This window comes from Megalops cyprinoides, chromosome 18, assembly GCF_013368585.1.
Source record: "Megalops cyprinoides isolate fMegCyp1 chromosome 18, fMegCyp1.pri, whole genome shotgun sequence".
Lineage (NCBI taxonomy): Eukaryota > Metazoa > Chordata > Actinopteri > Elopiformes > Megalopidae > Megalops > Megalops cyprinoides.
The window spans coordinates 23,899,214-23,953,487 of NC_050600.1; the positions used below are offsets into that span (position 1 = coordinate 23,899,214).

Consider the following 54,274-nt stretch of genomic DNA (forward strand, 5'->3'; position numbering starts at 1 on the left):
TCGAGATGTCTTTACAGTACCTTTAACCCTGTATGTGAGTTCGTCATACATAAATGACGCAAACGAAGGTAGAATTTCGAGGAGTCAAAACAACTCATCGATTAAATTTTAGTTTTATATTACCACATGACTTCTTTATCCAATCCAGTTGTAGTTTTGGGGCATGTGATGAAACTGTTTGGTATCTAGGTGAAGTTACAGAAACTTGGACCTGCTTTTAAGCACGTTGCTCAAGGGCAGTTTGAAAAGCTCATTTTGAAGATCATAATTCATATTAAATCTGTTAGAATAAATATTATTTGCTTCCTTAAGCTGTCCTTCGTGTATTTAATTTGTTCTGAAAACAAAAATGACTGAAAAACAGTGTATGTATACACTACAAAGTGTATGAGGTTATAAATATTCAGCCTCAAGCTTGCATTGCTATAGCTAACGGAGGTTCAATTTGATTGTGCATTTGTTTGCATTTTAGGTGGATGTCAGTAGGTTTTGTAGTAGCAGTGATGTTTCCTCACCTGAGGGTAGTGAACAGAGTGGTAAGAGGAGAGGACTGAAAATATAGTTATAATGCAGCAACAACATAACAGCAAAGACAGTGAAAGTGAGGGGACACATAAACATATATACTATGCCTGATTTCACCAGCAATGTTGGAAGATCCCAAGTTGGCACAGAATGCATTAATTGACAGGAGAAATATAACTTAGCAGTTAGTAATGCAAGATATAGGCTATATGTATTGTTTACACATGAAATTTTATGTTTTATATTTTACACTTTTATGCTATACATATTATGCTTTATGGTATTTCCATTTCATTGTATGCTTTTTGGTGTTATAGTTTTGTATTTCATTTTGTATCAGATACCCAGTTATTGTGATATACATAGTCATTGTCAATACATAGAGTGAAAGGAATTTTTTGAAGAGTAACACTTACCCCTAGCCTGTATCATACTTTCCACAAGGATTATGTGTCTAAGGACCCAGACAGCTTTCTGTGAGCTTCTACCAGGCATTCTGGGAGTTTCTGTGTGGACATGGTGGAGTTTTTTTTTTAAGGTCAAGGTACAGGAAACAAGTTCAGGGAAACCCACAAGAGGTCCACAGGTCCTCAATATCTCAAAGTCCCTAATCCACTGAACCCAGCTTTGCAATCAGAACACGAGTGTGAGGGTGATACTCAATTATAGACCTAATATAAGCCATGGAGATCTGGTTTGAGACATGTATGCCATTTAACCATTCATTTGGGCCATTTGAAAAAAATAAATAAATAAATGACATAGTAAACTTGCCTGGGACATGGCGGGAGGGGGGATGGTTCAAAAACACTGGCATACTTAGGTGATAGTACTGTCATATACTGTAGATATTCACTTAGTCCAAAATGCAGCCTGTATATTTCAATACTAGAGTACTATATTCAGTACAACATCTGTCACTCATAGTTAAAGGGAAGACGGAAACTTCCCTGTTTCAAACATGGTTTGAAGCTATAACAACCTCTCTTCCTACCCAAACTGATCAAATCTCGGAGGTTAAATTCCTGCAGGATTTTTTTGGGCATGCTGAATGGTATAAACATAACAGAGAACGCCTTGTCGATGTAATCCATGCCAGAAGAGGATTTACAAAATAACAGTTACAGGGATGGAAATAAATGTGACCCTCATGTTCTCTGGATTAAACTTATTTGTGAACAGAATCAGACTTTTTTGTGTGTAATGCTATTAGATTTGAAAAGCAATGCTATTATTAAAAGTAAAGTCTAGCCTGTTATCTTTATTTTTTTTTTATTGAAAAGCATTCTTTTGTGGAATATTTTATGTTCCCATTTATGAATGAATAAATATGGAGGGCACTGAGTGTGTGTGTGTGTGTGTATATATATATATATATATATATATATATATATATATATACACACTATATGGACAAAAGTATTTGGCCACACCTGTTTTTCAGGGTTTGGGCTAGGCCCCTTATCTCCAGTGAAGGGCAATCTTAATGCTTCAGCATACCAAGACATTTTGGACAATGCTATGCTTCCAACTTTGTGGCAACAGTTTGGGGAAGGCCCTATTCCAACATGACTGTGCCCCAGTGCACAAAGCAAGGACTATAAAGACATGGTTTGATGAGTTTGGTGTGGAAGAACTTGACTGGCCCGCGCAGAACCCTGACCTCAACCCCATCGAGCACCTTTGGGATGAACTGGAACGGAGATTGCTAGCCAGGCCTTCTCGTCCAACATCAGTGCCTGACCTCATACATGCTCTACAGAATGAATGGGCACAAATTCCCACAGAAACACAAAAGGGGGGACCAACTCCATATTAAAGTATATGTATTTGAATACAGTGTCATTACAATGTAATGGTCAGGCATCCAAATACTTTTGTATATATTTGTGTGTGTGTGTGTATATATATATATATATATATATATATATATATATATTCGCTTTTCTCTAAAGCCCTCTCTAAGACTCGGGTTAACAGTGGATTTTATTCACTTTTCATTAAAACAAATCCGGGCAATGGAAGGTGTCTGTAACTAGAAAAAGTAACAGGAAAAAGTACAGAAAAGTGCCCTTGAAAATGCTAAACCCCCAAGAGTACAGTCTTCTAGACCGTAGAACGACTGCGACCAAGCCAAAGTATACAAACGCGTATATCAACTACTTCATTATTATTCTTACTAATAAGCAAATAGCCTACCAATGCTTCACTTGTAATAATAAAACTAGGCAGTTTGCAGATATTTAGCGCCTATACGAATTGTAAGTAATTGTATGTTACCTCCTGATACATTCGTTTACGGCTATTCCTCATTAGATGGTGTTAGGTAAAGTAGGCTAACTGCCCTGCTGACTCGCACAGAATAGCAGGTGTATCGCTAGATTGCTGCAACTATATCCTAACAGGTCTACGGGACGGAAGGTGGGAAAGATGTTCCAAAGTGGTTCCGTCACGATTAGACAGATATATGACAAAAGATAATCAGTGTGGAAGATAGTTTTCCGAGAGATGTTATGGGTTTATTCTATGGGCACAGTAAAATGCTGTTGTTGGCTATAACTTTATTGCTAAGCAGCTGGCTAGCTAACTTTTTGGCCAGTTAATACATGATGTAAATGATTTGAAATAATGCGAAGATCAATCAAAACGCTGTCGGCTTTCAATACAGCGCACATAGGCTAAGTTACGGCGCAAGAAACGTAGGCCTAATGCATTCTTTGCTGAAATGAATTTCCTGAAAACGGGTGAGCGCGTAAAAGTAATTAGTACAGTAACCATTGACCATGATACTGTACAAAAACTGGAGAAGGGTATGGATTGAGGGTAGGGAATGTGAATGATGTCAGGAAATACTAGGATCGTGTTTTGTGTCATATCCCATCAACAGCTGCATGCAACTACAGAAGACATCGCTCCACGCTGCAAAAAGCAGCTGTCAGAGAAACAGAGAACTTTTTCTTCTCCTTGAATGCTGATCAGTCCACCACTCTGAATATGAACAGGCTGCTTAATGTTCTTGTTCTGTTTTAGTCTGCAAAATGTGAAGTAGGATGTGATGTAGCTGGTACATTATATACTCCTTTTAAATCATTCACAAAGGAGAGGTAAAGCAAATGGAGTGTAATCTCTATTGGAAAAAGAGCCGTGCACTGCTGCATGTGAAAAGACACAGTGTTCATGTGGTGTCCAATGCCTTTACTATGTCCACACTATAGAGCCAGCTGTGGAAGGCCTCAGACCTACAACATTGAGACATCACCTCACAGAGGTGAGTCTTTGCTGAGTTCCAAACATTACCTCACATGTTGACCTTAAAGCAGGTTGTCAGGTTACTTCAAATGCTGGATGTGACAGACAGGATGCCAGACTTCCTGGACATTGCTTGTCCACTGATAGAGTTTCTTGTATGCCCCGGTCAGCACACTGGTGGGTATGTATTAAACTATTTGTGAAATATGTGTCATTTAAATTAATTGTGAAATATGTGACGGCATGTTGTAGTCAGAATCTGGGCTTGTAATGGAGGGTTTTCAGGGCTGATTGGCATGTGTGGCAGGGGTAGCAATGTGGTTTAGTAGTAAGGAGCAGGGCTTGTAACCAAAAGGTTGCTGGTTTGATTCCCCACTCAGGCACTGCTGTTTTATCCTTGGGCAAGATACTTAACCCACAATTACCTCAGGAAATAGGATAAAATTATAACCTGTGTAAGCTGGATAACTGGATAAGATTGCCTACTAAATGACAATAATGTAATGTAAATATAATACAATACATAAAACTAGTTAAATATGTGCGCAAATCACACTGCCAGGTGATTGCAGTACCTTTGTGAGAATGGTCTGAGATTTAGGCTCTACAGGAGATTGGCTTCTACAGTTATCATTACACCACTGATAATGACTTAACAAAATGCACACCAAAGAACACAATACACACTCTGGGGTTAGAAGTGAGATTTACTATAAAGTTCAAATGTCTTTTCTTTTAACATCACATTTGGTTCTCTTTTACGGTAACATGAAAAGAACATTGTACAATTAATTAATGTTGTAATCAATATGAACTGTTAGTTTGAAAGTAAATATCAGATACATTTTACAAAAGAAACACAAAAATATCCCACAAGATCTCGTATGAAGTACCACAAGAATGGCAATAATAAATGCCCCAAAATAAAACCGTTCAATAAGCGATGCTAATGTGTTCAGTTCTGTTCCTTTCAGTGAATGTCTAGGTTCAGCTCAGTTCCAGGCAGCATGTTGTGTTCAACTCAGTACCATGTGGGTGTCTGTTCAGTTCCACTCTGGTGTAGCACAGCCCTGCCGCCCAGGGCAAGGCAGTCCAACCACAGCAAAGAGGCAGTGATGGAAATGATACAGGCATATCAGATACAACTTTTTTTCAGTAGGAAAAAAACAAAAAGTAATTTTTGCTGCAAGCAAGCTAGTTTGTCAAAATTATTCAGATATTTAGATCTATGTAGTTAATTTTCTATTAACAAGATCAGCTTCTGAGTTGCGCTCTTCACGTCAAAGGAAAAAAAGGAATGGATTACACGAGAGATCACAGTTACTATGCCTTTTTAAATCATTTCAATTAAAATGATTTGTGTTCAACTCTCAAAGCTGAAAATCAGCACTCTCCATGCAAAGTTACAAGGTATAGCTTTTAAAGACAATTGTCTATTTTTGAACAGCAACGTAAAAATACATGAAGGCAGTTCAAAATTAAAGCCCAAAACAGCAACAAAATCTTGTGTCCCAACCCACCCCATAGATCTGATTCATTCTATACTGATAACAGTGTGCTCCATCTTGGCTAAGTATGTGACACATTTTAGCTGAGAAGCTTGATACCAATTTTAATTATACATCAGTTCAAAATATACAGCAAGGACCTAAAACCAGGAACTTAAATGAAACTGCATTAAAATTCAAAGGACAACTAATAGGGTGGGTTTATTTTCATTATTGTACACTGCAAGTTTTTTTTTTACATTAATGGTTCATTCCTATTATTATTTGATTTATTTTCATATTCATTTTTTGGGTACATGAAATACTGTTTCGGTAATTCAATGCAGCCTATGAATGATGACCCAGACATACAGTATCTCGAGCGCTTTGTGTATTGCAGTGTAGGAAGGCTATATTTTATGAAAAGGTCTAAGCTCTTTCAACGTTGACCACAAAATATTATTATAAGCAAATCTGCATCTGTGATATTCCGTAAAGTCATTTTAAACTGGAAACCAAGCATGATTATTTTTTTTTGAAATGTATGGATTGTTATCAATCGTGTGGAATTGTGCATGATGCCGTACCAAACATGAACAAACTTGCAAAGGAGTCGAGATTAATTTTTGGACAGAGTAAGTTGATTCATGCCCCACCTGATTAAAAACATTTGCGTTTCGGGTATCCAACACATTTGATTAATAATACACCATGACACTCAGAATTACTGTTCACATGAGTGGTACTATGGAACTATGCAAGTGAAAGGCACTGCGGACATTAAGGAGTCAAGAAATGCCTACTTAGTTTGTTCTTGTCTAGTGGGTGTTAATATAAATGTACTATATCCCAGGCACTTTTCTAACCAACCTTGACGTAGTGTGTTATAAGGGAAAACTGACAGTCACTTGCTGGTAAGTGAGTGCAAAGTATTCTGGAGTTGTTTATGTAGTATTATGCAGTTTTTTGCTACTTCATCAGAATTTTCTGCTGTAGCAAAAACATGTTTATGTCCTATTTTAAATCTTAAAGATTAGTCTTCTTCATTCATGAAATATTAAACACATAACAAAATTAAAATTACAATATACCCAATGCATATATATGACATTGTTAAACATTCATTATTATTATTATTATTATTATTATTATTATTATTATAGTCTAAGCAATGCAAGATGGAAAAGAGAATGTTCAATGCAAATATTTTTTTCACATCTGTACAGTCCCAAAATAGCCATATTACACTTTTTTGCTAGTTAATTCTTTTTAATTCTTCTCTGTTGTTTTGTGCTAGTTTATGCTTGTTAATTGTGTTTTGATAGTGCACCCTCTAAATACAGCCATATAGTTGATGGTGAATAATAATCATAACAACAAAAACTACAGCAACCACACTACCACTGTTACTACTGCTGCTACTACGAATAATAATAGTAATCACAATAATCATTACAATAAAACATTATACATACTATACATTGGCATTGGGCTGTAATATAACATTTCCATATCTCCTATTGACATTGCAGAAACGTCATGCTATTGTATATTGGCCAAGCTATCTTTGAAATCAAAATATTCACTGTTTGTGCTGAGAATGAGTTGGGAAGCTCGAAATTCCTGCTCCTGTTGCTGTTTCCATTTCCAATTCATCCTCCATTTCCATGTGTCCATCCATGTCCTGGTTCGTTTTCATTTTGCGGGTTCTGTATTTGCTGTGTAGCTTCCCAGTACATCTAAGACTTGTTTCCACTAGCCACCCATATCCAAATTTCACTTGTTTTCTTTCAATTTTACGATGAATAAGTTTTTCGAGTTGCGTGTACAATGATTTATAACTGTTTATGAATTCATTATGACTTTCAGCTTCTCTCCTTGCTTTGGCTTCAAACCTGGTGATAACATACTTCATTTTTTTGGCGTGGTGGTCATTGAGATCATTTATTTGCTTTTCATAGGCTAGTTTAATCATACTGTCTTCTTCAACTCTCTGCTTCTTATCTGTGTCTTTGTTTCTGTAAAAGTCCTTCTGTTGTTTTTGAAGCTTGTCCTCCAGCTCTTTAATGGCGTTATCCTGTTCTTCTCTCCGCTTCCTTTGCTCCTCCAGTGCTTTTAACCATGTGTTGTGGAGTTGGAGCTGTTCTTGCTCCAGTTTTCTTATTATTAATTCTGCAGCTATTTCCATTCTTCCTTCCTTCACATCTTCCTCTCTTCTTCTCATATTTTCTTCATCTGCTTCTCTCCTTAATCGTTCCTTTTCTTTTTCAAACTCCTCAGTTTCTTTCTTCATTTTCTCCTCCCATTCCTTCTCCTTCCTATGTTCTTCTTCATTTCTTTTCTCATCTTCATCCGTCCTCCTTTTTAGCTCTTCCTCCTTCTCTCTTTCCCACTGCAGAACCTTTTTGCTGAACTCCTCCTCCAGCTCCTTTTTTCTGCTTTCCTCTGCCTTTTTAATATCTTCCTTCAAATTTCTTTTTGCTTGTTCAAATCTCTCCCTCCTTTCTCTGTCCTCCTTCTCCCTCCTATCCATTTCCTCCATTTCCTTCTGTTGTCTAATTGCCTTTTCTCTTTCAAACTGTTCCTGCTCTCTCTTCATTTTTTCCTCCCACTCTTTTCTCTCCCTCTCCTCCCTCTCTGACCATTTCCTGCTTTCCTCATCTCTCCTTTCCTGTTCCTGTTTCATTGCTTTTTCCCACATTTCTCGCTGTTTCTTCCTCTCTTCTTCAATTTCATTCAGTTTTCTCTCCCAGTCTCTTCTTTGTCTTTCTTCTTGATCTCTTCTTCTTCTGTCCTCCTCTTCTCTTTTTTTACTTTCTTCAGCCAGCCTCCTTCTTGTTTCCTCCATGTCTTTTCTTAACTTTTCTTCTTCTGCTTTCAGATTTTCTTCTCTCCTCTGCTTTTCTTCCTCAAACAGTTGTCGTTCTGTATCCATTATTTTCTTCATCTCTGCCAGTTCCAACTCATAACTTGCCCTAAGGTCATCCTTCTCTTTCTGTAGCTCCTGCTCTCTTTCCTTCAGTATCCTCTCCTGTTCTTGTTGGATAGCAGCCTCTGCCATCTCAAACATATCAGTAGTGTAGTAGCTTCCTCCATTCTCCTGCACCATCTTGTTTATTTTATCCATGAGCTCAACGACCTGTTTGCGATCTTTATCCTTGTTGTTGAACACATGACATCGACCACCACAGTCATCAATCAACTTTTTAACACTCTTTCCTTCCTGACAGTAATCTTCAATGGTACGATCTCCCAGGTCATCTCCCCTGGTAAACAAAACTATTGTGTACCTGTCCGCGTGTTCACCAAAATTCTTTTTAATTAAGTGTATTGTTTTCCCCTCTTCTTCAGTGAAGCGTCCCACCTGCAGCACCAGGAGGAACACATGGGGTCCTGGGGCTGCCATGGACATGCACTTTGCAATTTCACTCAGAACCTCTTTTTCTGAAAATTGTGTGTCAAATAGTCCTGGAGTGTCAACCACAGCTATTTCCTTCCCAGCAACTTCTCCTTTTCCTTTCTTACAACAAGCTGTTACTGATTGAAGACTGGGTTTAGACAAAAACTCTTCTCTCCCCAGGATGGTGTTCCCTGTCGCACTCTTCCCAGCTCCAGTCTTTCCCAGCAGTACAATCCTCACACAGCTTGTTTTATCCTGAGCAACTTCTCCTGCAAAACAATATTCACATAAATAAATGATTTAAATACATAAAATACAACTGAAACTGCTGTAAAAACAATGTAATGCATAATATGTTCTTCATCAGCCATAACTATGAAATGGATCCCAAAATAATATATAACTGTAAAAACTGACATGTTTTTTTTTTATTTTAATACAAGTGTAATTTGCTTTACATTGGCATACATATGCACTCAGTTTATTAATTTAGTTTTTCATCTATTCATTCAGCTGAATATTTCCTGCATTATTCAGGTTTGGCCTGTGGTTTAAAGGTACATCATTAGAGCCCCACCTGGGAAAAAACCTGCAACCATCTAACTACCAAATTCCTTCAAACCAATACACCACACTGCTGCTAGTATTTCTCCCTGCATTGATACACGTTTGCCCATCACTGCTAAATAAGAAATCACAGGCATATGTTCATTATATGCGCACATCAAATGAGAATAAGACTGGTATTCAATCAAACCTGCAAAACCATGTTAAGGAAAAATTAGCTTTGACATGGTTTGGCATATGAAAATATGAGAGTCACGCAAGATGACTGAGAGTTGGCAGATTTGATCTAGAAACTTTGCTCAAGAGCCAGACTGTATCTATGCTGCTGTAGCCAGCAGACTTTGTTCCAGGGACAGTCTGTATCTATGGCCGCTGTAGCACGCCTATTGTAACATCAGAATTGTCAGTGTTGTGTCTATGTATGTCAATAGGAATTTTTGAGGTAAAATCATGAACATCTCAGAAAATATTTTAGATATTGACACAAAAAGCACAAGCAATACTAGTTGAAGGTATTGTCAGTATAGCTTAAAAGCTATAGGAGGAGATACATACAGAAAATCAGATGGAAGAAGAAGAGAAAGAAGAAATTATATGAAGAGGAACTGTAAACTGGCTTTTTCAATCCAATTTAATAAGGTTAGACTAATCAAGGTAATATAATTTAACAGCCTATAAAACATACCTGGATTAATTATTTAGGACTGCCTGTACCTTTGTTTGCTGATGATATTGTGCAGCTCTCACTTCCTAGACATTACATTATGCAAAATCACTACAATTAACTGCATGATCTAGCATCCTTTACTGTAATTCTCAATAGCTCAGAGAAGTCAGTTCAGTTAGATATGGTACCAGGGTATTCTGGGGAGGCTTGCTTTTGCAGTTGAAATGCAGTTTCCCTTATTATGATACAGTGGTTTTGCTTGTATTCTGTCCTAAGCATCTCCTTGTTTACCTTTTGACAGATATTGCATCTTTTTCTCAAGATGCTTAATTCTTCTGTCCTTCTGCTCCAACAGTTCCTTGTGCTTTGCCTCCATGTCTTGTATTCGTGTCTCCAGTTGGGCTTGGACGAACATCTCAGGAAGGTAACAGTGGTTGGCTTTGCCAGTTACCATTCTCTCGATCCCTGCTATCAGCTCTACGACCTGTTGATTGCTGTCCTTCTTGATGCTTAAGGAATAATACTTGTGCCCACATCTCTGGACCAGATCTTCTATGGCTGCACACCTCTTCACAAAGTCATCTAAATCTTCTTTCTTCAGTGTTCCCACATGTGTGAACAGCACCACAGTGTAGGTATAAACTTTGTCACCGAACACCTGTCTGAATTTTTGTAACTCTCCTACGTCTTCATTGGTGATTGGACCCACCGGTATCACAAAAAGGAAAGCATGGACTCCAGGGGAACAGCGCAAGACACGTTGTTTGATCTTACGCATCACCTCCTCTGGAGCAATATCTGTGGAGGAAAGAGCTGGAATTTCATCTATGGTGACCTGGTGTTCAACCGCTGGTCCTGACCGTCGTTTGTCTGAGGTGGACGTCTTTTCCAAGATGATCTTAGCCAAGGAAGTCTTCTGAGCTCCTTTTCTTCCACATAGCAGTAAGTTCAATGTGGGTTGGCTGACAGACTTATCTTCAGATACTGAAATACAGGGGAATAACATTAACACCTGAAAAAGGCACTAAAAGGACTGGCATAATAGGAACTTTGGCCTTTGTACATCATTACTATAGTGCTCACTTTTTCTCTCCTATCTTGTATAAAATAATCATGGGCCATTTGCAAGTCTACTCCACCAAGAAAAACTTCAAACTGTTTGTATCCTATCAATTCCAAAGTTATGCTCATAAAAAATGTAATTATGGAAGACACTGAAATGAAAAACTGGGCAGCAAATGCAAGCAATTAGCATAAGACAGCCAGATCAGAATACACTTTGGAAACATACTAAGGTACATACTGCAGACAAATATTCACCTGTTCCATGATTTTTTTTTATTTTTTGGATTAATGTTGCATTTCATTACGTCAAAGTCAATATCTTGAACAGTTGCATAAGATCACTTTTTCCACTTTTTCTTTCAACAATATTGATTTTATTTATAGTTCAACATTTTGGCACAAATTCTATATTCCAATTATTAAAAAAGAAACTTTTTATGCTTTGACTATCAGTATTACCATTTAGCAGAATCAGTGGCTGAACAAAATGTCTTTTAAACTTATTTTCATATAAATGTTGCAATGTCAAGATAGTGGCAAACAGAATATTTGAACTTGAATTTGAAAAACACCAGGTGTGTGTTCCATGCAAAGATTCAAAAATAGTTATGAAAACAGCATACCTACATCTAGCTACTGCATTCAAAAAACCTTAAATGTTTACCTTTTGACAGATTTTGTATCTTTTCCTCCAGCTCCTTAATTTTCCTGTCCTTCTGCTCCAACAGTGCCTTGTGTTTTGACTCCATGCCATTTCCTGTCTCCATTTGTGCTTCCATGAACATCTCAGGAAGGTAACAGCAGTTGTCTTTGCCAGTTACCATGCTCTCTATCCCGGTCATCAGTTCTGTGACCTCTTGCTCATTGTTGTCCTTCTTAATGCTCAAAGAATAAAATCTGTGCCCACATCTCTGGACAAGATCTTGTATGGCTGCACACCTCTTCACAAAGTCATCTAAATCTTCTTTTTTCAGTGCTCCCTCGTGTGTGAACAGGACCACAGTGTAGTCATAAACTTTCTCACCGAACAGCTCTCTGAACTTTTGTAACTCTCCTATGTCTTCACTGGTGGTTGGACCCACTGGTATCACAAAGAGAAAAACATGGATCCCAGGAGAACAGTGCAAGATGCATTGTTTAGTCTGACGAATCACCTCCTCTGTGGAAATGGCTGTGGAGGAAAGAGCTGGAATTTCATCTATGATGATGTGGTGTGCAACCGCTGTTCCTGACCGTCGTTTGTCTGAAGCCAAACTCTGTTCTAGGATGGTGATACCTGAGATCGTCTTGCCAACTCCTTTTCTCCCACACAGCAGTAAGTTCAATGTGGATTGACTGACAGACTTTCCCTCAGACACTGAAATGCAGAAGAATAACATTCATCAGACACCTTAAAGGGACATAAAAGGACTGTTATACTAGGACCTGTTATAATTGGCCTTTGCACATTCTTTTTATACAATTCATATTCTGTGCCACCCACTAGCATGCTACAGAATAACAGCAAACTACATCCATGTCAACACTACTAAGCCAAGCAACACGTCTAGTTTATTTGTTTCCAATTCCAAACTTCTGAAACTATGCTTTAAGCCAAAACTTTAATGCCAGAAAATACTGAAATGAAAAACCGAACAGCAAATGGAGTGGAGTGAAAGCCTGCATCAAGGAAAAATGAAATTGTGTACCGCTCCTCCGCACTTTAGGCACCATTGAAGGGCTCATCATGAAATTCATGGATTCAATCATATTGACTATCCTAGTCTTCCAAGGCAAAGATAAATGGTTTTATCCATATTGAATCAGCTCAGCACCATATGTTTATAATGTAAGAATTATGCTGATTAGGGCTCAGTATATTCCCAGGCTGTGAGTAGGAGCATTTACAACTTGGAAGTGACAGCTTCTGTCCTTTGAATCTTTTTGCATCACTCCAACTCCACACTATATTTTGATTGTTTTCATGAAATGTATTTGGCCTGATTTTAATGGGACAATTAATAGTGCACTACGGTAAGCTAAGCACCGATTGGAGGATGGCATGGTTTTACAGACATCATATGAGAAGCCTAGGAGCTGTGAGACAAGCAATCCCTGCCGGCATACCCACCCCATACCACTCCCAGTGCAAAGAAGCTAATTTGTTCCACCACTGGCTCCCGGTTATTGTCAGTTGGTGACACGGCTGGAACTGAACCCAGACTGTACAGCTTAGTTTGAACTCAAGATGAGTGCTGAGTGATGAGTGCATTAACATGCAAGACATTCCATAAATCCATCTCCTTCCTCTTCTTGTTTCTTTTGACGCCCTGTCTGGTATTTTTCTTCACCAAACAGATTGTTGTCTCTTTGTGTCTTTTGTGCAACATTTTGCTCACCATATACATCCTGCAGTAAGATGTCTTTCACCAACATATCCATTTTTCCATAAATTTAGTGACTTGAGAGTCACTCTCGTTTGTGTTGTTAAACAGATGATAGCTGCCATTACTACTATCCTCGATCAACTGAGTATAATTTTTTTTAATAATTTTGACCATATTGATCTGCATGTGTAATAAGCTCCGTTGTGTGTTTCAGGGCCTTGTTACCAACGTGTTCTTGGATCCTCCTCATCACTCTTTGAATGTCATTTTGTGAGAACCCCTCTGGCCCAGTGGAAACACATAGGGCCCTGGAGCAGACAGACTGACACACCTCTCTATCTTCTAGAAACTGTTCATAAGAAATATTATTATAAAACAGAAACTATAACAGAACTGTTATCCTTTAATCCTTTAATATTCTAGCTTGAGTGAAACTCATTTTTAATCTTTCAAATCTGTGTGCTGTACATTTAGAGAAAAAAGTAGTTTAATCTTGTTGTATTTGATGTGCTCATGTGCACAATAAATAATTAACATTCGGTAGAAAGGACAGTGCAGGAGAGGTAAGAAGCCTAAAAAAGGTTTATACAAGTACCTACCCTTTAAATTATAAATTACATGTCATTTTTCATGACAAACTTCAATAAAAAAGAACAGTATAACTAAAGCAAGTAAAATGATCAGACAAAACAAAGAAATAAATATAATTAAAAACACAAAACCATGTTATACTGTGTTTAACCATGTTAAATAGCGTTAATAATGTAATAGTGTTAAAAAGCAGGATTGGTCGACTAGTAGAAGGAATGAATACTAGAATGAATACTTCTGATAATTCCCACCAATTTTATGTCTTAACATAATCAATGTTATTATATCCAATATCCTTCCAGTAGAGTTTTATTCATCTACTAAGGCACCTTGGAATCTAGATGATGAGACCTGAGAAATTTCAACACCATTAACAAATAATTTAGTGTCAGTCTTGGGGTGCCCTTTATTCTTATGTCTAAAGATGATAAAGTTAGATTTTTTTAATCTGGCTTCCCTGATTGTGTCAAAATTTGCATGTGAATACGATTTAAAAGCTCAGCATCATCAGCAAAAAATAGGAACTACAATATCAGAGATACAGGCTAGATCATTTATATAAATAAGAAATAAGTGATCCCAGAATGGACCCTTGAGGGACTCCCCATAGTATCTTGGCCCTATTGGAAACGCAGGCATCAATGGACACACATTATTCTCTATTGTAAATACAGTTATCAAGCCATTTCATGACAATGTCCTGAAAACCACTGTGGTGTAATACAGAGATCCACATTTGGATAAATTAACTTCTCCAGAACTTCCAAGAGGCTATGTGAAATAGAAATTACCCAGGTATTTGGATCATCTCTGCTTTATACAATAGTATATCTTCATGTAACTTGATATAGTGGTATGGATTCGTTACTCCTCTTCTGTAATTTTGAGACTAATATCTTTACTATCATTTTATTGACTCTGAATGACTTCATTTTGGACATTAATATCAAAATTTACAATACTGACAATGGAGTGTATGTTTACATTGTGCACTCCATACTTACAGTGTGGGGGCTCCTCCATGCTGCCTCTCCTTATTTTCCCTCTGTCACAAAATGATTAATAGCTTTCAGATAATAATGTTAGTATTCAACTGCTCCCTTCTCATCAGCAATATTAGATTTTAGAATTTCTCATATCTAACAAAATTTCCAACACACTAAACATGAAAAGATGACAAAAGAGAGTTCACATTGGATGGAAAAAGATAATTAGCATAACATGTAACTGCTCTTTCATTCAATGTAGTATATTATAGTTATTTGTTTTGTTGATGAAATATTAGTTCTTTGGCCTGTCACAAGTGGTAATGTTGGAGTGCTGGATGGCAGACAACTGGCAAGAAGCTAATGACATAACTGATCCTTAGATCAACAGTAAAACTGTCAGGAACATTTTAGTCCTTTACAGCTGCATTGTTGTAAACTCAGTGGTTACTTGAGCTGACCAAGTTTGCTGGCTATAAAGCTATCTAGCCATTGTCGGTACTACACTACCACTTAAACTGTTAGACTCACAGTCTAATGCAGCCCTCTTTTGCTTAGCTGACTTGCTAAACATATTTTATATGCATATTCTGAGGCATATAGCGAGGTTCTGTCAGTGTAATTAATTAATGAAGCTAGTTAGCCAACATTAATCTGCTCAGATTTAGGTATGTGAACGCTAGCTCATGAAAAACAAAATCTCTGCACAAGCAGTCTAGTTAAATCAGACCTTGGTGCTTAAAAATGTAGATCTATTTATATTTACATAGCTAAATAGATGCATTAAACCTCTTTATTATCTCTCTACCTTGCTAGCAAGCTAGTCACAAGAATTTTTCCCACGTACTTAAATTGGATCAAACTGCGACATCCTTGTTTAGAAGTGCCATTGAAATTGTTGTGTTAATGAGTCAAAACTGTAACAGTAAATATTTGGCAAAAACCAATGACTTTCAGAAAAAAGTAATAACTGTCTATTCATATGCCCTTCATCATGGAGGAGTTGATGTAAACTGTCTGACTTATATTTTCCCCAAGTCATTGAAATAAATCATAAACAATATAAAAAATTCAAAAACAATAATTTAAAAAGATTTTTTTTTTTCATTTCATATATGCTCAAGATCACATAACAGGTCTTTAAACAGTCTTTAAACAGTGATGTGGCTGGAAAAATATTGGGATTTTGTTACAAATAAGATGCCCTGTATGTCTTAAATCAACTACAGACTGCTAAATGCTTCTAGAATAATAAATATTCTGGTTACATTTTAATCTGTTTAAATTTATGAGTTTTGGACCTCCAAGGCACAGTACCAGAGTGTGTCAAGTTATACTACTTTATTGTTCTGTCTTACCGCTGTAAGAATAAAAAGAGCACCTAGACGAGTCCTGACCGGAAAGCAGTCAATCTCTCATTGTAACTGTGCATTTCCAGCAATAACCTACATTTCTGCTCTATTGGTCAGAAAAAAGAAAAAAAAAACTTGAGACAATATCAACAGCATCTCCCGATAATCGTTGTTATTTTTACGGAGTTGGTGCACGGATTTTGGTGCATTATGATATGATTTCTAGCTACGATAAAACATTGTACAAAAACAAGGGAAGTTTGAACGCAACTGGAGCTGTTTTGAGATATTTAGGATTAAAGACCAAACGTCTTCCAAATGTTAATATCAAGCTAACTTAACTGCAGTGACGCTCTCACTTTGCATCTCTACAAAACAAAACAGTAAAGGAAATAATATGCAGCGCAATAAACACGTTCGCTGTCGTCAGTATAAAATATAGCGTTTTCTCAGGCACTGTACAAACTTACCTACTTTCTGTTGGACGTTGTTCTGTTCCTCGGATCCTTCCAGCGTTCTCAAGAGGTTTTCGCCGGCTCATATGAACAGTCGGGATGTCTTCACGGTGTCTTTAACCCTGTATGTGAGTTCGTCGTGCACAAATGACGCAAACGAAGGCAGAATTTTCAAGAAGTCAAAACAACTCACCGATTAAATTTTAGTTTTATATTACCACATGACTTGTTTATCCAATCCAGTTGTAGTTTTGGGGCATGTGATGAAACTGTTTGGTATCTAGGTGAAGTTACAGAAACTTGGATCCGATTTTAGGCACGTTGCTCAAGGGCAGTGTGATAAGCTTATTTGAAGTTTATAATTCATATTGAATCTGTTAGAATAAATATATTTCCTTTCTTTAAAAATGTTTTCTTTCATCTCTTTAATTTGATTTTAAAGTGTATGAGGTTATAAAAATTTAACCTCAAGATGGCATTGTCATAGTCAATGGAGACATAGTTTGATTGCATATTACTATGCGCGTTAGTAGGTTTTATAGTGGGAGAAGTGATGTTGTTTCCTTACCTGAGGCTAGCAAAGAGAGTGGTGAAAGCAGCTCAGATGAAGAGAGAACTGAAAATGTAGTTATAACGCATAACAGCAAAGAGAGTGAAAATAAAGGGACACATAAACACACATACTATGCTTTATTTCATCAGCAATCTTTCAAGAAGTTGGCACAGAATGTATTCATGCATATGCATATTTCTGTATTTTATTTGCTTTCAATTACCCATTTGTTGTGATAGTCAAAACACAGACTGAAAAGAATTTTTTGAAGCCTAACACCCCTTGCCTGAATTGTACTACCCACAAGGATTATGTGTTTAAGGACCCAGACAGCTTTCTGTGAGCTTTCCCAGACATTCTGGGAGTTTCTCTGTGTGGACATGCAGGAGGATGTTAGGTCACAGTACAGGGAAGCCAGTTTGGGGGAATCCACAGGACAGGTCCTTGAGATAGTACTGAGAAAGATTTCACAGTTCTTAATCCACTGAACCCCAGTCCTCAATCCACTGAAATCCACTGATGCAGTGCAGATCTGGGCTGAGACATGTATTTCATTTAACCATTCCTCTAGGTCACTAGAAAAAATAATGACATCAAGGATACCTTCTGCCAAGGACATGGGGGCAATGGTTAAAAAAACTGTGGATGATATTACCATCAAACAGACATTCCCTCAATGGAAAATGCAGACTGATAAATTGAAGATTTCATTATTTTATCTGGCTCTCACAGATAAACAGGTAACAGCAGAGCTTCCTAGTCTCAGTTGTGACTTGAACCTGTAACAGCCTTTTTCTGTGTATTGGAGGTTAAATTCCAGCAGGATTGTTTGAGCTTGCTGAACTGCATAAATAACAGAGAGTGCCTTGTCAATGTAATCCATGCCAGAAGAGGATTTACAAAATAACAGTTACAGAGAGGGAAATAAATGTGACCCTCATGATTTTTGGATTAAAATGTATTATTTCTGAACAGTCAGAATTTGCTCAGTGCAATGCTATTAGGAGGGAAGTATAACTTTATAAATTTAAGATCCAACATTTTATTTTTTCTGTTCCTAAAATATAAAATGTTTTCTGTTCATATTTAGTCAGGGGTATGAACAGCTACCAACGGAGGGCATGCACATGCACGCGCACACACACACACAAAGTAGGACAGCTTCCACTTCAATGGTGTCATTATAAGCACACCTAAGTCTCGCTTTCTTTCTCACTTGTCTAAAGTTACAGCAACAGGCCTAAACCTGAAATAATGAAAAAGTGATAATGACCTAAATTTATAAGCAGAATGAAGGTTGGTCAATGAAACGTCAACGAAATTACAATAAAGGTCAAGTCAAGTCAGAGGTCAAGTCTCCCTCAACTTCTCAGACTTTTGATGGCGAGGTTCTGATGCTTCAAGAGTACACAGTAGTTGTTTTGTAAATACTGTGGATTTGTAAACAAAGTTATGCCCAACAGAATTTCTGACTCCACGTGCAGTTGGGTAATCCCCGACTGCGACTAACAGACTAAGTAACGCTTTACTAAAACCGCATTTAAATAAATCCACTTTTAACAAAAAAAAAAACAAAAAAAAAAAAAACAAAAAACAAAAACAACAATACCCATAATGCATTGTGGGAAGGGATTTGCTTCCTAATTACGCCGTTCTTTCCTTTAAATTTAATGTATGTCCCGCAGTGGTAAAACACAATGTCATTTGGTCTTCCCTTATAATCTGCACAAGTCCAACACAAAAAAGTTTGAAAGGCACTTTGCTGGGACCGCTGTCCACTGTATTCAGAAGCATTTTTATATCAGCTACATTTCCCAGAGCGAATCTTAAGGTTGGAGGTTGAATGAATTTAAGTAAGATTATAAAAATTAATATCAACAAAAAATTTAGAGTTATGTAAATAAGTTGCGGGAATTTGTGTCAGTATTTTGGAAGAAATAAAAAATAAGGACGTTTTTATTTACACTGTTTTAACCTTTAACCTCAAGATGGCTGCGCCCTTCGACTGTCATGTTGCCCTACTTCATTTTTTTCTGAAAGAGGTGGACTACCTACCTAATAAAATCTCTTACAAAACATTTAAAGTTTAATGACACTCGTTTACAGTCGTACGTTTAATGACGTTACTTCACTTTATTGTGAAAAACGTTTAATTTCGACGTTTTTTTTTCGTATAATGTTAGATGCCTTGAAGCACGAACAGTCAGAACCAAAGCAGGTGGCTAGCTAGACTAGCTTCCTAAAAAATTTACAGATTGTCCTGCATCACAGATGTACAAGCAGAATGCAGCTGTCTGTAATATATGCTCAGGGGTCTATGTTAACTCTTGCAAGACGTCTTCTGGATTTCAGAATATTAAAGATAATAAGAAAGCAGCGGTACACCTCGACGTGCACTGTGATCAGACACCGGTGGATGAGAAATGTGCCGGCAATATACACTTACATCTCCCGGCAGTGCAGTTCTCAGAGCGATAAGGTAGCTAGCAACCTATCTACTGATTTCATTACATATTTGGGTTGCATTGGTAGGTCGACGTATTGAGCAACGTAAATACAGCTGCTAGTTAACTCAGTAGTCTTTGCGTGTTGTAAGTTACAACGGGTTGAGTTGCTTGTGTTGTACTCAAGGATTACAACACAAGCACGATACACGAAATTGCTAGGATACTGTTGCATTAATTCGTTGGACATAAAAGTAATGGAGATATTGTTTAGGTGGCGAGCTGATCATAGGTGAATAGCCATAGGTAGTTAGCGTTGAACTTTGTGACTTTAGAAGGTTCACCATGCTCCGTTAGGTAGCTAGCACTGTAGTACGTATAGGCTATAGCTAGCTAGCTGTCTTGTTACTCACATATTTCAGCGAGGGACTCAGGTTGCCCCAGGGTACCTAAGTCATTGTAGGGGTAATTAGTAAAAATGTAGAGAATCGTATGTGGTGAGGAAATTGCAGTGGAGTTAAAGCCTTAGGCTACGAAATTTATTAATCCAAAATAATTTAGAAAGCATCTGCTGTAACCCCCCAACCACCCCCCCCCCCCCCCCCCCCCCCTTGGATTTTTTCGAAAGGGTCTGTCAAATACAGAATTTACATTATGCATTTCTGATTTTCAGGAGCAGTTTGACATGTCCAAGTTCCCTGTGGAGAACATCCGAAATTTTAGTATCATCGCCCACATTGACCATGGCAAAAGCACCCTGGCAGACAGACTACTGGAAATTACTGGTATTACTGTGTTCCTTTGTCATCCCTTTGCCTGGAGGCCAAATAGCTTCCACACAGGGCTCCATGTAGTTCATAAAGACTCCCAGCACCACACTCAATCTAAATACAGTACTCCATTATTGAATGTTAAGTAGTTAGTTTAAATGAGCATTATGGGTTGATGTGTTCTTAACTAGTGTCATGAGCCTGGCAGTTGCTCACACTTAGAAAGAATTTTGCATATGACAAGGAAAAGACATCACTTGCTTTAACTTAATTCTCAGAGTGAAGTACAAAATACAATGCAGTGAGACTGAATATGAATTAAAAGTCACCACATTCTCCAATTCTTAAGTCAGTGATTAAAAAGAACTTAATGCAGGCCTGCCCAAAAGCCTTTCTGTGTTTACCATTCTGTGTTTTGACTTGGGTTATGGTCGACCCCTCACGTCGTTGCAGGAGCGATCGCCAAGACGGAGCGGAACAAGCAGGTCCTGGACAAACTGCAGGTGGAGAGAGAGAGGGGGATCACCGTGAAGGCCCAGACTGCGTCCCTCCTCTATGCCCACCAAGGGCACACTTATCTGCTCAACCTCATCGACACACCTGTAAGCTGCAGTAAGGAAATGTGGCAGTGTGGAGCACCACTGTAGCGAACCGTGTTTGTAATCCAGGTTCTTTTGTCGTTGATGCTTTATGCTTTATCAGGATTGCATTTCACTCATTTTGAGGGATTTACTGGCTGCCTTGCTTTTTATCACTATATGGACCAGCGATAGTGGTTGTGTGGTTGAGTTCTTGGAGGACTGATATGTAATCTGAATGTTGGAGGTTCGAGTCATGAGTGGGGCACAGCTGTGATACCTTCAAGAGGTTTACCTCACCAAACGTATGTCAGTAAATACCCAGCTGCATTAATGGGTGACAGGTGAAATATAAAACATGGAAGTTGTCCCTGGATATTGGTACCTGCTGAGTGAACTCATAATAATAAAAAAAATTGCATGGTCTGTATATCAAAGTTTACACTATGTCTGTTTGTATTGCTGATACATTTGTACTGGGAAAAAAAGTGGTTATTACATACCCCAGGTCCTGACATGACTTCATATAAACAGGCCTGTTCAACTTCAGAACCAGTAGGGGTTACCTCGCACTCTTCTGAGACATGGGTGATATATATAATAATATATATATGGGAAATATTTCATTTCTGGCTAACAGTTTGCTGTGTTTCTATGCGCAGGGGCATGTTGACTTCAGCTATGAGGTGTCCCGGTCTATCTCAGCGTGCCAAGGAGTTCTCCTTGTAGTTGATGCTAATCAGGTTAGTTCTACAACAGTAATGGATAACTGTCTAAAAGTGAGGGAATGACAAAATCCACTGCTTTATGTTGTCAGGTGTTAGTTTCATGTGTAGGTATTTATTTCACATATGTACTGTGTGTGACAGTACTTCGTCATTGTGTTTTTAATGGATAGTTTTACATTTGAAATTTTGGCCTGATATATTTGAAAATTAGTATTCTTTGACTACATGTGACTCATTAGACTGATTTATAGCAACACAGATCACCTTTATTACTCCTAGTTTTACAGTTTCATATGTATTTTTGATTATTTTATGGTGAAATATTCCCATGTCCAGGGTTAAGAAACACTCCCTTAAAGCAAGGAACTTCAAATGCTTCATTAAATATCCACAGTTCTGTAAATATGTGATATGTAAAAATGAAAGTTATGCCAGTTGCCCAGGGTGCTAACCTTTGCAAAGCAGTGTAATGTAATTTCTTGGTATGTTATATTATAACAGCGTTGTGGAATTTCTTGTTATGTTATTTTGTAACAGTGCGCTGTAAGTTCTTGTTACATATGACTGAATTGTGTGACCTCTTGGTTTGCAGGGGATCCAAGCACAGACTGTTGCCAACTTCTACCTGGCTTTTGAAGCTCAACTGACCATAATACCGGTGATTAACAAGGTAAAATTGATGCAAAGAGCAGTGTCCCTAGGTGTACAGTATTGTTCTTCTGTTGTTGCATTACAGTCCACGTTCTTGCATAATGTACTGTGTCTAGCACTTGAAGGTTTGCTGAAGTAGGATTGGTTGAAACTCCCATTGGAAGAACTTTATAGTACCATAGGTTTCCTTTCTTTTCTTTCTCTACTGCAGATCGATCTGAAAAATGCTGACCCAGAGCGGGTTGAGAAGCAGATAGAAAAGGTGTTCGATATCCCAAAAGAAGACTGCATAAGGGTGACTGCAAGCATTCCTTGATCCAAATGTGTATACCCACTCACTCGTCCATGTGATTCAAGTTTTGAGCTGTGTTCTCTCTCATCAGATTTCTGCCAAACTGGGCACCAATGTCAGTAAAGTCCTTGAGGAAGTGGTGAAGCGAATCCCCCCGTGAGTTTGTTTGAGTTTTATTTCACATCCTCCTTCAACAATTCTTCAGTGAATTTATTGGAAAGGTTAAGAATTAAAAACAAAAAGAGGATAAGTTTTGTATGTCGGGGGGGGTACACAGTGTGGTGCACTGCAAAAAAATGGTGCAGCATATTTTAAATGTATCCAGTTGTTTTCTGGCATATTTGCTAATATGAAAGACAATGTCCTTGAGTGTAAGCCAGTGTTCTATTTTTCCAATATATATGCAGTCTCCGCAGAATATGCAGCAGGTCTGACGGAACAATAGTATTAAAGCAGCTGTCTGCTCACTCACTGATTTTGAACCCTTCTGTCCTCCCAGGCCAGTGGCCAACAAAGATGACCCATTCAAAGCCCTGGTGTTTGACTCTACCTTCGACCACTACCGTGGAGTGGTGGCCAACATCGCCCTGTTCGGGGGCCAGGTCCGTAAGGGTGACCGGATCATGTCGGCTCACCTGGGAAAGACCTACGAGGTCAATGAGCTGGGCATCCTGAGACCGGAGGAGCACCCCACAGACAGGCTGTGAGCCCCGCCTGAAACCACTCCCGCTGACTATGAGCCCCATCCAGAAACACACACCGACAGACTCTGAGCCCCACCCAAAACCACACCCACAGAGTGGTGCTTTCCCCACAGATAACCGTAAACTGTCAGTGCTGCTCCTTCTTCAGCTTTTCCTGAAGCCAGCACACATTTAACACATCCTCCATGTGTGCAGCTGGATATTTACTGAAGCATTTCAAGTGAAGGGCTTTAGTCAAGGGTGAAACAGTGGAATTAGAAATGGGATCTGACCCATCTGTTCGCTCATTCATCTGGCCACATTGCACCACGTTGCTGGCCAGTTTGGTGGCTCTCGCCATTGACGGAGCTCTAGACTGAGCTCCTGCCAGTGGTCCTGACCGCAGTGCGGGTTTTCCTGCTGCGGGTTGACCATTGTGTCCTCCCCCAGGTACGCAGGACAGGTGGGCTACGCAATCGCGGGGATGAAGGAGGTGAAGGAGGCGCAGATTGGGGACACGCTCTTCCACCACAGACATCCCGTAGAGCCGCTGCCAGGATTCAAACCTGCGAAAGCCATGGTGTTCGCCGGTATGGACTGAGATCTTGCGTTTGAGCAGACGGGCTTAAAATAAGAAACTGTTTGGACATTTGAATAGAAGGCAGAAATGACTTTTTACATGGGTGTATATGTATGTAGAGACTGAATGTCAGATTCCCTCATCACAAATGTATAACAAAAATAAGTCTCAGACTTGAGATATTTGTAACTCACTGTTGTGCTTTGAATGACTATATGCTCAGTCTGCATATATGCATTGAAGGCGTTGTGCATTTAAAGCGCAGAATTCAGCAACTTTGTGGTCCCTCTCTTGGCAGGGATGTACCCGGTGGACCAGTCAGACTACAGCACCCTCCGCAGTGCTGTTGAGAAACTGACCCTAAATGATTCAAGTGTGACAATGCAGAGGGACAGTAGCCCAGCCCTGGGGGCTGGCTGGAGGTGGGGTTTTACAGATGTCAATCACCTTGAACTTGAATAAATGATGAATCAACATTAAAGGACTTCATGGATAACACATTGAATGAAAGAAGAAAATGTAGAATTTGGCATTTTTGTAAAGCAGCATTTTTTGCTTCATCACTCTTTCCTTCTCTTACTTTCTCTCTCCTCTCTCTCACTCTTTGCAGGTTGGGCTTTTTGGGCCTGCTCCACATGGAGGTGTTCAACCAGCGTTTAGAGCAGGAGCACAACGCCTCAGTCATCATGACCGCACCAACAGTGCCCTACAAGGCTATCCTTTCATCTGCCAAGCTCATTAAGGTACAACACTGTGTGTCACTCACAGATACACACACACACAAACCTACTCCCTCCTGCATTTACACAGCTACACTCTGCCACACAAACTTGGAAGAGTACAAAAAGAGAAATTGAGTATAGTTGAATGTTAAATGTTAAAATGTAAGCACATATAAGGGCACTGGTACCCCAGTTTGGAGGGCCATGGGAACCATGGTCTTAGGTTGGAGACCAGCGTAGTACGATGTACTGCAATGGGTTTCCTTTTGATTCGTTGTCTCTGTTGTTCAGGAATATGGAGAGGAGGAGATCACCATTGTTAACCCTGCCCAGTTTCCTGACAAGTCCCAGGTGACCGACTACCTGGAGCCCATGGTTATGGGCACCATCATCACCCCCGACGAGCATATTGGCAAGATCGTTACCCTGTGCCTGGTAAGCCCACTCTGACTTCGGTAAACTCAGTGAAACTCTTTTGGTGGATGTGCATCTAATATGCAACAAATCAACCCTGCAAACAGTGGTATCCCTCAATTACCCACTGAGTCATTCAGTGACGTACCGACTGACTGAGCAGTTCCCCCAGTGAAACAACAGCTCTTTAGTTTTACCATTAGATGGTGAAAAGATATGATTAACAGGATCCACTGAAGTGGTGAGTTACTGAAAAGTGTTTGTTCTGGTGGTGTTAGTCACTTGATGTGTGCTTGGTGCTTAAACCCAAATATTTCTACAGGGGCTTGTTTTTCAAACATATATTTTAATCTGCAGTCATACGAATGCGCTAAATGTTTAAGGTAGAAGTCAAGCATTAGACATTGTTAGTATCTGTCGTAGGTCTTGGTGAGTTGAGTAGAGTAATTTAAACTGTGCTGCAGCACAAAATCCACAATACTTAATACTGTTTTTTTTTTTTTTTGCATCATGCGTGGTCCATTTTGCAGAACCGCAGGGCAGTCCAGAAGAACATGGTCTACATCGATGACAACAGGGTGATGATGAAATACCTCTTCCCCTTGAATGAAATTGTGGTGGACTTCTATGACCGCCTCAAATCACTGTCCTCTGGATATTCCAGGCAAGGGGAGACTTCCACCTTTTAACATTGAGATAAAGCCCAGAACTTCCTTCTGTAGCCATTCATGTTATGCTTCATTTGTAAGTGTGTTTAGAAGTACTAGTATTTATTTTAGGTCAACTGCATTTGCACTTGGCTTGAATTTGTCTTAAACTTGAGCTTAATTACTGCTGCTTTTTACTGATATACCTGAAGGAATCTGTCATTTTCTATACTTATACAGTCATTTGTGACTAAGCATGTTATTTTCCAAAGCTTGGGGTTCTGTGTTAGAACCATACTTCCCGGAGTGTTAGCTCGGACCTGCAGGGGGCAGGAAACAGGGGATCCTGACTCCCCCTAACAGAACGAAATCTCAAATAGAAACATTTCACATCTGATCCCCTGCAAGTCCCAGGGACTGGGTACTTTTTCCCGAACCAGACATAACTGTCTCCAGTTCCAAATCAAAATGAGGCCAGAATTTCCAGAAATAAACTGTAATCGATTGAAGACCAAGACAGGGGATCCCAAAAGAACAGCAGTGTTCCACTTTGGGACCATTAAACTTTCAGGAAGACTTTGTGCAGTTTTGATTAGCATTGAGATGGCGGATTTTGTGGCCTGTCAATACATCACAAGTTACTCTCACATTAACGTTTGATGAAGGTTAACAGAGCAGCATTTTATAGGAAAAGCATGGTTCTAATCCTAAGACTAAGTAATATGGTATGTGGTACCATTGGAGAAGGACATTTGCTTGATAATTCCAAAAGGTCTAGTATGTTTTGCATATTGACCTTTATGTATATTTTCAGTGATCCAGTGTGATTAAAATGTTTGATTCTTTTGCATTGTGTTTAAACAGAGCTACATGTGCTGCGTGTCAGGTATTATTTAAGATACTAGTATATGCAGAGGTGGACACCCCGGGTTCAGAAAATACAAGTCCTTCCATGTATTTGTTCTAGCCATTCACTAAACAAGGTGAGTTCACTAATTACCTGCTCTGCCTGGCTGAAGAGTTGTGCTAATTAAATTCAGCTGGTGTAGTGCAAGGGTGAACAAATACGTGGCATGACTTTCTGAAGGCGGGGTGTCCACCTCTGATTATATGCGCTTAAATGTGGTTTGAAACCTTAACTATTACAGTTACAATGATGCATTGTAGTTGAACTGAGGCATCTGCTGGAAAAATGATGATGCTTATGGTGGTGACAGCTATGGTAATGATAATGGTTTTGGTGATGATGATGATGGTGATGATGATGATGATGACGACTTCCTCCCCAAAGCTTTGACTATGAAGATGCAGGCTATATGCCTGCCGACCTGGTAAAGATGGACATCTTGTTGAATGGCAGGCCAGTGGAAGAGCTCACCACTATTGTTCACAAGTAAGTCAGTCCTTTTCTTATGTGGTTCCCACACTCCTTTTACTGTGTACCATCTGTCCACATCTACCAACGCTCTGTGTACCCGGAGTAACCCCAGGGGTTAAATTATAAACACTTGTGCACTCTGATTGGTAGATGTTGCATCCAAAGTGCCATAGACACACAGTAAGCTTTAATAAGTCGATATATTTTTGTGAAAAAAAAAACTGTAATCGATGTGTACACCTGTAAATAGAGAAATATATATTAAAATTAGATATGAATAATATGAATATTTGGTAATGTTAAAAAATGATGTATTATGAATTTTTGGTTTTCATTTTGATGTCTTTTTCAAGAAAGGGGTGTCCTGAAAGGTAGCTGGAAGGTAGCAGTGTGGAAAAATGGTTAGGGAACGGATCTGTAGCAAGAAGGTTTTAGGATCAAATCCTAGTTGGGACACATCCTGAGGCACTTAAACTGCCTTAGGAAGCATCCAGCTGTATTACTGGATCTGTGTCCTCACTGAACTTTGACCAGATTGTGGCCCAGGATGCGATGAGTCCCTGAAATCCAGACCCTGAATTGACAGAGTTCTCTGTTCTGAACGCCTGTCGGCCGCGTTTGGTTGTTCCGCAGGGACAAAGCGTACGTTTCGGGCAAAGCGGTGTGTGAGCGGCTGAAGGACTCCATACCGAGGCAGCTGTTCGAGATCGCCGTTCAGGCGGCCATCGGCAGCAAAATCATCGCAAGAGAGACGTAAGACATGATCATACGCTCAATGCATTAGGGAGGTCAGGACGACAAAAAAAAAAAAAAACTGCGAATGTCAGAGATCACCTTGGAAGGGCGAGATCACTATCATTAAGTTTAACAAAGACTGAGCATAAAAGAGACATAAACCGTGATTATAAGCTCTGTGCACGCATTAGGAAAGTCTGCACTAAAAAGAAAAAAAAAACTTTATTATCAGTAGGCTTAACAATCACTTGAGTGTAAGAGCCGTCTGCGTACTTAATACAAACATTATACCAGTACAAGGATTATGATCGCATTTTCCTGGGGTCAGGAACTTGGCCTAGTAAACACATTCCAGTTTTTCACTCAGCACAGTAAGACCTCCAGGACAAAGGTCTGCAGACTGCAGATTAGGCAGTGTCATGTTATGATTTTCAGAGAGATGGTCTAGGTTGCATATAAACATGCTGCGCTAGGTAGGATAGTGAGCAGATCAGCCCTTATTTGAATTCAAAATTCTCTGAAATCAAAGGGCTTCTAGAAAAACTAAACGCTTGAGTTTTGCTGAATACCTGTCTGTTTACTTGTATCCTTCAAACCTGCAAACCTCAGATAATTGAAGTACATTGTCTTGTTTTTACTTTCACAGGATAAAAGCTTACAGGAAAAATGTACTGGCAAAATGTGTAAGTATTAATTCCTTTCTTCCTGTTACACTTGGGCACATCCTTGTAACATGGTGCCTACAGCTCTTTTCTGGAATATTATCCTTTCACGTGTATATCAATTTGAGATTTGAAATTAATTCCATGTCTTCCAGGAAAATAAAAAACAATCTTAAAGAATTACAAAATGTGCCCCAGGGGAAGTGCCTAGTTGGATATACCAAGCTCTTTCTCAAGTCAATGGCCCTGATTTGGGCGGATCTAGGGATATTTTGTACATCCAACATTCTTCCTGTATTTTACTCTCAAATAGAACAACCCTGGGCACCTTTAAAGGGAAAGTCTAGACATTTTAAGCCAGGTTTGAGACAAAAGAATAGGATATAAAAAAGCCTTTAATGCGATTTGTAATTTAGTAAGATGTCTAATATTGTTAACATACGCTTCCACTGTGTACTTGTTCTGGCTATTCTCGCCAAACAAAACTGGTGGAACTAACAGCATGACTTGACATTGACCTTCGGTTTTGATTGGCTGAAAGAGATGGCAAAGGTCCATCCACTTGAAGTACCAATGACTGAGGGTAGATATCTCAAGAAAGGAACCTTTATTAGACGTTGAAAATTAAAACTGAATATTTTTATATCCTAAACTCTTAACTCAGACTGTCAAAATGAATGGAATTCTCCTTTAGATATGTGTACAGAATGGCAGGTATTGGCATTTGATGTTTTTTTTTTTTTTTTGCTTCGCCAGTATGGAGGGGATATAACACGCAAAATGAAGCTACTGAAAAAACAAGCAGAGGGCAAGAAGAAGATGAGGCGAATCGGAAATGTGGAAGTTCCCAAGGACGCCTTCATCAACGTTTTAAAACGGAACGAGAAATGAGGACCATCAGCCTCGAGTTACATTTACATTTCTTAAGAAATGTAGCACTTGCTTAAATCCATCCTCAAAGGACAAAGCAACCTCCTACTAGACCGCATCAAAGCCTTGGTTTAAGAATCAAAATTATTTTTGAATGTATCATTGTAAATAAAAATATGCAACACACAACTACACTCTTTCCCTAGGTTTCATGTTGTAACACCACTGAATTACAAGAATATGATCTACTCATGTACATTACATCACATTACTGGCATTTAGCAGATGCTCTTATCCAGAGCAGCTTACATAGGTTAGTTTTTTTTTTTTTTTACAATCTTATCCATTGATATCACTGGATATTTACTGAGGCAATTGTGGATTAAGTACCTTGCCCAAGGGTACAACAGCAGTGCCCTAGTGGGGAATGGAACGAGCAACCTTTTGGTTATGAGTCCTGCTCTTTACCACTATGCTAAACTGCTGCCACCACTGCTGTACAAAAGCAAAATACTGGTAGGGTGCTCTAGTGACGTTCCCCTAAGAAATGCCTTGCACAAATAAGTCCAACCCATTTTTTTCCAAGATAGTGATTTATTGGCATATGTTCCCTTCATAAGAACCCCTGTGTTCTTTAAGTACAAGACAAGTACAAATCAAGAAAGAGCGGCATCCATGGGTACAGTAACAGAAGGATACATTTCAAAAAGTTCTCCAGGTTTTCAGTACATCTCTTATACCAGGAGTGAGCTGTGGTTTAACAGAAGGAGTAGAGTACCTGCAAAAGATTAAGTCTTCCATATAAGGTACAAAAAGCACCATCTTCCAAACAGGAACACAGCATTCAGACCAACACTTTTTGTGACAATACATTTGTGACAAGGATGTTAAGGAGTCTTTGACCACCAACAAGAAGTAATGCTTCTAATACACAGTGTACAATCAAACCAACTATCTGATCTGAGAAAGTAACCCTAGAGAGAGTATCTCTAGCATGGTTGGTTTGCTGTTTGGAGTGTAACAGATTCCAAAATTTCAACAGTTACCGCCTGCGATACAGATGGAGTTGGGTGCAAGGCCGTCTTGATTTTCTGTTCACAACGGCACACTCTTTGATAAGCTTAGATTTTCCATACGCCACAAGTTGACCAATCAGGAGAGAGTACAGTATGGGATGAGAAAAACAACAGCTCAAATGTGCTTGGACCCTATCTCAGAGATTTCACACAGACAGTAAAGACAGAGCCTCTAAAGAATAAAAACCCAGTTATTTTTGGTAGCTGTGTATAGTAACCACAATGTATTCTACCTTCAGGCCTCACGCATGACACAAGGGGACTAACTGGCCAAGCTACCTTAAAAGTACGCAAAAGTTACTCTCTTAATAATGCAAACCCAGGGTTTGTCTCGAACACTTTTCTAGCACTGTGGTGAGAGTAAGCTACTTGGTGAGCACTTGGAATATTCAAGCACATTCCCTGGGTTTCATTTTTTAAGGCTAAAGAGTGACCTCAACCTTCAGTTGGAAAATGTTGAAATGCTGTGTTCGGGGGTTGATCATTTTTTAGGAAAAGCCCCCAGTGTCCCTTTGAGTGTGTACCCTCCCACTATAGGTTCATTGCACAGAAAATGTCCCCTCACAATGAAAAATATCACATACTTTATACACACTACAGTCGCAATGACAGTAAATTATGTAACAGCACTGAATGAGACCTAATCCAAGGATTTGTAGTGATGTCAGCTTTATCAAGCGGATGGAGAGACTGTGACTGGAATGTCCACAATAATGTGAGACAGAGTCCTGAGAAGTCGGAAGATGGAGTGAAAGTGTCCCTCTACCCTCAAATGTGGACATCACACCTGTAAACACTGACTAAGCCCGTTAAAGCAGACATTGCACTCTGAAACAGGCATTTGGCTACACCTTGAAATACAGAAAATACACTTTCAAACATTACACTCTGAAATTAGGGCCGAAATGGACTATCTGATTATTTGAACATTTGACCATCACAAATCAAGTGCTTAAATCAGGATACAAAAATTTGTCAATGAACATAATTACAGTATTCTTCTCTCCGTCATCAAAACTAATAAAGGAGAGCTCAAAATCCCTTCATAAAATAATAGATAATACACTGACATCATTCTACTACCTAAAAGTATGAGTGAATACAAATCCGAAGTCCAATTACAAAGGAAGAACTGCTTCACACTGCCCTTTCAGTGTGGGGATGTATATGTGTGTGGGGAATGTGTTACCCAGTTTCAAGTGGGGGAGGGGGGTTACTTGAGCATGAGATCCTGGGGGAGAATGGAATATTTTACAGTCTGCACATTCCAATTTGAAATGTGGAATCCGAACCTCATTTGTGTCGCAAACAACAGGTTTGCTTCTGTGGTAGATTTACAGTACAGAAGCCACTAAAAAACCCATAAAACATGAAAATATGGTCCCTGACCTGAATCAATGCAGTCATTTAGAATGGATAGCCTTTCAATCCTGCCAAATCATAACCCCCCCCCCCCCCCCCCCCGCACACACACACACACACTTTAAAGTGGGTAACACATTACTCCCTCCCCACCTAGTGGTGAGCGTTCTGGTGCAAACTGGCTGCCGTGTGTCACCTGGGTAGGTGTTACACATTGGTGATGGTTCAGGTGAGCCCCCCCCCACATTCCACTGAAAAGCACTTTTTAGATCCTTGAAAAGTGCTGTATCAATCCAATCTATTACTATTATTACTGTTGTTATTGTTGTTGTTGTTATTATCAATTTCCATTATATGGTTGTCTCGACTAATATACTGTTTATCTTTCCAAATGTGCATAGGTCGTTGGGCAAATGCACCCTCCGGGTTTGACCGTTTGGCGACGGCCACATTAACGATCCCGTCTGCCTGCACATGTCCGGTCCTTACTGCTTCTGCTCCTTAATGGTGTGCAGAGGATCCACCAGCCTGTTGTGCACGTGCATCAGCCCTTTAAGAGGAAGAGCACTGTCACGTGACTACAGCACATACACACATAAGAACAAAAATCAGCACCTCAATACACATCTATGCAGGACCAGTTAAGTGAAAAAAGGGCTCTTCAAGTTTGGACAGTGAAAAAGCCTAGGATCACCTACATGACTCAAAGATACTGAAGGAATCGTAGGACATGCACGCAAGATTAAGGTCACAATTCAATCTGATGCCAGTGCGTTTTGGTCCTTAACTGAGGGATGCATTAGGAGTTGTATCTGCTTAAAACATGGCCTGGGTTGGGATGGTGTCTGGGTAGGAGTCTCAGTCTGGTCTAATGTTTGGGGAGGGTACCTGAATGACATCAAAAAAATGCACTCACACGACTTGTCCAAAGGGGGGTAGGGGAGTGAGGTATCAGCAAGTGGGTTTTAATTTAGACTCCAACTAATCCAGCACAGTCTGAGGACAACTATCCTCAGTTTAGCCTATGTAGCTGGGAAGAAGGCCAGTGCAAACTGAAAACCCACCTATTCAGACTACATCCTGCTAAACGAGCAAATGTAAATGTAAAACTACCAGGCGTGTTATTGCTGACCCTTGTACGCCTGCCTCACCTTTGAAGTACTTGACGGTTTTGACCCGGAGCTCCAGGGTGGCGTCCTCGTCACACACAAAGATGGTGTGGGGGTGCTGCTGGAAGGCTGATACGGTCCACATGTGGTTGACCCCCTCCTCGATGGCCTTGTACAAGGCAAAGGCTTTGTGCGCTCCCGTGATTAGGATCATGACCTGAAACAAAGGTGAATGCACAAGAGTTCCTCCCACTACAAATGAGACTCTGACCTGGGGACTTTTGCTTAAAACCAATGAAAGGGTTGGAGTTATCGAACAGAGTCTGTGGCCTTAATACAACATACCAGGTGGCCACATTTTTAACGATTAACAATCTCAGAACTTGAAGTAGTGTTTTAACAGGCATTCAAAGTGAGAACTAACTGAATGTGACTTGCCTCAAGTCTTCAGATCTATGCATTTCATGATTTTATTTTTTTAATTGTATTGTCCACCTCAACTGCCCAATTTAGCCTGCATTTAAACGGTACAGTTCTGTATGCCTCAGCGAGTCTTTCTGTTGCTGTAATGTATTTACCTAATGGCCACTGTCAGCCCCGTTTACTGGTGTGTAGAAGCAATGGACTCGAGAACAGTGCATGTGTTTCCAGGTGAAACTGCACTCACGGCAAATTCACTGGGGATTGAGCTATGCAGCCATCAGGAATGCAGGAGTCACATTGAGTGAGCAGCTTTGTGGGAACTTAAATTTGAAAGTTTTGAAGCATTTCTGTTTTCGCTGAAATTTGGGACTTCCAATTTATTACAAGTTTTCAGGGAAAAAACAGACTTGAAAAATTAGAAAATATACCTCACCGAAAGTGCTTAGTTGGACATACCAAGCTCTCTCTAAAGTTAACGGCCCTGATATGGGCTGGAGGATACTGAGGATATTTGGTCAGTTACTGGAAGCTGCACTGTTAAGTGGTGACAGTGAGAGAAAGCCCAGCGCAGATAAGTGCTGGCAAAGGGACAGCTGCACCTCACACACCTCCACACTTGCAATGCTGAAGACTGTGCCAGTACCTGTTGTGTCGCTCGCCTCAGGTATTATAAGTTACATTCCCTATGTATAGCCACTGAAGATATGTTGATGATGTTACTGTTGCTATTGCCTGCCAGTTGTGAACCTATGTTTTCACACTTGTGTTTGTCTCTGTATTTAGAGTAGCTCTTTTTATGCTTGATTCACCCCTTACTGGAGTTTATGTTTGTCTCTCAAGAATTTCCCCACAGATTTGTGATCCAACCATGGATTTTTTAACTGTGGACTAAATTAGGGACATAACTGTGATGGTTGGTGAGAATCTACTGCATTCTACACATTAGTATCACTGTATTATCCTGGTACTCATTTTTATTACTGTACCTCTCTAGCATCCATCACTGTTCCCACACCCACAGTTAAGGTCATGGTGGGGACCCTGGACAGGTCATTGCCGAAAAACCTGGCATTGGCGAGGATGGTGTCCTTGGCGAGGGTCTTAACACGCGTCCGGGAGACCAGGCTGGACCCGGGCTCATTGAAGGCAATGTGTCCATCAGGTCCAATACCTGCCAGGAAGAAGAGGAGGCTGGAGTCATTTCAGAGAGTTAATTTATGTCCTTCAAAGTTGACCTGCTGTAGGGTGTATGTTTATGTAGCTGTGAATGAAAACCAGAGTGTGAAATACACGAGAAAAACTCACACACCGTCCGACGAATGACAACCTCCAAACTGGAGGCCTTGGACAGTGCCTCACTGAGTCACATCATTTCCTGTGACCCGTCAATAAATGGTGCCAGACAGACTGTGTACTCTTGCAAAGGGCGAGATGTATTCACTCAGTCAGCTGCCATAGTGAAAAAAAAATCTCCCAAATTACTTCACTATACTGTTACATTAAATTGAATCTTGAGTGATGATGTCAGTATTGATATACTGAAGGACGTTACACTTCTGGTGGAGGAGCTAAATCTCGACGAAGCTGCAAAGACGCGGCGCTGCACTGCCACGTGGGAGATGAGATCTAGGGCTTGCCTCCAACAAAAAGGTCTATCCCTCCGGCCTCCGTGATCTTCTGCTCAAAGGCCTGGCACTCTGCCTCCAGGTCAGGGGCATTTCCATCCAGGATGTGGGTGTTGTTAGGGTCGATGTCGATATGCTGAAAGAAGTTGTTCCACATGTAGGAATGGTAACTCTCTGGGTGATCTTTTGGTAGGCCTGAGGAGAAGGGAAACTGCTTTAGATCACCTATCATTGCCTAATTGACACTAACTAGTTAACTTATCTAGCCAACTACTTTCTGTTTTGCAACATAGTGTAGCCAGCTACCCACCCAACTCATAAAATGCAAAATGAGCTAGACAGTTTATGTGCAAACTTCTTCAAATATGTAGATGTGCATCCAAAACACAGGTTATTTAATTGTGGGACCATACATGAATTATTATTCTGGTCCAGGAAGGTTTTTGATTGAGTCCGACTACTGCTTCTCTGCATACTACTCTGTGCTGAGAGAGATGGACTGTGGGTGCTGGCCCCGTGAAAGAACAGTCATCTGTGCTTGTCCATCAGCCATTTTATTCTAAAAGCTAAAAAAAATAAAGAAAATAAGAAAGAAAGATAAATAAAAGAAAATAAAACTTAAAAAAAATAAAAAGAACAAAGGAAAATAAAAAGAAAAAGCAAGCAAGTTCATCGACCCTAAAGGCTGTGTCCCAATCTGCATTTTTGCTCACTTGCCCTAAGCACTTCCTCTCAATATGATGCAGAGTCATGCTGTCATAACTTGCATAATAATGCACCCTTCCCACATATTTGTTTAATAACCACCATCATGGGCAGATAAGCACACCAGTTCTGGAATTTAGACCTGTACTTCCACATTCAATGGCCTTGAGGATGCCAGAAAAAAACAGTTATCCAATAAGAACTGAAAAGCCCCAAAATCAAACCCAAATACTTGTTGGCTATGTTTGTGGACATAACCAACACAATTTGTGGGCGTAATATCTAAGAACTTAACTTCACTGTTTTCCAATGGAGAAGACTATTATTGTCCCTCTGTAGTTCCAAGATCCAATCTTAACGCATGCAGGCTTGAATTTGCACGCCATGTTTGCACGCCACGTCTGCATGCCACCGCCACCAAGAAATTGGTATTCCAAGGCCAAAATTATTTCACAATGAAAGAAGGCACATTAATTGCATTGAATATATGCAAAACCTAATTAATTGAAAAATGAATTAATTGTTAATTGATAAATAAATTGATCATTCTGTTTGATCCGCGTTTGGGGAGGTCTTAATGAATTTGCCTTCTCTGATGTTCGTATTGTGCTCTTCCAGTATTTTACTGAGAGATCTCCGGTACATAGCCAGAAGTGTACAACGAGGTAAGACTTACCTACGTACTCATCCATGTTGAAGGTTTTGACGAACTTAAAAGAGAGGTCTCCGCTTTTGTAGTATTCTATTAACTTTTTATAGCAGCCCAGGGGCGTGCTTCCTGTGCAGAGGGGGGGGATAAAAAGATTTTGTTACCACAAATTAAATCAATCATCTCGATGTGATGAAAATGCTAGGTCTCATGAGAAAGCGTACAAGTGATGCAACAGAACGTGGACAGCCGAAATAAAAAGGGAAGTATTAGAAGACTCATCTTAAAACCATGCTTTTCCACATATTTACCAGTGGGTAATCCTAACGTGAAGTATTTGTCTGCGCTGGGCTTGAACTGGATAATGCGGTTCCGGATGTACTTCGCAGCCCATTCACTTGCTAGATCGTAGTCTTCGAGGATCACCAGCCTCATTTTCACTGTTTGCTGGTCTGTATCAAAGTGGAATGGCTGTAGAACAAATAAATGGAATGCAGAGAATCGATTTTTCATCAGCAACAATTTAAATCAATTTTAATAAGAGAGAGGTAACTTGTATCTTTTGTTTTGTACGATACTGTAATTAGCATGCAGGGGAACTCCATATAAACTGATTTGTATATGTAGAAAAGAACGGGCAACTCAGCCAGATATTATTGTCCTCAGTCCTTAGTAAGCAAGCAAATCTGTTGAAAGCTAAAATATTCGCTAGCTAGCCAGCTAGCTATTTGGTGCTGTGAGCGCAACTCTATCAAGTCACCGTCTATTGCAACAATTTGCGACCTTTGACGTAGCTATCCACATAAGTATATTGCTGTAGCGTACTTTACATTCCATAAACCGCTACCATTTCTTAGATGAATGGAAATAATAGTTTACTCGCCTGCAACAATCTCACGAAGTACGAAATTGCGGAAAACACTGATCATGTGACTGCCTTCTGGTTATGATTTCACGTGACAGAAGCACACAAGTTTATTGGGTCCCGATTTAAGGCGGGACCCATTTTTAATCAGGTTTACTTTTATTTTTCCCATGTTATCCTCTCAGTAAAATGACAGTGAATTCCTATTTAATTTCAGCTTTGATGTGAATAAAATACGTTTAAACGTATAAACTTCCGTCTGTCTTTATTCTAATATCGCAGTCTTCCGCCACAATATAACCTCTTATATACTTATTATTACGTATAAAGGAAAAACAACTATCTCTCGAATCATACATAGTATGGAAAGAACACATTGTTGCTGAGAAGCTGATTACAATGAATCAGAATCACTTTCATATCAAAAATTTAAAAATAAATGTAGCATACCAATCTCTGCAACAGTATTTACTGTTTTGTATGCAATTCTAAAAGTTTTTAAAAGTAAACAAAAAAAAAAACAATAGAATTTTAATTGCAGACTTTGTTTTGTAAATGTACTGATAAGATATTAAGAAGTGTAAAACATGGGATTAAATACCGCTGTTAATGGGAGATCACTTTTTAATCATTTGAATTCGAAAAATCATGGATTATCTATACTGCATCAACCATAAAATAAAAATACCTTTCAAAGAACAGTTTTTATCTTATTTATTTATTTTTTTTTTAAATCTAGCATTTTCAAGATATGCAGTGTATCCTGTTAAAATTGTTTTGGACAGATTCAAGCTTAAAACTGATTATAGCCATTCTCTTTGTGGAATTGGAGGCAAATCCATGCCTAACTTACACTATCATTGTAATTTAACAAAAATATTTAGGATAGACATGCAACATTATAAAAATACATTAGTGAACTTCTTAGCTTTCTGTACTGGTAATACTGAAACTGAAAACAATTGATTTACACAGTACATGAAATAATCAGCTCAATTCTGTGTAGTATAACATTTTTACTCGTTTACAAGTGTTAAACCTCATTTGAACCAGATGATGGCAGCATTTGGAAACTGAAACGAGTATAGCTCATTAATTTTTCACAGTACTGTGCATTTATGTAAGAAATAAAGATGCAATTGACAGTACAATCAAACATGTGCACTGCGTGTGTGTGTGTGTGTGTGTGTGTGTGAGAGAGAGAGAGAGAGAGAGATTGAGAGAGAGAGAGAGTAGTTGTTTGGGTACGTAGACAAGGTACTGAACTTTCATTTCTCCCAGTAAATGTCCAGGTGTATAAATAACATTCAAACATTCTAAAATATGTATACTCTATAAAGAAGTAATATGTACCATGGCGTTAACATAAGTGCATGGTTTCATGAAGCGATACTGGACACAATCGTGGAGTAATCTTAACTTCATTTTCACTTTAATTTAATCCTTCCCTGCCAAACACAAACAAATTCGTGATGTCATAGATATGAGCTCGTATTTCCATCAGGCAGTGTGGAAACCGCCTGTTCTACTTGACCGCCATTGGTCAAAGGTTGTTTTACACCTTGAAGGTGTACCGACGCAAATATGAAGGAAGTCGCCGGTACAGGGGTGAAAAGAATGTATTTATTTGCTGTACTAACTCTTTTTTCTTTCGTAAAGACTGTATGTACAGGTATGTAACCCATATAAGATATCCGAATTCAGTGACTCGCTCAGCTTTTAAAGATCAAAAGTTTGAAATACAGTGATTTGTTTGGTTAAAACGCCTTTCCTGAGTATTCGCTTTGACTGTCTTTCAATTAAGGCACACGTAAGTCATTCGGTTAATTAAGTATCTGAATCTTTGAATATTTATCAGTTATTTTTACCTTATTCAACCATCTCCATTTATGCTGCCTCCTCGTATGTGGGGGAGAGCGAGAGTAGGTGGTAATTATTTATATAGTGATAAAAGAATATTGGAAAAAGACAACATGTGTTATAAATAAGATGACTAAGTGTACATTAAGAAGTTTAACTGACCTGCGGTTTCAACAACTAAATTCGAACATGGGAATGCACAGCGAGCATAATGTATATGATAAATATATGTTAAATATTGTCAGAATGTGGTCATGTGACCACATGAATTAGTTGTTTGTACATCTCAACCAACCTATAACATTGAAAAATATTCCACTGAATGAGAAGTGTCGATACATCTCTTAAGGTATAATCTTATGTGAGTGGTTTACTCATATTGTCAGTTCAGCGTATACTGCATTTAGTCACCGGTTGTAGCTACAGGGGAAGATCCGTGGGAAGAGTGGCTTTGTTTATACCGTAATCCAACAAGACAAAGTAACATTTATTTGCATTTTGTATATTTTTGTTTTATTTCTTAGTGTATTAGCAAATGTTCAATTGTCATGTGCGATTTGTATCACTCAGATGGTTGGCGTTCGGATTGATTAAGCGAATAAGATTTTGAAAATGTCATATTGTTTAGTAGCTAACAATCGCATGATATTCAGACAACATAGGCCTGTAGATCTCTCTTAAGTTGTGATTTGACAGCTAACAGAGGAGACTGACCGGCTTTGGCACGCAGGTACTCACTCCCTATGGTACTTCATTACGCTTACCGTGGGGCCCAGCCCGTTCCCGGAGATGGTCATCGTTGGCATGGTGGACGACGTTCTGGTGGAGTACTACGATAGCGAAGACAGGATGATGCTGTCGCGATGGGACCGGCACCAGGAGCAGGTCGACGTTTCGTACGCAGATATGAAGTACTTGGCAATCGCGCACGCCGCTTACAGCCTCAAAACCAAACTCCATAACATGAAGGAGTATTTTAATCACAGCGTTGGTAAGTGCATTTCTAAGGCGTGCGGAAGGAAAGGTTCATGGCAGCGGGCGCACCAGCGGTTCCGAAACTGCGGGGCAGGACAGGTAGCTCACGAATGGAAATGAATTTGCTCGGAAAAAAAACACATACCGCCCTATGCCTCCTCCACAGACATTCACATTACTTAACTTACAATGCCGCCCTGGCTAGCGTGCACGCAGATATGATGTATATTACATTAATCTGTAATTCATGCTTGGCCGTATGTTAGCCTGCGTTTTAATGTGAGGGAGGTCACAGAAGATGTAACTACTCATTAGATGATCAGATGTCCATCCATCTGTTTCAGCACTCCACACATACCAGAGAATCGCCGGGTGTGAGCTGGATGACGACGGCACAGAGAGGTTCCATGCGAAGGACTGTTACAATGGGAAGGACGTGCTCTTCTACGATGTGAAGTCCTACAGGTGGAGTTCCCTCATCCCAGGACTGGTGAAGGACCACTGGCTGATGGAATCCTACAAGGGGCTGTTTTATCACCTGTACCAACCCATGTGCATAAGCACTTTGAAAAGCTACCTTCACAAGGAGAAGAGCATTCTAAAAAAGATAGGTAAAGCACACTCAAAGTCATTCCATGCTGACCTTTGTCCACTTAAGTTGCAGACACGGTCTGAATTTGACACCACAGGTCCCCATTTTCAGAGGATCAAAACCACCAGATACTCTGGGCCATGTTTTATTGATGATTATCATAATGCTAACTGTCTATGAAATAACTGTTTGCAGCATCATCTTTACCAAATCATCTTTATCATTATTATTTGCAATAGCATATAATACACGCAAATGTATTTATGAAGCCCACTATAAAAACAAAATCTTGACATGGTGTATTAATATCTTTTGTTCACTCGCTATAACGTGCATGTGCAAGATGTTCCATAATGATATTCACACTGGCCTTTCTATCAAGAAGATGTAGATCAGTGATTGGTCCTTACAGCTGTGGTATGTTAATGAGCTTCTGTGATGTTGTTCTGTCGGGCACCCCACTAACAGTGCGTCCCAGGATCACAGTGTTGCCTTTGAAAAGGTACAGCGGGGGTGGCGAGGGTGAAGTTACCTGCCTGGCCACGGGCTTCTACCCCCGACACATTGAGCCAACCATGCAGAAAGATGGCCTACCCGTCCCAGACAAGGAGCTGATCAGGGGAGCCCCCCTGCCCAACGGAGACGGGACGTACCAGCTGAGGTGGAGCCTCATCATCAGCCACGGGGAGATGAAAGAGAGACATCGCTACACCTGCACTGTCAGGCACATCAGCGTAGACAACAAGCTGGATATCACATGGGGTAAGACATGAAGGTTTATTTAAATAGAAAACATAAAGGTATAGATATATTTTCTTCCAGTGTTGCATGTTTACGTTTTTTAAATGTAGAATTTTTTTCTTATTTTTAGTCTGTGTTAAGATATTTATTCTTGCAATAAATGAAAAGTTACAATAAACGGTCTGCTATCTTAAGACCAAATTCATTTAATAACAATGACCTGTATGTATACTGTTAAAATATAAAATAATATATTTTTAACATATATAAAGTTCATCCACAATTAAAACAGAAAAGTTGGAGCAATGAGGGGCATTTCTCTTATACATATTTTATATGGGGCATTTCTCTTATACATATTCTTTAATATATCCGTTTTCTTGCAGCTCAAATTGTATTTGCTAAAACCACATCATTTGGTGGGATTTGGCTCACCTAAGGCGCAAAGCCAGGTATCTCAAATCGATGCAGTGCCTCCCTATACATGCATGTGAATGTCTGCCTGCCCTGTCTGCAGAGTCCTATCCAGGCCCAGGTGCCGCGCTGATCTCCGGAGTGTCACTCGCCATTCTGAGTGCAACTCTGCTCGCCATTGGTACCTTCTTCCTGTGCAAGATGAGGCGAAGAGGTGAGCCAGGATGCAATGGGAATGTGCAGGTGGCGGAGATGGAGAAGATCAACAGCGCTACAGAAGCCAAGGAAGGAGACATTGAGGCATAGAGAGAGAGAAGAAGAGAGGAAGACAGCTGGAATCACATTCTCTGGGAAAGAACTGTGAACAGAAGATGGACTTTCCCCCATCAACACCTCCATTTTTTGCATGCATATAATTGTTATTGTGATTATCAATTTACTTGGCAAGTACCCTTGTCCAAACTTATTTTTATAGTTTACATTTCATTCATTTTATATTCATATAGCTATATACCATGTCAGTTCAGGTTAAGGTCCTTATTCATGGGCAGAGCAGTGCCTGTGGATTAAAACCTGGTCATATTAAGTATTAATCTCTGCAATCCTGTTTTCAGACACTGCCCTTTAAAACTGTCTTGAGTTTCCAGTTAAGGTTGAGTAATACATCAAGAGAAAACCTCCCCTTTAACCTAACATGCTTGAGGTAAAGAGCAGCAATGCATGATGTTATGTACCCTAGGATGACATGCATTCTCAGTTGTAGGTATTTGAAAAACCTGAGTTACAGTATGAGGAAATGGAAAACTTTAACCACGGCCCTCTGCTGACTGACTTGTGCAAGTGCATCTAGTTTTCCAGAAGAGGCAAGTTTGTCTGCTATAAGTGAGTCGTGTATTCACTGTTTCCCAAAGGCCAGATCTGATTATGACCTTTCTTGCATTGTTGCGTTATTACATAACAATTTGTATGAGCTCTGGACGTGCCCAGGGCCACGTACATGTTACATATTACTGGATGTTTTTCTTGAAACAGAAGGGGCCAGCAGCAGTGCCTCACCACAGTTACAGAGCCAATAACCACTACAACATACCACTGCTTGACTTGTCCTGCGTTGGCTGGGTGTGCTCCAGCGGACAAAATGATGCCAAGAATTTGCCGTATTGTCCTTTGCACCATGAATGGGGTTGATTGATTTGCGACTGTCAACTCATTTCAGCAGCATCCCGCTATTAGGTGACCCTAAGCCATTAGCGACCTTTACTGTCAGCTAGTTTAAACCTTGAGGAGATGGTTTCAAACACAATGAGAATGTCAGGGGATCTGCCTTCAGTGATCAATATGGAATTTATAGAAACAAGTAGATTTATAGAAACATTGGACGAGAAGATAAAGATAGATTTACTCATTGATTTTCACATCAAATTAGCAACCATGTTTGCTATTTTTAAGACTCCTAGGGTCTGCAGTAGAATGACAATGTGAAATTGCATATTGTACCATTAGCTTGGTCATTTCATTTATTTTAAGATGTATTTATAAATGTTTTTTTTTCTGTATACTGTTTATTCAGACTAAATTTCACTTTTACATTAAAGTGAAATCTTGTAAATATCACAACACAACAGTTAACGCTGCATGGGATGTTTATTTATGTCTAACAGCACAACATGAATCTGTTTTTGTTTTAGCTGTAATTGTGAAATAGTCATGTATTTTCCCATTAGTTGACACGCATTCTTGGAAACACACAGCACACACCCACACCCAGGAATACACATAGATAATCACCATGTTTCACACCACCCTGCCAAATCACCAGATTTTTTGCTCATACATACCTAATAATAAGAAACAGACAATTTAATTTAAAAAAATACTGACATGATATACTGTATACATTTACATAACTTAACATAATAAAATAAAAAAAGTTTGTTTTGCTTCTTCATTGTAACATCAGTAACCACACTGTTGCAGTCACAGTAATGCTTACTCTGAAAGATTAAGAAAATTGAGCCACAGGGTACTGGTAAGCTTTCTCTTTGCTATACCATTGTGATGAATTATTCAATCTCTTCAAAGGAAAAGAAGGAACAATCAGGGATACTTAGCACTTTATAGCCATCAATGTGTTTTACCTCAAAAGTGAGCCCCTGGCCAGCTATTACTTGAGCCATTACATCCTATAATTTCTCCAAATGGCCCCAGCAAAGATTTCCCCTCACCAGATTAGCACCCTGGGAACTCGAGAAGGGAAATGACACAAAACACTGAAAGAATGAGCAAAACATTACCATGTCATTCTCATTAGCTTGAGTGTAGCTTTATCAGGAAAAAACCCTATGAAACTGTTTAGTTGGACATGCCAAGTATTTGAAACAGCAGATTTTAAATGGCCATGTGCTTGGTATGTCCAATATGTACTTTTAAACTTAAAGACTAATTTCTCAGGAAAACCCATTTATGTTTATATAAAAATAATAATAAAAAACTTGGAACAAGATCTGAATGCAGTTATGGAAAACCCTGTACCTCTTCTGTTTGCTTTAGTGTGTGTGTTTCTCTGGCTGTGTATGTGACTGTGCGTTCTCTTATTTGCACTTGTAAATGTGCACGTGTGAGTATGTGTGCATGTGAGCTTGTACGTGTGAGCATCTGTGTGACTTTCTTCTAAGCGTGCGTGTGCGAACATGTACGTGAGTTTGTCTAAGTGCACGAGAGTGAGCATGTGTCAAAGAGAGAGTGTGTGTGCGAGAGTGTGCGTGTGATTTGTGAGTAGTGTGTTGGGAGCAATAATACAATTCCCCAGTGCTCATGCCATCAGACTCAAAAACCCTGAAATGCGTTCTGTTTTCAGTTCCGCAGTTGGACGCTTAAGTCAGAGCTCCATCGTAAGATACGGCTGAGAGCTATCACAGGGCCCATTAGTGTTTCCCCAAGACCTAAAACATCTGCTAATCTAAATTATGTTAGACATAAAGGATAAAACTGCTGTTTAGAGTAATATGTTCATCCCACTGTTTCAGCTTCATAAAATGCACAGCATCTACACAACACAAATCATTTCCTGCAATGGCCAAGATTCTGATTTGACCGCAATACACTTTCTCCTTAACTTGAGTCCATTTCAGGATTTATATCTTTTCCTTTCACACAGCATTCTTTGTTAATTTCAATAACCACGGATATAAAATAAAATATTGTTTAAGGAAATGAAAAATGTTGAGCGATGTATACTTGACTAGGTAATAATAAAATGTAGGTAAGTAACTTAGTCCTCCACACCATTTTATCCACCCAGGACCACATTTAAATGAGACTACACTTCAGTGCTGAAAATGGCCACTGTTGCTGTACCCTTGAGCAAGGTACGTAACCCAGAATATCCTCAGTAAATATACAACTGTGTAAGTGGATAACATGTACAACTATAACATATGTAAAATGGATATGCATTATGGATAAACACATCTGCTAAATGGCAGTAATGAAGTGAAATGAAATATTAATGTAAAGGATATAACAATGTAAATGAAATGCTTTGCGAACCAAAATCACAAAGCAATTGATCATCATCAATACAGAATAAGCAGACAGATCATTTAAATTAACGGGTAAAAAAGAAATAGCAACATATAACATGATTCATTTGACTCAAATGTTTTTAGTGAGCTCATGCCTTGGTCTAGAGTATTCAAATTGAGGCAGTGCAATACCTCTGTACCATTTGCAATTAACTCCTCATTTGTTAACAGTTCATTTGCTTAGGTATTCTCCCGTGGAAAGCGATCAATGTTATCAATTTCTCTTGTCATTTGCAACTGAAAGCATTAACTTGATATATAATCTTAGCTATTACTGCAAGAGTAACAATGTGTCATTATTCAATTAATGGCCAAGTATACAACATTATATAACCTTTATAACATTGTATAACCCTGCGCTCTAAAAAAAAATTAGCGATTAGAGACATTTCATTCTATTTTTTTAAATAGGGTATAAAAATCCTATTCAAACCCTTGTGATGAATAAAGACATGAAGCATGCTACAATTTCACATTTATGTAGACAACCCATTATCTGAACCCAAAGTGCTTACTGAGATTCACATAGGCTATCAGAGTATAACACAATGATACTTTCAAAAAAATACCTAAATTTGATTCATGTGTATGGCTTTGTGACCTCTTTTTCAATGTTAGCAGTTCTGGGAGCATGCCAAGAGATATTTGTCAAACTCAGATAGTCTGTCAATCAGAAATGCTTACAGAGAATAAATATATCTAAATCAATAGGTCTGTTTGAATTGTGGTGTGGTCCACTTGGGGAGGAAGAGTAGTGTGAAACCTCAATTTCTTGGGGGTACCCTTCTCCCCTCACTGCTCATGCAACTGCAATGCTAAAATATTTTATGGGAAATTGTATTAAAAAATTCTTTTGAAATTCTGCCCTATAGTGGCAAGTTTGTAGTAAGAGATAGTCCTGTGGAGAGGAATTCTGCCAAAGTAGCCACTGCTGCAGTCTACCTTGCCCAGGTAACACATTGAATAGGACACAGTGTCTTAGTGAGGAATGTATATTTTTCAATTTGGGATACCACAGCCTTGGGGAGTTGCTTATCTGTGATAAGATGACCTCTCTGAGCCATTCTCCAACAACAATGGTTAAGTGCCCTCTATCTGTGCCTTCCCCACCCCATGCCTAGAATGGTGTGTGACTGATGGAACCAGATAGACACCCCATACTGACTAGTGCACATGATCATATAATGGAAACTCTTTGCTGGCACGAGTGGGGCAGGTTGGTTGTGGGGTACGTCCATTATCGCACCATCTCACAACCGCCCCCTACCCTGACATCACTGAGCTGGTCACTTTACCACTTGGTAAAGTACAGTGTAAGGCAGGAGCTTTAAAATCTTAACTTTAGAAGACTCCCCTTCCTCATTCAACACCTAGCAACCATATTTTGGGAAAAAAATTGTTAGAGGATGACAGCCGCTCAATTATATGGTAAGTTTAGTTCTTGGTACCTCAGGGCATTTTAAGAAAGAAAACTATTAAAATAAGCTAGCAATAATTGGAAACCATCATTCTGAAAGCTAACACCTTGTTACCACCTATCACTAGTATGCAAAGTTATAATTGCTAAGTTCCAGGGACAAGTTCCCTAGCTAACTAACTCTTATAGCTAATTAGTTTACATCTTACAGCTAATTAGATTACAACTTATTAATTAGACAGTTTATTACTGCTCAATTAGCAAACTATGAGGCTCAACTAGCAATCTGCCAAGATAGCTGCATGTATCTAATCTTGCTAGCTAGCTAGCTCACTCAACTAGCAAGCTAGCTCACTCAGGTAACAGTTACTAAATTCTATAGATCCAAAATCTGACACCTGAAATTTCAGAGTGATGTTTGCTGACTGGAAGTGTATCAGAGGAGCGCTGCCCTTCAACAGTATGCAGCAAAAGTTGAAAAAAGAAACAACTTCTCAATTTGTACTCAACATGCGGCCTGCATGGTGAGCTTAGCCAAACTGTTGCTTGACAGCCTCCTCCAGCTGAAAATGGGTGACGTCAATCTCCTCAGCCCTTCAACTGTACTAACTAGCTATGGCTAGGTGTGACTTTTTTGGATTTTCAAGAGGCTGCGTTGGCCTAAGTTTCTCTATACTTGTAGATGTATTCTTAAGTCATCCAACCACATTTCTTGCCAACTGTATCATGTATTTATAATAGTATAGCAACCCACCAGTAGCAATCATAACAAATAAACATCAAACAGAGAGGCTGGAATACTCTCTAATCAGCATGCCACCACATCGAAGCAGAGTTCACACTCCCTAAACCCTTATGTAATGCTTAATGCCACTCTCTTTTATTGCCATTAATGATGCCTTGCCTATTCCCATGTTTCTGTGTTAAATGATTGTTCTAATCTAACTGACTAGAAGGAATGTCCCTAGCAGAGATAACCTCTGACACCTAGAGGTTTGTCTCAAGGTTTCCTCTCCCTCTCTTTTAATTGCATGTCCATTTTTTTTTTAATTGGTTCACTCCTGGTTTTCACAGCAACAGGGCAAAGAGTCCATTTCACTCCCTCACCACGCCGTCAGAATAGGCAGACAGGGAGGTTTGATTAAGGCTCTTTTACGAATATGTGATGGGAGCAAAGAGGTTCCCCTTGCTGGTGATTTCTGAGTGGCAACACAGAGCTGTGTGAGTCATCCTAATAAAGCATGGCTTTTGTGATTGGCTCACCACTTCCTTTTCTCTTCAAGTTTTAACTAACATCATGTTGAAAGAGTGGGCAAAAAATCTGATCCCAGGATGTGGCTTGATGGAATTACTCTTGGCACTTGGGCTTCAATTTGAAAAATTAAAGAAGAAGATGAACAAAACCATGAGACCCTGGTTCTAAAGCATGCACAGTGCTGTCCTCTGAAAATATATCTCACACATATACTGTAGCTTAAATTTAAAATTTCATCACTGCTTGATGTGTTACGGAAATGCCAATTTGTATTTGTAGATGAACCCTTGCCTCATTGGACACAATGCAAAATAATGAATGCTTAAATGTTTAGTCAGCCCAACTGGAAACCTTCACTGGGTTATTTCTCTTGTAGATCCAGGAGTTATTCATTACTTCAAGTCATGGATTGGATTTTTTATGGCTAAAGCACCTTTTAAATTAACCCCTTGTGTTAACGCAACCCCAGATAACACAAGAAAACCCATGAGAGGGGTAACATTGGCATTCTCTGCAGAAGCACTTAAACTTATTGCATGCATACTCTGGCGGATTTGGGAAAAAATTTTACCTCACTGCTCAACCACACAAAACAATCCTGATGAAAACTGGGCTTCACAGCTCAGGATGGGAGCACCTTTGTTTAAGCCCCTTTCAGACGTTGCACTGTACTCCAACCCTGAATTTATCTAGACATTACCTGGAGGAGCTGTATGTGAGAACACAAACGTCCGAATCAGTTGGATCTTTTGCCTGCCAGCTCCCTAGTACAAAGTCCGTGTAGTGTCCGATTGGGTCCATGTGTAAATAGCGCAGGTCATTGTCTGGAGAATTCACAGGGAGCGAGTGGGCATGTTGATGACATTTCTATCGTGCGACTGGAGCGAAACCAGAAGAATATAAACATCCGAGGGTGAAGAAGAAGGGTCTTTTACACGAAGACACCTGCTTGCCTGTATATTGCTTTCCACTCTTTTGTTGATATTGCGGATACGCCCAATACATGTCGTATTGACATCAATGCAAAAACAATCATCATTACGGATGAGTCGGTAGCCTCATCTGCCATCTTCGATGTGCTGTAAACAAAACACTGTGATTTCCGCAGCGTACTTTTTGCGTCACGTCCTGCCTCCTGCACACTCTACCCAGGCGCCACCCCTTGCCTAAACCAAACGGAGTATTTCCAGTAGTTGAGAACGGGTCTGACATGGACAATCTCCTGTTGTGTGCTACATGTGTGACAGGGCAACTCCAGACAACGTCTGGACCTGATTCTCTGGACATTGTCCAGAGTTCATATGAGAAAAAGGGTTTAGTCAGTGTGAAAGGGTTGTCGACGTCACGTTATAAATGCTTCTGCAACCACTGTGTTAGGGTGCCCCGAGGAAATTTTGACACATCACCAATTTTTGATGCCACAAGCTCGTGAGGTGTCAGAGGCAGGACAAGGCTATCACCCCACAGGCCCAACCACCAGCCAATAGGACCTGGGGACAAATGACAAGCTGATCGAAAACCAGCAGTCAAGAAGTGGAAGGTGTCTGAGCCTCTCAGCGTACGAGTTCAGTTCAACACCAGAGCTGTGGAGAAATATCTCAGGGACTTCTGGTGCATAAGAACAGGAACTATAGTATGTGCTGAATGTCAGTTAGCACTCTATTAACAGTTAATAGAAAACATGAAGCAGTCATATAGGACAATGTTAACGCCTTTGGTTTTACACCCCGACCTACATGTATTAGTATTGAGCTGAAAGAGAAACATCAACCTGCTATCTAGGCTGTCATCACTTCTGTGATCTCTAATCATGTGACAATTAAACTGTGTGTGAGTGTGTATATGTGTGCATATTGGTGCATATTACATACATGTCATAAGGACATCAAATTCAGTTATTTTGTCTTCTGTTGAAGGTGATAATATAGAATAATAAGTAGGTAGGTGAGGAACTCATGTCTAGCGTTTTCTACGAGGTTTTACCGAGATTGTTCTCTTTTTTGAGCGACTGTCCCGGAAAATTAATATTCTTTCCTGGGACACGAATTGTCCTTTTTTTTGTGAAAATGTACTTCTAATTCAGAATTTCATAGTTTCAAATAAAACCTCATTTGGTTTCCTTCTACTGCTATTCTGTTTTCTTCCTGGTTCCAGGTCCCAATCCTGTGCCCATAAACGGGTAAAATGTAGCGACGATTAGCCATGTCTATATTTTTATTTGACTGGTAGCAGAAATACGAAATCTTACCTTATCGCCTAGCAACTGCCTGGGCTGACGGTCACAAATGAAAGGTGGCAACCCTACTCATGTCTGGTCTTGTTCCATGTTGGTAACTGGTGTTATATGAAAACTGGAGAATTTTGAACGGACATGGGAAACTTTAGTGTGCATGATGGACACCAACCTCCAAATACCCTGTTTAGCTTTGACCCCTCCCCACTCCCTCTACATCACCTAATACAGCGTTTCCTAAACCTCTCCTGGAGGACATGTTTTAGATCTCTCCCTGCTCTACCACAGCTGATTTAAATGATCACTTTGTTATTAAGCAGCTGCCGGAGTTCACAACGAGTTGAACATTTCAATCAGCTGTGTTGGAGCAGGGAGAGATCTCATGTAGGACAAGGGGTCCTCCAGGAGAGATTTGCGAAACGCTGCCCTAATAGTCTGCACCCATTTCTTTACAGACCGCAATAGAGTTGACGAAGTGAAACACACAGCACGTCCCTGGATCTCTCAGTGAACCACAGGTCCCTGATCGCGGTCGCACTCTCCACTGCATAGCATGTTCTGGAAAAGTAAACAACATCGCATGGTGGATTGTTGCTCTCCCTGAAGTTCACAGCAGCTCTGAAGGAGCAGGAAGCTTTAATGTGATATTGATTTATGGCTGTGCTCTGAGGCATGTCTCCCTGTGAAACGACCTTTGAACCCAAACTCCTTTCAACCTCTGCTGCATGTGTGAATGCGCGGTGAGCTGCGGTCCATTGCAGAGGCAGGTGTGTGTTTGAAAGGCCACAGAAGCGCAGGGCTTGTGCTAACCAGTGTTGACCCATGCGGTGTGCAAAAAGGTTTTCTCACATTTCGGTGAGAGATTTTCACAGTATGATGGCGCTAGTTGGCATTTGTTTTCACACATGAGTTATGAATAGGGGCACTTTGGGCAAAGGTTTTATGAAATTCATGCAATATTACTGTTATATGTATTACACACCATAAAAATTTCAGTAGTCACTGCAACTTGAAAGAAGGCTTTACAATATAATAAACTCTCTCTATCGCTGTATATACATATGTGTATATATACAGAACTTACTATATATAAAAAGTCTACTGCGTACGTGTCAGTGCATTAGGTAAAGCGGCAGAAAATCCAGAAGACATCGAGAACATATGACGCATTTGTTAAAGAAAGATAAATTAACATACAAGGTCCTGTATACTGTTTTGATTAAAAACAAAGAGTCGCATCTGGTAGGGAATGCAATGGCTCATTAGAAAAGTACATTTTCAGAATGCATTAAAAATGTATGCAGTTTAAATTTGATACCATAGCAGGTGGGACAGTAGATGTGCGTAGCTCATCTCTCAATGTTGAGATTCGGGATGAATTATTAACGCTATTCAAAACGTACTCAGAATCACCGACCCGCTCAAGAGCACAAGTAATCAGTTCTGAGTGGGAGGAATTCGTTCTTTGAATCAACCATGAAAAAAAATCCAATTTTCACAGTACTTACATGGAGGGCGGAATTAGCACATTAATGGATTTTATTTTAGGATATTATAATTGAAGCTGAACGTTGGCAAAACGCAACACTTTGTTTTCATGTTAGGCGCTCGCAAATGAGGCAGAATACATTTGCATTCCGTTCGACCGGGAGGTAAATGTTCCTTACGGCCTCACGTGGTTGTGTGCTTCTTCAAAGCACACCGTGCTAAATATAAAGTTTGTTCGTCTTGAAACGCTTTGTTTGAAAGGGTTGCGCTTTTTGTATCTGTATTTTTAAATATTACTATCTACACGTTCATCCTCTTGATGTCATTTAAGATGCCATTTCGCTGTGTGTATGTGTCGAGTGTTTTTTTTTATCGATGATGTGTGTGTATGAATGTGTGTAAGAGAGTGTATTATTTTCGTTTGTAAGAGAGAACTTAGCGCGCACACACACACGCTTGAACGCATATGTGTCTAACAGATGTCTCGTATCTGTGATGTATAGCAGAAAATGTGAAAATCAACCGTCTGTGTCAACCGTTTTTCCAAGGGAACCACTAGATGGCGCTGTTTGCTTCTTCACCTGAAAGACGAATAGAGTGGCATTGTGTTCGTCCCACGAAATGTCTTTTAATGGAATTCTCTATGATATGGCATATTTTTGTTGAAATGTTTCAAGTTGTATCTTTGGAAAGAAGTGAACATATTAAACTGTTTACAATATGAATGAACAAAAATGAAAAACGAGAGCAATGATTAACTATCCAGCGTACACATCATTTTGTCCCTTAGCTGAATTTCACACATGTATGCATGTAAAAATACATAGCTTATGTATTTGTTTATGTGTTGACATCATATAAAAGGCACCAACAAAAGTGCATGGTTTGATTGAAAGCAATGAGAAATTGTGCTCGTGACACTATTTAATGGTATTCAATAACACAAACACAACAAAGTCATATGCCTACTAAAGAAATCAAAGACATCAAATTCAAATGCACACATTTAACACATACCACAGTCATAAACACTTTCAAATAGAATGCAATTATCTTGTGACATGCTTTGGACTTAAACATCATTATGGTGACCAATAATGGTGCATGTAGCAATTACAAAGCTGTCAATCACATGGAATCTATTACCAGTACGTAACCAACAAAAGCCTACTCCACAGTCACGTGTCCCATGTTCAGTTTTAATGTTTGACACATTTGTGAGCTGAAAGCCATACCAGCCCCCCATTTAGCCCTGTTTGGGTTCACAGTGAGACGAAGTCTAGGATTGAAATTGAAAATGTGCCACCGTCCCTTTAAAAGGTGGATACACTAAACCACACCCCCACCTTCCCTGGTACTCAGCAGATGATGTCATTGTGGCTTCCCCAGATCCCGGGCTGGGAGTTGCACAGTGCTGATGTTCTTCTCTGTGGTGCTCTGTGCGCTCTGTCTCTGGCTGCAGCCTGGGAATCCTGCTCATTCCTCTTTCTCTCTCTCTCTCTCTCTCTCTCTCTCTCTCTCTGTTCTCTCCTTTTCCCCTCTCTTCTTCTTCTGTTTTCTCTCTGTCTCCCACCCTCTCCTCGTGCGTGGATGTAGCCCTCTCCCCCGATACCAACTTCAGCTCATCTCCGCCACCTCCGTGCTGGATGCACTTCTCCTGAGAGGGGTCACTTTCCTCTTCCCCTGCCTTCCTGCTTCCTCCCTGAGTGTTTTTGTGCCATTCTCCCCCTTTCCTGCCCGGATCGTGTTGGGACGGGGGAAGGCGGGGGAGGGGGCGGGGCCATGGCTCTGAGGGAGAGCATCCTGCCTATCAGCGAGGTGTCGGGCCCATTCCCGGAGGTGGTGGAGCTCAACGTGGGCGGCCAGGTGTACGTGACGCGGCTCTCCACGCTGGTCAGCGTGCCGGACACCACCCTGCACGCCATGTTTGCCCGCCGGCCGCCGCGGGAGCTGCCGCGGGACAGCAGAGGGCGCTTCTTCATCGACCGCGACGGCTTCCTCTTCCGCTACGTGCTGGACTTCCTGCGCGACCGGCAGCTGGTGCTGCCCGAGCACTTCCCCGAGAAGGAGCGGCTGCAGCGCGAGGCCGAGCACTACCAGCTGGGGGAGCTGCTGAGGCAGCTGGCGCCCCGCGTGGCCAAGCAGGGCTCGCTCAACGACGAGGGCTGCCAGAGCGACATCGAGGACAGCTCCCAGAGCAGCGACCTGGCCCGCGCCAACGCCAACCCCGGCTCTGGTGCCAACGCCAACGCCGTCGACAAGAGGTCGGGGTTCATCACCGTGGGCTACCGGGGCTCCTACACCATGGTCCGGGACAACCAGGCCGACGCCAAGTTCCGGCGGGTGGCACGGATCATGGTGTGCGGCCGCATCGCCCTGGCCAAGGAGGTCTTCGGCGAGACGCTGAACGAGAGCCGGGACCCCGACCGGCCACCGGAGAAGTACACGTCGCGCTTCTATCTGAAGTTCACCCACCTGGAGCAG

The 54,274-nt window shown here is 40.1% G+C and overlaps 5 protein-coding genes across 9 annotated transcripts in view; 3 read left to right on the top strand and 2 right to left on the bottom strand.

Annotated features, from left to right (window-relative positions):
- Positions 1-8,004: 8,004 nt before the first annotated feature.
- LOC118793020 (GTPase IMAP family member 8-like) lies at positions 8,005-12,709 on the bottom strand (the record flags this gene model as incomplete). The annotated part of the gene is made up of 4 exons (XM_036550966.1): positions 12,649-12,709; positions 11,625-12,317; positions 10,187-10,879; positions 8,005-8,930 (listed from the first exon to the last, which is right to left on the bottom strand). Coding segments are annotated over exons 1-4 (2,373 nt in total), but the record flags the coding sequence as incomplete, so codon positions are not given.
- Positions 12,710-19,313: 6,604 nt separating this feature from the next.
- On the top strand, positions 19,314-29,594 carry guf1 (GUF1 homolog, GTPase). The gene is made up of 17 exons (XM_036551462.1): positions 19,314-19,742; positions 20,381-20,492; positions 20,931-21,079; positions 21,718-21,798; positions 22,376-22,453; positions 22,646-22,729; positions 22,818-22,882; positions 23,226-23,429; positions 23,860-23,999; positions 24,288-24,411; positions 24,600-24,732; positions 25,003-25,146; positions 25,656-25,789; positions 27,064-27,165; positions 27,784-27,903; positions 28,532-28,568; positions 29,304-29,594. Exons 1-17 carry the CDS (start codon positions 19,548-19,550, stop codon positions 29,436-29,438), a joined length of 2,037 nt encoding a protein of 678 aa, XP_036407355.1. The 5' UTR covers positions 19,314-19,547; the 3' UTR covers positions 29,439-29,594.
- Positions 29,595-32,109: 2,515 nt separating this feature from the next.
- LOC118793311 (glucosamine-6-phosphate isomerase 2-like) lies at positions 32,110-37,309 on the bottom strand. The gene is made up of 7 exons (XM_036551434.1): positions 37,250-37,309; positions 36,678-36,837; positions 36,394-36,495; positions 35,025-35,207; positions 34,374-34,558; positions 33,007-33,181; positions 32,110-32,405 (listed from the first exon to the last, which is right to left on the bottom strand). Exons 2-7 carry the CDS (start codon positions 36,799-36,801, stop codon positions 32,341-32,343), a joined length of 834 nt encoding a protein of 277 aa, XP_036407327.1. The 5' UTR covers positions 36,802-36,837; positions 37,250-37,309; the 3' UTR covers positions 32,110-32,340.
- Positions 37,310-38,785: 1,476 nt separating this feature from the next.
- On the top strand, positions 38,786-43,516 carry LOC118793288 (major histocompatibility complex class I-related gene protein-like). Its single transcript, XM_036551400.1, has 5 exons — positions 38,786-38,903; positions 39,822-40,082; positions 40,411-40,677; positions 41,127-41,420; positions 41,917-43,516. The coding sequence occupies exons 1-5, from the start codon at positions 38,816-38,818 to the stop codon at positions 42,117-42,119; spliced, it is 1,113 nt and encodes a 370-aa protein (XP_036407293.1). The 5' UTR covers positions 38,786-38,815; the 3' UTR covers positions 42,120-43,516.
- A 10,056-nt stretch (positions 43,517-53,572) lies between these two features.
- The window catches only part of LOC118793463 (BTB/POZ domain-containing protein KCTD8-like), a 30,783-nt gene continuing 30,081 nt past the window's right edge, over positions 53,573-54,274 (top strand). For all 5 annotated transcript variants that reach the window (XM_036551658.1, XM_036551654.1, XM_036551655.1 and 2 more), the window contains exon 1: positions 53,573-54,274. This exon is cut by the window's right edge. In XM_036551658.1, the coding sequence (XP_036407551.1) occupies positions 53,573-54,274 (702 nt within the window).

Coding starts and splice junctions, on each gene's coding strand:
- LOC118793311 (XM_036551434.1), bottom strand. CDS start 36,801: ATGAGGCTGGTGATCCTCGAAGACTACGATCTAGCAAGTGAATGGGCT. Junction 34,559..35,024: donor GATAGACCTTTTTGTTGGAG/GCAAGCCCTAGA, acceptor TCTTCCTGGCAG/GTATTGGACCTGATGGACAC. Junction 33,182..34,373: donor CAGTGATGGATGCTAGAGAG/GTACAGTAATAA, acceptor CCTTTGTTTCAG/GTCATGATCCTAATCACGGG.
- guf1 (XM_036551462.1), top strand. CDS start 19,548: ATGCAGCTGTCTGTAATATATGCTCAGGGGTCTATGTTAACTCTTGCA. Junction 21,799..22,375: donor TTGTAGTTGATGCTAATCAG/GTTAGTTCTACA, acceptor CTTGGTTTGCAG/GGGATCCAAGCACAGACTGT. Junction 24,733..25,002: donor CATCTGCCAAGCTCATTAAG/GTACAACACTGT, acceptor TCTGTTGTTCAG/GAATATGGAGAGGAGGAGAT.
- LOC118793288 (XM_036551400.1), top strand. CDS start 38,816: ATGAAGGAAGTCGCCGGTACAGGGGTGAAAAGAATGTATTTATTTGCT. Junction 38,904..39,821: donor CGTAAAGACTGTATGTACAG/GTATGTAACCCA, acceptor TTTGGCACGCAG/GTACTCACTCCCTATGGTAC. Junction 40,083..40,410: donor GTATTTTAATCACAGCGTTG/GTAAGTGCATTT, acceptor CATCTGTTTCAG/CACTCCACACATACCAGAGA.